The following is a 72089-nucleotide window of genomic DNA, read 5'->3' as shown; positions in this document are numbered from 1 at the left end:
GTTTTCTGACCACCAAAGTTAATATTCTGATAAATGTTTGGTTTTGTATCTGGAATGTCCTTAACAGCATTTTTTGTTTCTATCTAAAGCATTACCTATGCATTGATTTGATCCTAATCTGAGCATTTTTACTAAATGTCAAGCCTATAAAATTACAGCTGTCTGCCATTGCTGCTGAATCTGGTGTCATTCCTGATACAAGTTGGATTTTGAATTGATTTATTCTTCGCCTAAAAACTTCTGAGAGAGAGAGATGCAGCCAGGCCTTGTAAAATTTCTAGATGCACATCAACTGGGCATACCACATATATGAATGTGAATCCTGTGGCACAAATCTATGGAGACCAAGTTGGAGCTCATCTTAGGAGTTCACAGATGGAAACTGAAAGGACATGCAGGTGATTAGCATAGTTGTTTAAATATGTCCACAGTACAGCTTGGCAAAATCATGCAGTATTTTGAGAATTTTTTAGTAATTCTCAACATAAACTCCAATAACTTCGGAAAATCAAGAAGCAAGAACAAGCTAAAAGATCTTTAGGTTGACCATAATGAACATCTACCAAAATTACACATTCAGTTCTTATGTGCATTTGGCTAACTGTTACTTCATAAAGTTCGGTATAAATGTGGAATACTACAGTTAGAAGTACAAACAATAACCTCCCAGCAATCATGGTATTATCAATCAAACAAATATTACCATAGTTACTTTGATGAGGTTAAACAAACAAGTCATCTTGTATAACAAATATTAGAGTCAAAATTAATAAGCTAAGATTATAAAACAAATACAAATAGATTACCTGACTAGGTTCCCAAGAACATAGAGCGGATTCTTGACCACGTATTCAACATATAAGTTACAAACATACCTCAAGGGTTCCCGAAGATCACTCATCTTGGGATCTGTGATCAAGATGATCTGTAACATCCAAACGAAGATGCACAGTCAGAATCCAAAGATGTCTAAAAGGCAGGTATTCATTACACAATTGTTTTATATTTTCAACGAACAAGATACTTAAGATAAGCCGCCATACTTAATGCCCATGAAGATCAACAGCTTATTTTTCCATTGTATGAAGATTATAAGCTTATTGAAGTCTTAAATCACCAAAATGAATTTAAATGAATTTAACGCCCATTGATACAGGTGCAGCAGGTCAGCAATTGCCCCAAAGTGCATTTTGCACCAATGACTAATTTGATTTATTCTAGGATGAAGATTGAACATCATATATAGATTGGGAGGTGCTTGATGTTGCAACCAGCAGCTTATGTGCTTTAAGCCACCCAGCTACTAAACCAAAGAAAAAGGAAAAACGTTAGGGTACAGATCTCATGATTCATATGACCTAGGCAGCAGCTTCAGATAACACTTTTAAGTATGGTCCATTTTTCTTTTTTTAAGCAAGTTGATATTGTAATAATGGTAAAGAAATTAGATGGTTGCATATAACAGTATCTGTTCAAAACTGGCTAGGGACCAAAAATGGTAATTTGTACAACATTGGAATATAAAAACATCCCGGTTAGGACTGGGGCCTGTTTAAGTACAAAACCATTACTAGCAGCCCTATCCTTCACCAAGGCATCTGCAACCGCGTTAGCCTTGCACCATAAGTGCAAGAGGGACACTTCCATAGAGCGCAAATCTTGAAGATTCGGTTAAAAAGTGTTTCGAGACTCTAGGGACAAGGTACTTGCTTGAGGCCAATCTAATTAAGATTTATTGGAGCCAAAAGATATTCTACTCCCTCTGGAGTATACTGTCCATTTACTCCCTCAGATGAAAACCCCACCTAAGACTAGTTTTAGGACCCCAAATTTTGGGGATATAACCTCTTTAACACATAGATTAGCATCAATAGAAGAAATTTCCTAATTGCACCATCTAAATAAACGTCTCAAGATTTAATAGAAACCATCCAAGTGTTAGAAACTCAAATTTCAATTTTATTTTTTAAGAATAATCATCGAGTGATTCAAAGATGGTTATCAAAATTTTGATTGAAAAAATCCTCCTAGTAGGTCATCTGACCGAGGGAGAAGAAGTAAACTATGCTCTTGAGGGAGCATAGTATACGTGCTCTTTATTGAATCCCCTTCCACCGCAAGGGAGGGGGCCCATCTATAATCATACAATTTCAGCCCCTCCAACAGTGCAAAGACTCAGCTTTGTAGAATTTGTATGGTCCAGTTCCAATCCAATAACCTTTCATGGTCCATATCCTTTTTGACATTAAACACATTTGACCATCTATTAAGGATCTTATACCCTTCAGAAATTGCGAAAACAAAACTTTTACAAAGTTCATTGCTATAAAAGCAAACTGAACAATGGCACATCAATATTAAAAATTTGAGAGATACCCCACTCCCTTACTTTGAATATTTATGCCACTTCACAAAAAACTCATGCCATGTCTATGTCTATACCCAAAAGAAGCCATAATGGAATAAAGAGAAATAAATATGGCAGATTGGGCCACAAACCATTTTCCGTGCGTAGCCATTTATGTAAAAGCTTAAATGAGAAGGATGTTAGAATTCAAATTTGATTTAGAAAAGTATTAACATAACTACTCCATGGTTGACTGAGAGCACTACAGCTAAGTATGTTTGAGAATTGTTTAGATATTGCCCGGTGTAAATGGAAATTACCTAGGTATATTCAGCTCTTTATCTTTTTTCTTTTTTTGAGGAAGTTTATATTGGAAGAGAAAGAGAAAACAACGAGGGAAAAGAGAATGAATTTCACTAACCAAAATGCAACCATGTTAATCAAATAATCTCCTACTTTTCATGCATGCAAATAAAAAATGAAGAATGCATATAATAGAAAGAAACTCCACCTTAATCCCAGATGGACTCTCTCAGTTTGAATGTGTTTGTTTGAAAGCTATGAAAAGAGCATCATTGACCTGGTATATGAAAAGAGAATCCTTGACTTGGTAATTGGCAGAACCCAAGATTTCCTTTATCAGCATTGCAAGAAAGAAAAAAGACAGAGATTGTGAACGAGTACAAAGCAAACCCCAATTATCAAAATCCTATTGTAGGCTTTGGCATCCATAGAATTGCTCTATAATTGTTTTCATGGATCCATGGAATTGCTCTATAATTGTTTTCATGGATCAAGCACCAAGGATTTGAGACATTTGTTTTCAATGGGAATCATAATTTCACCATATGGAAATCCCTTATGATACATCAAATTGGAAATTCCCATTCGAGTTTCTGTTTATGTTTGAAGAATCAACGTTAATGAACACCACAACACAAAAAGAATACAAGAACACTCTAAAATACAAGAATTAAAATATTGGTAAGTTTTTAATTTATATTTCAAATATATTGGACGAATTATCCTTCAATATCATCACAAGAAAAAAATCAACATGCCACTACATACATATTAAAAAAACAGGGAGCGAACCTGTGAGAGATAGAGAGAGAGACGCGAACACAATTATCAATAGACTAAGATCAAGCAGAGACTAATGACAACTAAGGTTTATGTTTAAGTTTTCAAGTTTCTAAGGATAGTACAGTTCTGTAACCTCTATATTCTGAAATATTTAAAGGTAACATCCATCGAATAGTTTTCCTTTTATACGGCCAGTAAATCTTGCGTCCCTAATATATTAATGCAAAGTGATTTGATTTAAGATCTCCCAAATTAATCCCTAATTGAGAAACCAAATCACTATCCAATAAAGTATGACGGAATTTGAATTGTGAAACAGGTGATGAAGAAGAAGAATAAACCACATGGAAATGGAGAGAGCCAGATGTAAGAAATGTGGAGAGAGAAAGTAGGAGAACAGAGAGGTTAGGTTTTGTCGGATCCATCTTGGTAGTGAAGGATTTGAGGGAGAAAACGAGACCAAACATGAGCTTGTGATCCTGTTGTGGACTTAGGGTTTTGAGGGGATGAACCCATTCCCTGTAAAAGAGGCAAAGGCCATTCCGATTGATTTATTGGAGGAGGTGGAGCCTCTGTGCTCCCAAACCAGCATAGCTCTACTTGTTCCTCAGGCCTTCTCTCTCTCCTGAGCCGCCAAGTTTGTAGCTCATGATCATTATCAGCAAAGCGTTGATTGAGCTCAAAGTTGATCAATCATTGTTGAGGAGCAACAATCAAAAATCCATTCTAAAAAAGTGAGCAAATGGCCTCATCGCGACCCTGCTTGTGTTAGAGCGAGAATTGGGACCATCATGCTCTCGATGAGCTCTTCTCCTGGAAACGCCACCAAAATAGTTTCTCCTTTTTGGGTGGCTATCGTTGTTGAGCTAGTCATCTTCGTTTGAAGTACCGTTCGCCATTTTCTGTCATCTTCGTTTGAAGTACCCTTCGCCATTTTCTTGATTGTAAAAGAAGAAGAAGAAAAAGATTAATGGATTTCTGATCAATGACGAATGAAGCCTTATAGTCTGGAGGAGGAAATTTGACAATATGCATGCCGGCTGGCTCTGTGATCAAGAAATGCAGAGAGAGATGGATTGGTTTCTGATCAAGATACGCGAAGAGAGAGAAGAGAGTAGATCAGTAGATTGTTAATGGGGACGTCTACTTAGAGAAAGAGTTGCAGGCCATTTGTGTTTCCAGGAAGAGCTTGAGCGTGTCAAAGCAAAAGGAATGAATATATATATATAGATCATAGACTATGAAGAGAGAGCCGTTGTTTATTTCGGAATTAATATACATATCGAGAGAGCCGTTGGCTTTTTTGAGAATGAATATATGCATGGGAAAAGTTTATATAAGGTCGCACCTTTAAAATGCAGAATCACGTATGCACCATAATAATCTATCGAAAATGCTGTTTTAGTTTTGAAAAAACACTCTAATCGATCACCTCAACCTCGAAATGTATGAATATAAAAAAAAAAAGTTTTTAACTCCTGAAAATAGTGCATCTTGCAACACATTATCTAGACCATCTATTTTCAAGATTTTCATATATTTATAGATCTACTTAATTTTAACTATTGTTGGAATTTAAATTTTTTTAATTAGGTATGAAAATAGATTTTAAGATAATACTATGAATTTTTTACAACAAAATTACATGTTATAATAAAATTTTAAGATACGTTTTAATTGGATTGTTTAAGGTTGCAACCTTATAGAAACGGCACCCTATATATATAGACTAGAGAGAGAGAGCTGTTGCTTATTTGGAGATAGCCGATTATGAGCTCGGTTCGGCACATTTCGGCTTGGCTTGGCTTTTTTTTTGCTGTAATTAACTCGGCTCAGCTTAGGCGGCTCAGCTCAGCTCCCATCGTGTTGGCTCATATTAAATTCCCTTGATAATTAGCTGAGATGAGCCGAGCCCAGTGTTTGCAAAACCGAACGGTTAGAACCGAAACCGATTGATTAGATCACTACCGGTGGGGTGGCGAGTCCCGTTAAGGCCAGTTTTAAGGCACACCTCATAAGACGATACTATCCAAAAACAATCGGCACCAAAACCGGCCAGTTCAAGGTCGAACTGCGGTATTTAGTCTAAACCAGCCAGTTTTTCTTAACCGGCCCGGTTTACCGTTTTAACGTTCGATATACCACCGTTTTCAGCGCATCAAATAACAGCCGTTATTTGACACATGGCTGTTATTTTTCACAAAACAAGATTTTGCAGCTTTTGTTTATTCCATGTTCCTGTTTTGTTTGTATTTTCGGTCAACTATAGATGTTATACACCAGAAAGTTTCTATAAATCATCGATTGTTGAATTAAAAGTCGAAAAACAAAGAGTTCTTGGCGGATTGAAATGGGGATTTTTTAAAATTATAATTTTTTTACATTCTATCAAATGCAGCTTCAATATCTTATACATTTTCATAAAAATGGAGGGTTTTGATTCATTGTTGAAGAATTCAACCTTCACATATTTTCATTTTTCCAAAATGGTGAAGATTTGAGGCTTTTTTGGGCCCGAAGTATTGTTGCTCGAATATTTGTTTTTTATCCAAACAAATTGATTTCTAGTCGATCAAGTGATCGATTTTATTGAATTGATCACCGAAGTTCGATCATAAAGGCCTCATCTATCAAATAAACTAGTTATTTTGATTTACTATTGATTAAATATTTTTATATCGATTTTTCTTTTGATGTGTTGTTTTCCTGAAATTTTCGTGAAGTGAAAAATTCACAATTTTTTGAATAAAGATCTCAATAGTGAATGAATCTTCGTGAAATTTGGGGCATTTGAATCTTAATTGAAGTATATATCATATCCCCATGTCAATTTGTTCAAAAATGAAAGATTTGGGGTTGATTTTGACTCTAAAGTTTATGTGTTCTTTGGCTCGATTTTAGGGTTCTTAAAAAAAAATTGTTTTTTTAAAATAAAAATACGTTTTGTTTTTATAAAAATATGTTATTTGTGATAAATATGAGAAATAAAATAATATATTATTTTTTTTTAATTTTATATATTTTTGCTGAGCTTGTTGGATTGTTTTTTATGTTATATTTTTTTTTTACAAAAATATGTTTTTTTGTGATGAATATGAGAAATTGTTTTTTATGTTATATTTTTTTTTTACAAAAATATGTTTTTTTGTGATGAATATGAGAAAAAAATATTTCTTTCTTTTTAATGTTATATATTTTTTGGTGAGCTTGTTGGATTGTTTTTAATGTTATATTTTTTTTTTTATAAAATATTTTTTTGTGATGAGTATGAGAAAAAAACTATTTCTTTTTAAGGTAATATTTGGTGTGTGTTATTGTTGTCTGCGTTCTCAACTTCTTGTTTAGTCGTGACATTTTCTTCTAATTTTTTTTTTTATTTTTTATCATTTGTTGCAACTTCATACTCCTTAAATTTGTTTATTAGCCTCTATGAAGAAAAGAGGTAGAAACTAAAAAGTGTTTTACTCATCTCTCATGTTTCCACATGCTGAAATGGATAAAAAATTAACTTGTTTTTTTTTTTTTTAAATATGCATCTATCTTAATTCTACATTTTAAAGTTTCCATCTTATATATATATAGGAAAATACTACGCAATGCCTATAGGCGAAAATGAACAGTGATTCGTCTACCCCCATCACTGTGCATAATTCGTCGCGTGGCCACGATTGTCCGGTAGTATTTCATTTTTCATTTTTTTTCTACAAATTGGAATGACCTGAAATTTGGAGCGTATATTTGTAAAAAAATAGGGGAATCTTTGAAAATTATATATATAAAAAAAAAATTTATTTTACATGAAATAAATAACCAAAATACCTCCAAAACATTTTGGGGGTGTTTTGGTCAATTTATTTTTTACGGATATTTTTTTTTATATTTTTATTAGATGCGCCTCAGTAAGATGTACATACTCTCCAAATTTCAGGTCATTCCAATTTGTAAATAAAAAATAAAAATTTTCCAATTTGTAAGATGAACAATGATTTCGCTTACCCCTATCACCGTCCAAAGTTCATTGCGCAGTCATGATTGCGGTAGTGTTATTTTTCTTTTTTTTTTCTACAAATCAGAATTACCTAAAATTTGGAGCATATATTTATCAAAAAATGGGGAATCTTTGAAAATCAGAAAAAAAATATTTTACATAAAAAAAGTTGATAAAAATACCCCCAAAACGTTTCGGGGGTATTTTGATCATATTATTTTTCACGGATAATTTTTTTATATCTTTTTTAGATGCACCTCAGCAGCATGTACACACATTTACAATTTCAAGTGATTTGAATCTGTAGAAAAATAAATAAAATTCAAGCAATATCGAACATCCGTGATCGTCAGATCGGCCCAGATTCAAGCTGGGCCATTGGGCTCATATATATATATATATATATATATATATATATATATATTCATGTTAAAACCCAACTCAAAATGTTACTAAGTAAATAAGGTTTGGCCATTTCAAAATCGACTCGACCATATTTTTTAAGAATATGCGATTTGGTCATTTGAAGTAGCACTTAACACCTTGACCCACACCTTGCATTTAATAACCAAGTTAGTGAGTAAATGAGGTGCTCTCTCTTACTACCTTGACTCACAACCCTTTAAAAAACTGGAAACATCTACAAAAAACTCAAACCTAAATCTAAACCGTATTAAAGGGTTTTTCAACATTAAAACAACCTTTTGCAACATCAACATTAAAACAATATAGAAGCATATATTGTTGCATCATCCATTGTTAGTTGGACTTTGTAACTTTATCAATTGAATTTATGTAAAATTATAAATTGTCTTGCATATCTCCATAATATTCAACTATTAAATTACATAAAAAGTTGTTTCAAATTTTTTATATAAGATAAATGTATGTAATATGATAGTGTACACTTAATCTAAGTTTTTTTATTTTTTATTTTTTAAAAAAATTGGGGGATTTTGACCCTTTTTTTTAAAAAAAAAAAATTTACTTGACCGGTTAATCCAGTTAACCGCTCCGGTTAGTCTGGTTCCGATTCGAACCACTCCTAACCTCATGATCGATTAACCATTCCGGTTGCAAACATTGGTCGAGCCGAGCCGATATAAGCTGAGCCAAGCCAAAATTGAAAGAAAGACCTATGTGATCTTTTATCGGGGTATACATTTTTTTTCTTTTTTTATTCTTTTCTTCAACCCTTTCTTTTGGTAAAAGATCACTTGCATGTGGTCTTTATTATAATAATATAAAGTTCAAAATAAAATCAGCATAACAATAAAACTAAGATCTTAACAATTTGATGTCATTGAAACAACTATGCACTATGCTTGAGAATAAAATATAAGATTGCAATAAACAAAAGGAAGAGTGCCGGAGATTATCTCAACCGGGTTTATTACACCCCACATCGAGTCACCACCATGCAATGGCACGAGATCAACGGTCTAGCTTCAATCTCGAACTGAAAAAACAAATTTCGGCCAAACTACACAAATGGAACATAAACCCTTTTGATCACAACGTCAAACCCTAGGTGAATTCTCTTAGCAACCTAATTTGAGAGAGATGGATTCTCTTTTTGCTAAATCCTAAAACCCTTAACCATAAATCCATATTTGAGAGATAGGAGAGAAGAATTCTATAACCTAAACCTTTAGGTTATTTCACAATGTAGGAGAGAGAGATCAAACATAAGAGAGAGAGAAATATAAAGATAAGGTATAGACTTGTGAGATTGAACATAGACTGACGATCAAGGCTGACTTGTGGGGTGAGAGATCTGAGCCATCCACTCCATAGATGAGCCATCAACATTATGGAAGGTGCATGAACTATTATCCCCCTTTCCTAAATCATTTTCTCATCAATAGAAATTAAATAAATTAAATCTAATCAAAATATTGTGGATACCATAAAATAGCATAAGTCTACTCAATCTTTCCACAAAATCTTTCAAAGATATATCAAGTCAATATTTAGTCAATATCTTCCAACCATATGGCCACATGCCATATCACCAAAAAATAGGAAAGAGAATAAGGTGAGGCGTGCCACCCAAGAGAGGCACTCATGGGCCCACCTTCTAAACATATGGCGGGCCTATGTGCACAATGGGTCCCCATGATATTTTTATACATTTAAAATTAATAAAAATATTTTAAAATATTATTTGAATATTTAAATAATTGTAAAATCAATATCTTTAATTTTATAAATCCAAAAATTATAAATAAAATTTCTAAGGGTTCATAAAAATTCAAATAATAATTTTAAAATAATTTTCATCATAAAAAAAATACAATTAAATTAATTTGATGGGAAAAGGATCCATATGGTTTAAGAATCAACAATTATAGGGCACTCCACCTTCAATTGTGGATTACAGACCACACTTGCTTTATCAGACTGACCCAGTATTTCTCATGACTCACAATCCAAGCAGAGGCTCATTAGTGGGTCACTGAACTCTGGTCGATGAGCCAAGGGATCGCAAGCCCGATCTGTGGATTTCAAGTCCTCCTCTAGAAATAAGTCAATGTCACCAAGACTTTATGCGACCACAGCTCTATGGCGCATAGGGTATATCTCGCACATCTATATGCTTCACCCTAAAATGTGGATTTCTGTCTTTTCCAAATGATCTATCGATATGTATGTCATGTGATGGTACATAGACGAGGTTTAGGCCCCTTTTTCTGTAGGCAACCATCACACACAACGGTCACACAAGCCCTCGGCTTATTCATCCGGGCATGCTCTCTAACATCATCAAGGGTTAACCCATAAACCCTCATTGGTTTGTACTTTATGGCCAGGTAACATGAATTTTTTCCAACACTGGCCTAGATCGTTAAACACATATCGATATCAGCAAACCATCGTTTGCTTACTATGGTCCACGGGGGACCACACTCCCACTGAGTTCATGTTCTACTATATCATTTCATTTTACAAGCACTCATAATGCCTTTAAATGCCACATGAACCCAACAAAAATAAGCCAAGCTGAGCCGATAAGAGCCGAGCTGCGCCGACTCTAGCCAAACCGAGACAACCAAAAAAACCAAGGAAAAACAAAAAATTACAAAAAATCAAATTAAAAAAAAAACAATGAATTTGTAAAAAATAATAAATAAATTCCTATCAAATTTACATTGAGGAGGTTCCTGGTTCGTTACTTGTGAAATTAAAAACTGGGGTGCAAGTTGGCTTGAGTGATTAACAAATAGTCAGATCATTCTGCTCGTAAAAATGTTAGAAGCGGAAGCTTCAATTTCAACTTTCAGGTGTAGGTTACATGGCAAAAGCTAAGCACCTTTCAAGTACAGATTGAAGCTCTACCACTCTCAGAAATTCACGTCACCAACAACAATGACAAACCCAACCCTTTAAACAAATGTTTTATTACTCCATCTAAATTAAAAGGGTTAGAAATTGTATTTCTGTATAATTGAACCTTAAACCCTCATAAAAGATGTATTATTGAGCTTATCAAAGATGTGAACAAGAGCTTCAATTTATAGGGTTACAAAGATGTGTATTACTAAATAAAATAACATATGCAACGAACCACCTTCCTAATATAGGTATCCATAAAAAGAATGAAAATATTGTATCGGAAAATAAGTGTAGGTTTCTATAATTTCCATACTCCCCCTCAAACTCAAGATATGTTAAGAGAGAGTAACTTGAATTTGAACAACTGAAGGCAGACCTTAGAAACAAAGCAGGAACAAAAAAAGCTTAAGCAGCTGTAAAGAGGTGTCTCGCATAACAACAAATGCCTCTGGAATTGACATGATCAAGTAACCAAAAAAATATGATCATCACATAGGAGAGAGTAACAGAAAATTATGTCATCCAATATGATTGAGTAATGGAAAACTCAATCATTAAACATGATCCAGTAACAGAAAACTTGATCATCAACCAAGATCGAGAAACTCGATCATCAAACAGAAGGCACTTGGAAGAGCCAACATAAATCAATGGCAGATCAAGCAGCACAATTGAACCTTAGATTTGGAGTTGAGAATACTAAGATCCAAAATTGATCAAGAAGTTAAAACACCACTCGGTGGCTATTTTGCAGATGGTGCAGATCATCAAACACACCAAGAAGCAGAGGAAAAATCTCTTGTTTTTTTTCAAAAGCCATGAATTGTATGACCACCCCCAAAAGTGATCAAGAACTTGGATTAGATCAAAACTCAGATGCCAAAAATTTATTATTATTATTTTTTGAAAACATCGGACGAACCCCTAAAAACAAAAAAGAACCACTCACGAATGATAGATCAGAGAAGCCAAATAATTTTCTATGACCAACAAGTATGATTTCTTTATAGTGATTTTAACGAGAGGAAGAGCTTGAGAGGATAGGAAAATGGAATCTTAATAGGTCAATGGAATGACGAGTTAAAAAAACAAAAGAGCGAGAGATTTGAGAAATTTGAGGTGAAAAAGTTTGAAGGAAAGTAATTTGAGACGATGAGGAAACAATTTGTAACTATTATCATCATGCCATACTCCTGAGCAAGAGGTGCTAAAGGTCAAAGCAAGAAATTCAAAGGTGAATACTGACGACAGTGAGCAATATATATAGGTTCATAGACTTGCAGCAAGAGGTTAAAAACGGTGAATGGTACAGGAAAATTGCGATCACAGAGAACAGAAGTTAACCCAAATCTGGAAAGAAAGTTGAGAAGGCCGGAGAAATATCTTGTTGAAAAGGAAAACTAGTTCTTGAGTGACCAAATTTGTTAGTACCTCGCTTTGATACCATGTTAGAAACTGTCTTTTGGTATAATTGGGCATTAAGTCACATAGAAGATGTATTATTGAGCTTATCAAAGATGTGAATAAGGGCTTCAATTTATAGGGTTACAAAGATATGATATGTACTAAATAAAGTAACGTATATAATGAATCACCTTCCTAATATAGATACTCATAAGAAGAATGAAAATATTGTACCAAAAAATAAATGTATGTTTCTATAATTTCTACAAAAAGCATTTCTCTTCATTCGCCTTCTCATGTTGAACATAGGGGGACGCATGAAAAACAAAAAATTTCATGCTTCCTAACGGCAAAGGAGAATCTAAAATATTTACATAATTTCCCAGATAGCTTGCAGCAGGGGAACACAAAATTATACCCTATAAAAGGTTAAAAAACTGTGCCCCTCCATATTCCTAAAATATTATGTACATAATTTACCAGATAGCAGCCTGCAGCAGGGGAGCACAAAATTATACCCCATAGAAGGATAAAAAATTGTGCAGCTCCATGTTCTCAAGTATTAAAAATAAATATAGTACTTCCTTCAGGAATAGCATTTACCAAAAGTTTTACATAGTAAAGATCAATGGGCACCCCCATTGAACTGATTTTCATTCAATGGGCATCCCCATTGAACTGATTTTCATTGCAGGATATGGGCATTAGGTACCAGATGCCACTCAGGTACTTAGGCACGCATCTCTGCTCACATTGCACGAAATTCCTGGAAGAGGTCTTGTCACAAACATGTTCAGAAGTGCAAGTAATTTAGCTGGGTCACTTGCAAGATAGATGACACATGATAAGATTCACTATCATTAGGCTAATGTAGATTGTAGGTTGCATGTGTTAGACCCACACAGAGTGTCTCACTACACCAGGGCCATGAACTTGGTTTAAAAAACAATGCTTAAGAATAGTCACAATGCTTAAGAATAGTCCATGATATACTAATAAATACTATGTCATAGGACAAGTGTTACTACTATTATTGATTGTCAAAGTCACTAAGAAGCAATTTACCCTTAGACTTAAGAGGATTCTAAAGCTTTGCATGTTCAACCCTTTAGAGACTTTGAATATCATTTGGCTTAACCTATTGATGGGAACAATAGAACATGTCCCAAAAAGAGAAATCACAAGGTAAGAGAAGTAAATCTTAAGTAAGAATCTTACAATTTAAAAGAATTAAGAACTCCAACCTGCAGAAAGTAATATCTCATAGCAGTTATTTTACGAACATTTTTATGGCCGCGGCCAAACCAAATCATGATACTATCAGTGTCAACAAGTCAAGTCGGGTCGTAAACATGTTGGCCTCGGCTCGTAATGGGCTAAGGTTTAGTATTATTTTTCTCGACAATCCAAACCCTGTGAAGCACGCACTGTAGTTTATTAAACAAGCCAAGTTCATTTTGAGACAAGCTTGGGTTGTGCTTCATTAATCTCACGTGTATAACAAATTAAAACGCCGAATAAAAAGTATATATTATTGACCAAACCTCATAGGAAACTCAACTCAAAGATATTATACATATATATATAAAATTCACGACCTTTCAAATTACAAAGGTTAATGATCGAATAAGTTGCGAATGGTGGATTTACTAACTTTGTAGTTTATTTTACAAAAAAAATTACTTTTTGTGATAGCTTCATCATTAAGGATAATTTTGTAAATATCATTACAAGACAATGGGTACTTTTGTCATCTCTATAAAAGATAATACTAAAATTTTTACTCAATTACAAAGGCACTCTACAAATAAAATTTCAGGACACTCACTTCCAAAATGCCATTGTACTTTTATGAAAATTTTAAATTTGCCATTGTTTAATGGTAAGTTACTTATTTAAATAAGTTTTTAATAAAACATTGATGATCATTTTGATAAATACACTCATCAGAACCCCTTATAACTTTAACATTTGTATTTTGAGGGGTTGTTAATATATATATATATATATATATAATCATGATCCTATAAGACTCTTCCCCACCCATGTATGTAGGGCCCCAAAAGATGACTCTTCTCCACCACCATTAAATTTGGCTTGCATCTATAAAAAAAAGTCAAGTCCCACACCCATGTGATAACTTTTTTAACAATCCGTACCAACTTTAATGATGATCATTTAAGGTCCTACACACATGAGTGGGGAAGGGTCATATAGGATCATTACTCTTATATATATATATATATATATATATATATATATATATATATATATATATATATATATATATATATATATATATATATATATATATATATATATATATATATATATATATATAAAATTTAATATACATACACATGACCTTGTTTTGAATTTGTGCTCAGTGTTTATGGCTTAGACTAAGCTTGTTTGTGGGCTTTCTTTAAGTAAATAAGTCAACCTATTCAAGCTCAACTCTGATTTCCCTTAATATATTAAGTCAAGCTCAAGCTTGACTCATTAATATAAGCTTAAATCGGTTCTCTACACATGCAAGCCTAATTTGAACATGCCTAAGCATGGCTCGGTTCGGCTCTTTGGCATCCATAATCAATAGATTTACATTGTTTCACCATAGCATCATAATTGGGAAGACAACCCAATATTGTTGGGGGCCTACAGGTGCTCCAGGTTAGGTGATATGCTATCGTTAAGTGTGCAATTCCAAGAATCTTGCTTATCACCAAAATGCTATCGGATTTTACCGAAAATAAATAAATAAATAAATATTTTAACGATATCAAATCTAAAAAATTACCAATACTGGTTTTGACCATTTTCGTACCTATTATCACACTTGAACATAAACACAGTTGAAGACAAGACTCGGATACATTTTTAGGGAATACCAATGCCACCAATCGATAATCCAATACTCATTGAGGAAAACGATCGTATACCCACCTTATAATTATGATCCCAAATAAATCTTTATGTCAAGCCATGGACCCTCTAATTTAAAATAAAGGGTGCCTAGCTTCCTCTTTATCATTTGGAGCGTTAGATTCTAACTGTTTTTAGATAGATGCCCATTATCATCATTATCATCTTTAAGATGAATGCTTTATGCATACCGCCGCTGCAAATGTACTAATGCGTCCTCCAACTCATGAAACAACCTTCACGTCCTCCTTTCCCTTCACTACCGTAAACTTAACACCGTACAACTTAAGTTGATTAGGCTTCACCATGAACTAATTCAAGATGGCTCAAAAGGGACTCTATTCGAACCGGTAACAGCCCGGTTAGGTTTTGGTCGGCTTTGGTGACCGACTGGTATTTTTTAAAAAAATTATATATATATAAAAAAAAAAAAAATTTTTTGCTTGTAATGCATATTTTAATGTTTTTCATTACTATGGAAAATATTGGAAATAGTTTTGGCCATTAATACTTATTTTTACATTTTTCCTATCTTTTTTGAAAAATTTAAAAAAATATCCTTAGACACAAATCGATTCTTAAATATATATTTTTTCATTAATTTTCAACTTCATTTGGATGTGTTTTGTTTAATCATTCTTTAAATACACTTTTCATATTTTATTACATTTTTTTTGTTTTTAAAACATTTTTTTTACCGGGACTTGTCTAAATCAACCAGCCGATTTACCAATTAGGCCTGTTCCACCGCTTCTGGGCCCATATCCGGTTAACCGTTCTGGTTCGATTTTTCCTACACTGATTGGTAGGGATCAAACTAGTTCCTAGTTGGAATGGAGAATCAGTTGATTCCTCACGAAATTGGCAAGTTCTGTTAGACGACATACGACTGGACTATTCCTCTTTTAATTTTTATTTTTAATTATAGTTTTTAATTCAATATTTTTTTTTTTATTTAACGATCCTTGAGCTGGATTATTTATTCAAGAACTTTTTACATTCGGATATCTTTTGTGTCCTTTTATTACAATTTAATGTTATTTCCCCAAAAAAATTACTAGGAGCACCCCTCCCCTTGCAGCCTTTTTTTTTCTTTAAGTTGCCGAGTCTCTGACAATAACAGATACATGATAAAACATCCTTAAATGCATTGTGTTTAAATCAGTGTTTAAAAAAATGGCGAGTCGAACTGGACTCGCCCGGTTCGACTCGGGAATCGCCATGGACGGATCGAATCGGCGAAAAAAATGGGAATCGTCCAGTTCTAGAGAGAACCGGACGATTCTGTACAGTGACTCGCCGATTCACTGTACGGAAGTGGCGAGTCGGTACAGTGAATCGGCGCGTCCCTTACGGATTTTTTTTTTTTTTTTTTTGTAATCCATGATATATTTTTTTGTAATACTTGATCGATTTTTTTGTAATCCATGATCGAATTGTTTTTTTTTTTTTGTAATCCATGATCGAATTTTTTGTTTTTTTTTTGTTTTTGTAACCCATGATAGAATTTTTGTAATCCATGATCGAATGTTTTGTAATACATGATCGAAATGTTTGTTTTTTTTTTGTAATCCATGATCGAAATGTTTGTTTTTTTTTTTGTAATCCATGATCGAATTTTTTGTTTTTTGCTTTTTTTGTAACCCATGATAGAGTTTTTTGTAATCCATGATTGAATTTTTTGTAATCCATGATTGAATTGTTTTTATCTTTTTTTGTAATCCACGATTGAATTTTTTGTTTTTTTTTGTTTGTCTTTTTTTTGTAATCCATGATCGAATTTTATGTAATCCATGATCGAATATTTTGTAATCCATGATCGAATTTTTTGAAAATTTGTGATTTTTTTTTTTTAATCCATGATTGAATTTTTTTTTGTAATCCATGATAGAATTTTTTGAAAATTTGTGATTTTTTTTTTTAATCCATGATCGAATTTTTTTTTGTAATCCATGATAGAATTTTTTGAAAATTTGTGATTTTTTTTTTTAATCCATGATCGATTTTTTTGAAAATTTGTTATTTTTTTTTAATCCATATTATTCAAAGAGAAAATGAGAGAGATGATGATTTTGAGGCCACCCTATCCCAGCCATATTATTCACATATCGAGTCCCAACAACAACAGTGTAGGGATGAGCACGACAGTGCATGTGAGCATGAAGGATGGACAATCTTCGGGGATTAGATTGGGAACACAACAAAACACTAACACTCAGGGATTTGGGAATAGTCAGATGCCTGCTAATATCGATGATTTGTTTTTAGATCGAATCAATGAATTGTTAAACGAATTCAATCAATGGCACCAGCGTGACCAAGAAGAACAATAACGTCGTCTATCATTTTATTTTTAGATCATATGTTACTAATTTTATGCTTTATTGTAGTCCATGTATGTTGATATACTTATTCCATGATAATTATATGTTTATCCTTTTGTGTGATATAAGTTAAATGCTGAATGGCGGTTCATGCAGGGAAAGAACATATCAATATTCGCATATTCATTCAAAAACATGAAAATTCTTAATGGAGTACCCTCATTTCTTATTGAATTCCTAAAAAACAATATTTATAATAAATTTTAATAATTTTTTCGGATTTTTTTTAAGCTTTATTCTGATCGATTCACCCGATTCCCTATCCGGATCGTCGATCAGGATCGATTTTTTGGAAGCCGGATCCGGGTCACCGATCGATTTTTTAAACCATTGGTTTAAATTAAAGAAAAGGACGCACTCCCGGAGAGTGTAGTGTTTACTCTTTTCGTTAAAAGACTTATTTGAGAGGATTTTTTTGAGTTTAAAATTTTGAAACCCACTTAATAATCACTAGATTATTTTCAAAAGTTAAAATTTAAAAATTTAGTTTTCTACTTTGATCTCACCCTCTACCACTCTTGACACAAATTTTTTTTAGGTGTAGAAGGTGCCATTAGAAAAGTTATTTATTTATTTGTTGAAATTAATCGATAGGTTGAAGAGGTTATATGCCAAAATTTGGGTTAGTTTTACTCAAGGGGGTAAATGAACAACATATTCTAAGAGAAGAACAATATTTGATAAAGGAGCATATGAATTTAAATCGAAAGAGCCACACGTTCAAAAAAAAAAAATTAAAACGAAAGAACCACGTGAAGGGAAAACGTTGTCATGGTTTTTTTTACACAGGAATTTATACTCCCTCGGGATCATACTCTTCATTTACTCCCTCATGTTAAACTACACCTAGAATTAATTTAGGGAATCCAAATTTTAGACGTAGAACCTCTTCAACCTATAGATTACCCTCAATGAAAAAAATTCCAATTACACTATCTAGACACTTGAAAAAATAATGTCTCAAGATTGAACGTAGACCGTCTAATCTTTAGAGGGTGAGATCTAAGTGTTAGAAAACTCAAATTTCAAATTTTGACTTTTGAAAATAATCATTTAGTGATAATTAGGTAGTTCTAAAAATTTTAACTTGAAAAAAAAAAACCACCCAAAATAGGTATTTTTACGAAGGAGTAAACTTAAATTATACTCCCGTAAGAGTACATCTCCTTTTTTTATCTAACCCCATTGTATTTAAGGTGTATGTGAGATTTATCACATGTCATTTCGTGAAGGGTAACTTAGAAGAAAAAAAAAGAGAAAGATGTACTTCTAATTTTAAGAAAAGTAATATCAAATCATTATCAGAAGACATAAAATGTGTCTCACGTTAAAAGCTCTCGATTCAAATAAACATTAGGGGTGGCAACGGATCAGGTACGGGTTGGGTTTGGCTAGACCCGAACCTGGACCCAAATAGTATTTGGGTCTAAAATTTGGACCCATAATCAGACCTATCAGGTTTCGAATCTGGTCGGATCAATTGCCACTCTATGATTGAGTTTTTTTTTTTTTTGGGGTTTTTTTTACCATCAGATATCATATGGCTATAAGCTTCTTTTTTTGGCCATTAAAACTGTAAAAGTTGCCAATAGTTTTGCCAATAAAACTGTAAGTATTGTCAATATTGTTACATTATGAACACCTAATATGTTTCTAAAGGCCACTATATACCCTATGATTATGAATACAGCTAAACCCAAATCCAGAGCCAGATAGTATTGGGATCCATAATTTGGACTTGTATCTAAACGAGCTCGGGTCTAGCCATCGGCTCCGAGTTTGGTCTGGTTCATTACCGCCCCTAATATTAAAAAATCCATCACCTAACCGGGACGCAGAAGACTTCATAAGTTGTAACGAATACCATCGTTGCTAAAGGAAAGCTCGTGCCTGAAACGTCGAGTCCATAGAAGGTGGACCAGTCACAGGACAACCCAAAAGTACGTGCAATGAAACTTCATTGACGTGTAATGAAAATGAAGGCACGTGCAAACGATCGTGTCTTAAGGAGGCGTAGACACGTATAAGTGAACGCTCCTTATCTCTTATTCGCGCTCTCTTCGGAAGAATCAAAAGATGGTCGGTCGAACGCGCTACGTGTCTTTGAACCATTTCAATCCGACACGAGTCCATGCAATTCCCACGTGTCGTCCTCCTTTTCCGACTGCAACTCCGTGTAAACCTTTAAAACCCGGAGCCCAAGAGACAGTGCAGGAAAGAGAGAAGTAAATAAAAGAAGGGATCCATTTGAGAGGAAGAACGAGAGACAGTTAGAGGAGAGCGATAGTAGAAATGGCATCGAGACAGGAGAGAGAAGAAAGAGAAGCAGCAGCAGAAGAGGCGGCAGCACAAAAGGCGTCGTTGGAACTGAGAGAAAGCGCGGCCATGAAAAGGGACGTGGTGGCCTCGAGAGAGGAAGGCACCGAGCCCGCAAAATCCACGGAGACGCACAAGCCTGGTGTGCTGGGTGCCATACAAGAAAGCACCGCCTCCCTCTTAAAGGCGGTGACTGGCAAGGCGCAGGAGGCCTCTGAGAAGGCTCGCGAAACCAAAGACTCGGCTGCCCAAAAAACAATGGAAACCAAGGACTCGGCAGTGGAGAAGGCCCAGGGTGCTAAAGACACGGCCGCCCAGAAGGCTGGTGAGACTAAGGACTGGGCCATGGATAAGGCTCGAGGTGCTAAAGAGTCGGTTGGGGAAAAGGCCGAAGGTATCAAAGATTCGGTGAAGGAAACAAAGGATTCTGCCATGGAGAAGGGACGAGAGACCAAGGACTCAACATTGGAGAGAGCGAGAGAGACCAAGGACTCGGCTATCGAGAAAGCGAGAGAGTTGACTGAGTGGGCTGCTGAGAAAGCGAGAGAGTATAAGGAGTTGGCCGCTGAGAAAGCGCGAGAGACTAAAGACTCGGCCATGGATAAGTCTAGAGGTGCGAAAGATACAACAGCTGAGAAGGCAAAGGAGACAAAGGATTCGGCTGTGACTCGAGCTGGAGAGGCAAATGACTCGGCGGCTGATGCAACGAGGGGAGCGATGGATACGCTGTCTGGCAAGAAAGAGGAGGCCAAGCAGAAGTCCAATGAGTCTAAGGATCCTGCAAAGGTAAGTCTCTCTCTCTAAGGTCTCTCCTGTTCCCCTGTCACTTAAGTGATTCTTGAGTTTCTAGGTCTCCAAATTTGCTAGCATTTGAGAAGAACTCGATCATTCACCATTAATGAGAGGGCCTGATGGCCCTGGGTCGTATGGCAGGACGTATTTGGAGAAACAGAGGAGGCTACTAGGCAGAGGTTGGAAGATATGAAGGTTACTGCAGAGGATGCAGGGGAGCGAGCGAAGCAGAAGGCAGAGGCCAACAAAGAAGCTGGAGCTGAAAGGCACGACTCTTAACCTGTGATGAAATGAATTGAAAGCTCTCTCTCTTCTCCCCTCTTGACGTTGTGGTGCAATTTCTTCTGTTTCAGGGGGGAGAGAGCAAAAGGAATGATCTTGAGCACCCTAGGCAATGTAACTGAGATGATCAAAGAGGAATTCACGTGTCCAAAGGAGGCGGCAGAACGCAAGCAAGCAAGCAAGCAGAGAGGAGAAAGGCTACGGAGATAGAGAAAGGGGCGAAAGAGGAGAGGGCAAGCAAGGGGCGAGAGTGAGGTCCGAGGCGAGGCGAGGCGAGGCGAGGCGAGGCGATGGCAGCCCGCACCGGAATAAAAATAGCCAAGGATTGATCAAGCACGGAAAACCTACGATGATGTGGACACAGACGAGGTGGCGACAGAAGCTCATGGAGAGGAACGGAAAGGGGTTTTTGAGGAGCGTAGTGGATAGAGTGAAGGAGGTGGTAGGGGTAAATTCCGAAGACGACCAATCTCCTCGTGGGAAGATGATGTTGATGTGTGCCTAAGTAGTAAGTAACTAAGTATATAGTTTGAAATTCATTTTCATGTTGTTTTTTAGGGGGTGGGGGAGTTGGATATATTTTCATATTGTTGGTTTTTTTTTTTTTTTTTGGGGTTGGTAGTTTGAGTCATGGATCTATGTTTGTATCCTCAGTGAATTGATTGGAACAGGGAACTTTTAAATCTTGGCGTCCTTTTAGGAAAAGCATATTTGAGGGTATAGGATCTCATTTTGTTGTTTGAATAGGAGAGGGAGAGTCCAGGTAATTTTTAGACGACATCCACATTGAATATAAGCACAAGGTAATTTTCAAATTTTTCGACGGCATCCACGTGGAATATAAGCACAAGGTAATTTTTAGACCACATGGAATATAAGCACTTGCGTCGGCAACGTCAGTCGGTCCAACTCGGAACTCGAAGATCAAACAGGAACGTGGCACTAGCCGGCTGCTTCCGGTGGTCTGATGGGCATCTTAAAAACCGTTTAAAAAACGAGTAAATATCAACAAATAAGAGCAATTAAACAATAATGGGGCACTGGCCAATCTGGTTTTAGCGAGTTCTGGTTGTACTTGCGAAAGGAAAATATATATTGCCGGTCAGGCTAATATAAAAAAAGAAGAAAAAAGATAGTACACAGTAATCTGTATCAGGTTAATTGCCTATCAGGTTAATATAAACAATAAAAAAAAGGTGTACATATTAATCTGTATCAGGTTAATATAAAGAGATGTACGTAGTAATCTGTATCAGGTTAATACAAAGAGATGAACATAGTAATCTGTATCAGGTTAATACAAAGAGATGTATATAGTAATCTGTTATAGTTGGGAAGGTGCATATTGGAATCAGTATAAGAACGGTCGGTATAATATCTTGTATTTTATGTCTTGTATTTTATGGTATTGTATTTTATGTCTTGTATTTTATAGTTAGTTTGGGTATTTTGTCTTGTATTTTATGTTAAAGTTTGTGGTAAGTTTAGGTAGAGTATAGGTGTTTGATATATTTTTATTTTTGTCTTATATTTGTCTATTCAAGGCAAGGTTGTATATTCATAATCTTCAATCGATATAAGGAGTCTCTTCAGATGAACCTGAGATTGTTCACATGGTATAGAGTAAGGTTGTTTATATTTGCCGTGTCTATTTCTCGTATTTGAAGCATTGTCGATTTTTAAAATGGGTCTGTTGCTCATCCAATTGGTGCAGTTTTTGTTGAGTCGTGTTTTTGACTTTTTGATGTTTTTTTGTCGAGTTTTGTTTTGATTATCTGATCTCTCTCTATCGAATTGTATTTCAACTCTTTGATCTATTTCTTTCTCAAGTCGTGTTTCAATTTTTTGATCTGTTTGATTATCTTTCACTTGGAATTCTCTAATTTATTTGATCAGAGAGCAATCTGAGCATGACAATTACGATTACGTTATGCATCTGAAGATTTAGTTCGTTTATGCAATCCCACTTTGATTCTCGTTTATGCAATTCCACGTTGATTTTCTAATCTGTTTTTTCAGAGAGCAACAAATACTGTTTTTATTGGTCACGTATCTAAAGATCTTGCTCTTGCTCTTTTATGCAATTACTGTTCAAATTCCAGCTGATCTCTCTCTTAGTATCTTGAGTTTGAGGGGAGTGGGAAAGGAAAATATATATGGCCCATCAGGTTAATTTAAAAGGTGTATATGATAATTTGTATATTTGAAAAGGTATATATTGTAATCGGTATATATGATAATGGTAGGTACAATATTTTGTATTTTAGAAGGTGCATGTGATAATATGTATACTTGAAAAGGTGTATATTGTAATCGGTATATATGGTATATATGGGAATGATAGATACAATATCTTATATTTTATAATAAGTTTGGGTAGAATATAGATGTTTGTGATTTATTTTTATTTTTATCATATGTACTTTTTTTATTTAAGACAAGTTTGTATGTTCATAATTTTTAATGGATACAATAAGTTTGTTCAAAAAAATAGGAGGTTCTTCATAGTCGGGTATTTTAAAAACCCTTTTTTATTAAAAAAAAGAGTAAATCTCAACAAATAAGGGCAATTCAATGGGGAAGATGGATTCCTACCCGCTTTTTTATATAGATTAGGGAGTTAATTTTTTTTTAAAGGAGTCGGGTGGTGTCAATTGAAGACTACAACCTGATAACTAGATTAGGTATGGGGGTGCACCCTTCCTAATGTTGAGAGCACCTTCCCTTGCCAAAGAATCTACTTCTTGGTTAGCCTCTTTGAACACGTGTGGGGTGTAGACATGCGATAAATCTTTATTCTATCACGACTCGAATCTCATCCATAATCTGAATTTCATCCATAATCGATACAATAGATCAAGTATTGTTGAGGATTGATGTCTTCTATTTTGAAGAAATAGATATCTTAAAGTAGAATAAAAAAGATAACTCTGGAGGGTCAAAGGCTCGAAGGGTTTGAGGGCGGGGAGGAGTGTCCGGCACAAGTAAATTCGGTTGACTTGGCCCCTGCAAGGGTTTGAGGGCGGCAGCTTTTGAGAAAATTTTTGAATATTTATATAAGGGTATTTCAGTATTTTGTATCATTTATTTCGGATTTGATATATATATGTACATGAGTATTTATCCGTATATGGGTATTTTGGTAATTTGTACGAGACTCTATATATTGTAGCGACGTGGGTTCTTTTTAGGGTTTAAGGGAAAAATACTAATTTTTTTTGCAATAGGAGAGAACAGAGAGACGCGAGGAAATGAGAGCTATTGTAACTCTATTCTCCATTGTTAGTAAAGGAGTTTTCATCTCTCGTGAACGTAGGTATGTTGTCGAACCACATATATTCTTGCGTTGAAGTTAGCTATTTTTTTTTTTTGTGTTTGTTTCTTCTTTTTTGTTTTCATGGTATTTCGTTTTTACAAATTGGTATCAGAGTCGGGTTGATTATTCCTCGTTCTGAGGTTTGCGACCACGATGACAAGAAAATGTTCAAGTGTTAAGTATGACATTGAGAGGTTCAATTAAAAGAACAATTTCATTCTTTGACGGCGAAGGATGAACGATCTTCTGATACAACAAGGTCTGGCTAAGGTTTTGTTAGGAAAATCAAAGAAACTATCAAAGATAAATGATGAAAAGTGGCACGAGATGGAGGAAAAGACGGTAAGCGCAATTTGTCTGAATTTGCGTTATGTGCATACAAAATTTGAGAAGTTATTTAGCAAAATTTGAGAAGTTATTTAGCATTTAAATCTGAATATACAAGAAATGTATTCCCATTATGATCTCTAAGAAGCCCTCCCTATATGCATACACCATTTGAGAAGTTATTTAGCATCTAGACCTGAATATGCAAGAAATGTATTCCCATTATGATTTGTAAGAAGCCCTCCTTCTAGGGAGCCTGATCGTTGAAGGAACTGCCATTGACTGATCGAGTGGGTATATCCTTGCTCTACATGTGTTGGCCGATCTTAGAGGCCTCTCCTAAAATGTGAACCAAATCGCATCTTGACACCTCAACACTCCTTTGTAATAACGTCGCAATTATTTGTTTATTTGACCTAATTCCATTGGCATTAAGAACCTGTCCCTGGAAGGTCTTATTCCGCCATTGAATGAATCTATTCGTGTCAACAAGATGTTACCAGATTTATTAACATGGTCTAGCAGGCTCCACGAGGATGGGGACTACTTTCAGAAAAGGAAATTAATATTAAAGAGTAAAGGTTTCTTAAATAAGATGTTTCCTTGTTCTTTTGTGGGAAGATGTCAGCTAAAACTTATAGATGGAGATTGAGGCCCTTTGTTTCTTTAGAAGTGCAATAAAATTGCAGAGGGTTCGTTCAAAAATCTCAAAAAGGTTTGGGGTTTTTTATATATGATTGGGAGCTAGTAGTCTCATTGAAAAGAAGTGGTTCTTTTGAGAATGACAAGGGGAGGAAAGACGAAATGATCCCACATGGGAAACCATAAGTTTTTATGTTTTTCTTGTTTCAAAATCCGTAAGTTATGGTTAATTAGATTTAAGAAGAATAAATGTAAATGTTTATATGAATAATGGATTTCATTTGTGGTCGTCTTATATATATATATATATATATATATATATATATATATATATATATATATATATATATATATATATATATATATATATATATATATATATATATATATATATATGAATGAAAAAGTCTTCTCAACGCCTATAGGTAAAAATGAAAAGTGATTTCAATTACTCTTATCACCGTCCAAAGTTCATCACACAGTCACGATTGTCTGGTAATGTTTCATTTTTTATTTTTTTCTACAAATCGGAATGAACTAAAATTTGGATCGTGTGTACATCTTAGTAAGGCGCACCTAATAAAATATTTAAAAAATAATTCGTAAAAGACAATTGACCAAAATACCACCGAAAACTTTTGGGGGTATTTTGGTCAATTTTTTCATGTAAAATATTTTTTTGTAGTTTTAGTAGATTCACCTATTTTTGATAAATACATGCTCCAAATTTCAGGTCATTCTAATTTGTAGAAAAAAAATGAAAAATGAAACACTACTGGATAATCATGATCGTACAATGAACTTTAGACGATGATGATGGTAAGCGAAATCATTGTTCATTTTCCCCTATAGGCATTTTGTAGTATCTTCCATATATATATATATATATATATATAGAAAAATTTATCTAAGGTTGCAACCTTAAAATGTGGAATTACAGATGCACCTCAAAAATCTATTTTTAAGATAATACTAAGTATTTTTTACAACAAAATTGCTTGTTATGATAAATTTGGAGGTGCACCTTAATTGGATTGTTTAAGGTTGCAACCTTATAGAAACCACACCCATAGGATCATTATATATATATATATATATATATATATATATATATAGGAAAAAGCTGGGGTTAGCCTACTAGCTCATATGAACATATGAGCCCAGCGGCCCAGATTGAATCTGAGCCAATCTGACGATCACGGATGTCCGATAGTGTTTGAAAATTTTTTTTAATAAAAAAATATCAAAAAAATATATTTTACACGAAATAAATTGACCAAAATACCCCCAAAAAGTTTTGGGGAGTATTTTGGTCATTTTATTGTTCACAAAATTTATTTTTAATATTTTTATTAGGTGCATCTTGATGAGAAGAACACACGATTAAAATTTCAAGTAATTTGGATTTATAGAAAAAAAAAATTCAAGCACTACCGGATATCTATGATCGTCAGATCGGTCCAGATTCAATATGGGTTGTTGAGCTCATATATTCATATAAACAAGTGAACTAACCCCAACTTTTTTCATATATATATATATATATATATATATATATATATATATATATATATGGAAGATACTACAAAACGTCTATAGGCGAAAATGAATAGTGATTTCGCTTATCCTCATCACCATCTAAAGTTCATCGCACGGTCACGATTGTTTGGTAGTGTTTTATTTTTCATATTTTTTCAAAATAACTTGAAAATAACTTGAAATTTCCAAAATTTCAAATTCTTGAAATTTGGAGAGTGTGTACATATGAGTGACGTGCACCTAATAAAAATATATAAAAATAATAATTCGTGAAAGAAAAATTAACCAAAATAACCCTGAAATGTTTTTAGGGTATTGTAGTCAAGTTTTTTTATGTAAAATATTTTTTTGATATTTTTCATAAATTTTTCTATTTTTGATGAACACACACTCCAAATATCAGGTCATTCTGATTTGTAGAAAAAAAATGAAAAATGAAATACTACCAAACAATCGTGACCATGCGATAACTTTGGACGGTGATGATGGTAGGAGAAATCGTTGATCATTTTCGCCTATAAGCGTTGGAAAGAATTTTCCATATTGGAAAAGTCTTTCCAATAAGACTTTCGCCTATAGGCTTTTCCAATAAGTCTTTCCAATAAGACCTTTGCCAATATGGAACAGTCGTTCTAACGCTTATAGAAATAAATAAACTGTGATTTCACCTACCCTCATCACCGTCCAAAGTTCATCGTATGGTCACAATCATCTGGTAATGTTTCATTTTTCATTTTTTTTTACAAATAGGAATAGCCTAAAATTTGGAGCGTGTGTTCACGGTGATGAGGGTAGGCGAAATCACCGTTCATTTTTGCCTATAGGCGTTTTGTAGTATCTTCTATATATATATATATATATATATGGAAGATACTACAAAACGTTTTACCTACCCTCATCACCGTCCAAAGTTCATTGCATGGTCACGATTGTCCGGCAGTGTTTTATTTTTTATTTTTTTCTATAAATTGAAATGACCTGAAATTTAGAGCATGTGTTCATAAAAAATAAATGAATCTACGAAAATTATCAAAAAAATATTTTACATGAAAAAAATTGACCAAAATACCTCCAAAAAGTTTTAGATTGCGAATTATTTTTTTTCATATTTTTATTAGGTGCGCTTCTCTAAGATGTACGCATGCTCTAAATTTCAGATCATTCCGATTTGTATAAAAAAAATGAAACACTATCGGACAATCGTGACAGTACGATGAACTTTGGACGGTGATGAGCTTAGGTGAAATCACTGTTTATTTACGCTTATAGACGTTAGGAAAAATTTTCCTATATATATATCACGCCTAAAATAAGTCTCTCTCCATTTTTCTCTTCTTTTTTTGAAATGCCATCATCTCTTTTTTTTTTTCTTGTGACGACACCTAAAGAGAAAGCAAAATAAGTGGTGGCACGTGAAACCCTAGGGCCAGAATTTGTTGATTTTTTTAAGGAAGAAGATGTTTGTACAACCTAAAGTGGAATTAGTTATCAAGTTCAACCCTAATTTACTTGTATAGGACTTCTACAAACCCTAGTTGAGTTTTTAACCCCTCTGAGGCCCTAAAATGAAAAGTATTGTTTGAAAAGCTTATCTATCTTAAAAATTCCTGCAAGACATAAGGATTAAAAGTGCGTCATTGGGCAGAGAGTTTGGTGTGTGGTGTATCGAGTCTTGTAGGGTAGCTCCAGTCATCATCTAGTAAGTTTTTTGATTGATTTAATTATATTTTATATTTCTCTGTGAATTTTTTAGAACTTATTTTGTATTTGAAATTATAATAGAAGATTGATTATTACTTCCGGATGGTGTTTATTTGTTTCAACAATAGAAGCAGCGGCCTTAGGTTGTATTTAAGGTTTTAATTTGAATTTACACCAGTGAATATTGATCCACGTTAGTAAAAATCAGTTATACTGAATAACAACAAAAAAAAATATAATTTACTATACTGAGTGTGGAGCCTGTGGCGTACACATAAGGTCTATGAAACTACCCATCTATATAACTAGACTGAATGTTGTAAGCAGGCCTTCTTGCCATAACCATCGCGGTGTGAGTCTTCCTAACGTTACTGCGGTGCAGTTCGTGCATTTCTACTCCACTCCACTGCATGGACTGCTATTCATACACCTTTTATAAAAAACGATAGAAGAAATAAAAGAAGAAAGAGGTATATAGATATATTTTAAAGTGGTTTTATATGACGATCATTCTTTTTAAGACTATAGGACTGGATAATTTTGCAGATTTGGTTGAGGAAATTGGGTAAATTGCCCTGGACTTAAGCCTCCAACCATGTGTTCGGTTGGAACTTAAAAACTTGTTTATCTACTAAGGTGTTGATTTGGCTCCAATTCCCTCGGGTTACGTGATTTTTTATTTTTTTATTTGTGGATCTCCTAGTTTTTAGGCGGTCTATGCCATCAGTGATCCAGGCACGATACAAACTGGCCCTATTACTTGGACACTTTGAAATTTGATTAGTATTATATGTCTAGTTAGACAAATTTTTATACAATAGTACAGGGATCGCGACATTACTCAGATCACCCTGTCAGCAACACGATTCAAATTAAGCAACTGTTATCCTAATCGCGAAGTTTTTAAAACACCGGTTTTAATTTTAAATCCTCTAGAAATGCAAGTTTTTGGCTTTCTTTTGGTAATTCAATGAAGATAACCAGTCCTTATCTTTTTTTGAAATCTTTCAAGATTTTTTAATGCGTCAAGTGAGAATGGAAGCATAAACTTTAGTAAGGGGCATAAGTGGTGGCAGCACCGTGATCCCAACCCATACATAATAAGTAACAAAATACCGAATTTATTATTACCTAACGCATTTAAAAACTACTGATAATTTAAAAATCAGGTAAAGTCTCATCATCGCCACTGAATTACCAAAAAAATATAAATAAAATACCGAACTCATCTTTAGGTAAGGTAAGCGCAAATGGTGCAAAAGATGGCTTGGTTTGTTGTGCGAACGAAATTCAAAATTTCAAGTTAAGAGATTTATAAGTGTTAGAAAACTTAAAAATACATCATCTATGAGTTGAAAAAAAAAGTAATGCCTCAGTGGTGAGATCTTAAATGTTGGAAAACTTAAAATACAAACTTTTTCTTTTCAATATAACCATCTATTGATAGGTGGTTTCCAAAATTTCGAATGTAAAATATCTTCCCAAGTTAGTATTCAATACGAGGGAGTAAATGTAGAGGATGCTGCCTGCTTAAATTTCAGAGAGTTGATGTACCTCCGGCAAACGAAAATATCTACTCAACAAATTACTAAAAAAGAGAAAATTTCCAGCAAACGAAAATGTCTACTCAACAAATTACTAAAAAAGAGAAAATTTACGCAAAAACCTGACTCATATTTTGTGGTATTATGAATGTTTCTATATTTTTCCCAAATTTACATCAAGATCCTACTCTCATTTTATTTTTTAAATTATTATTTGTTCGTGTTTTGCCCATCTTGTCTGATATTAGCTACATCAAACTAGTTTTTATTTTTATTTTTTTGAACTCTATGGCTGTCCGATGGCCCAAATATTGGACAAACCTAATCGTGGATCAGTTAGATATTTCAAACAGTGTTCTCAGATTTGCTTCGGTGCCTTATTAGGGGAATACTTCAGTGTATATATATATATATACTATGTAACGCCTATAGGAAAATACTATGCAACGCCTATAGGCGAAAATGAACAGTGATTTTGCCAACCCCCATCATCGTCTAAAGTTCATCGCGCGGTCACGATTGTCCGATAGTATTTCATTTTTTAATTTTTTTCTACAAATCGGAATGACCTGAAATTTGGAGCATGTATTCATCAAAAATAGAAAAATCTTTGAAAATTATAAAAAAAAATATTTACATGAAAAAAATTGACTAAAATATCCTCGAAAAATTTCGGGGGTATTTTGGTTAATTTTGCTTTTACGGATAATTTTTTTTATATTTTATTAGATGTGCTTCAGTAAGATGTACATACCCTCCAAATTTCAGATCATTCTGATTTGTAGAAAAAAATGAAAAATAAAACACTACTGGACAATCGTGACTGTACGATGAAATTTGGATGGTTATAAGTATAGACGAAATCACTATTCATTTTCGCCTATAGGCGTTGGATCACTATAAGAACCTCTCACACCTATGTGTGTAGGACCTCAAAGGATCACTATTAAATTTGGCACAAATATCTACAAAAGTCAAGTCCCACACCTATGTGATAAGTTTTTTAGAGATCTGTGCCAAATTTAATGGTGATCCTTTGAGTATCTACATATATTGGTATGGGAGGGTCTCATAGGATCATTACTCGTATATATATATATATATATATATATATATATATATATATATATATATATATATATATATATATATATATATATATATATATATATATATATATATATATATATATATATATATATATATATATATATATCTTCTCAACGCTTATAGGCGAAAATGAACAGTGATTTCGCCTCTTCTGAACGCCTATAGGTGAAAATGAACAGCGATTTTGTCTACCCTCATCACCGTCCAAAGTTCATCGCAGGACCACGATTGTCTAGTAGTGTATCATTGTTTATTTATTTTTCTACAAATCGGAATGATCTAAAATTTGGAGTGTGTATACATCTTAGTAAGTTGCACCTAATAAAAATATATAAAAATAATAATTCGTAAAAAAATTAACCAAAATAGCCCCAAAATTTTTGAGAGTATTTTGGTCAATTTTTTCATGTAAAATATATTTTTTTATAGTTTTCGTAGATTCACCTATTTTTTATGAATATACTCTCCAAATTTCAGGTAATTCCGATTTGTAAAAAAAAAATGGAAAATAAAATACTATCGGACAATCTTGACCGTATGATGAACTTTAGGAGGTAATGAGGGTAGGCGAAATATCTGTTCATTTTCGCCTATAGGCATTTTGTAGTATCTTCATATATATATATATATATATATATATATATATATATATATATATATATATATATATAACCAAGAGATATATCAGTGTCATAGAGTCCTAATCTTTTTGTATTTTTATTTCCATTAAGAAACTAGTCAATATCAATCTCAATCCCATACAATATAGAATTTTATGTGAGTGATTTTTTGATATCACCATATCCAACAAATATCCAACTTGATATCAAAATCGCCTGCTCACTATGCCAATATCTAATGGATAGCTTTATAAATTCATCATCTTTTGTCAAATAAATTATTTTGCCATTATTGCTGGAAAGATTATGCTTGCTATCATATTTATCTACCTCAAATAAAATGTTTGAATACTTTGCCATATGTTTTTCTTCAATCAAACGAACAAACACTAGCCTTGTCTTGAACCATATGCTCTGATGCCACTTGTTAGGATTTAAGAACCCTCTTAGATGCGGAAACATGAACCCCACTAAGATTATGTAGCAGAAACATGAATCCCAAAAGTTTTATCTCTCTAAGATTATGTACTTATCTAGCTAGAACAAAATAAGAGAGAGCACGAGCCATAATGTGATAAATACAGTATGAAACATACACCACAAAAGTACAAAGATTTATGCGGTTCACCTTTAGGGGCATGACAAATTGAAATCCACTAGATAAATGAAAATTGCATCATAGATTTCCTTTCTAACCTTTAGCAAAACCCAATCGAATAAACTCTTTTAAACCCGCTCTCCTGACCGGCACTACCACAAGTAAATTATTGTCTAAGAAGAGACCCTTGAGAGCAACCAAGAATTTCTTTCACTAAAAAGAAAAACTACTCAAAACCTTCATGCTTCATAGTAAGCTCTCTTTTCTACGGGGAGGCCTTGTCTCTGTTGCAGAGGAGGCTTTGCCGGGAGGCCTTGTCTCTGTTGCAAAGGAGGCTTTGGCAGTTTCTTTAGAGGAAGCCACATTTCCCATATAATGACCCAAATAGGGCACACAAGTCTTTCATCTTTCATCCCACATTTACCTAAGGTTAGGAGTCACATTAAATAAGAAACTTCATATATATATATATATATATATATATATATATATAATATCCCTTCTCTTCCCTCTTACTGTCTTTCTGAATGGAGTATCTTCTCCAATTATTGTATTTGTAACTAGTAAGTTGTTATTGTATAATCGTTGTTATACAGTAAGCAATCGTTGTTATACTTATATGATCGATTGTCCTGTTTATTATTCATGCAATTCAAAATTAGTATTCAGTATTAAAATTAGGAATTCAACTCATATTTCGTGGATTATCTTAGATATTACATTAATTCCGCTGTCTTCATAATATTGTTATTCTTTTATATATATATATATATATATATATATCAAGAACCAAGAGATATATCTTAGAGTCCTAATCTCTTTGGATTACTGTTTCTAATAAAAAACTTATCAATATCAATATCAATCCCACATAATATGGAATTTATTTAAAAGTGAGTGACATTTTGATATCTCCATATCCAACAATAATTAGATCTAACGTTCTAAAAATTTGAAAGTCTCTATTCAATTTTGAGATATTATTTTTTCAAAGTGCACTGCAGGTGAAATTAGAAAAAATTATTTACTACGATAATCTATGGGTTTAAGAGGTTATAACTCCAAAATTTAAAGTCCAACAATTAATGCTAGATGGAGTTTTACCCAGGGGAATAAATGGACAGTATACTCCAGATGAATTGTCCACAAGGTCCGGCCTTTCCTCTCTCTTAACAATTTGGGTTTTGTTTTTTATTAGTTTCAGGAAGATCTTAGTTAGAAGGGAAATGTAACCGCTCTCTAGAATTTCCCTTGGACCTTTACGTGCCTTTGTCCACTGTGATAGGATAACAGTCACCACTTTTACTAAAATGATATTTGAGGCTGGCATTTCACAAGAAAGCAGATTTTTCTTCATGGCTTTTTGAAAAGTACCAGGTTCAACAGAAGCCATTGCTTTGCTTACATTCAAGCAAGGATTTTTAGCCCATCTATGTCCATGCCTGAAAGTTAGGGATGGCTTCTTTGATCTCCTTCTCTCCAACCCCAGCACCTGATCCTTCCTCTCTCTTGACCTCCAATTTAGTTCATAGGGTGTATTTTGCTCTGCCCCATCTTTTATCTGCGAGAAAGGCACTGGTTTTGAGCAGTTGTGTGACCCAAGCTAGTGAGGGAAAGCTTGGTGAATTGGCGAATGAGAAGAGGGTTGAGAAAACTGGGGAACAAGAATGGGAGGAGAGGGGAGAGAGCGAGTCTTCTGATGTCAGAGATGCGAGGGGGAGCATTGATGGCGCACATGGTAGCGTCTCATTCAACAGTAGAGGCCCTGATTTGATCTCTCTTGGGATTAAAGAGCCTGTTTATGAGGTACCCACAATTAATTTTTGTTCCATTTTATTTCTTGTGAAACAGGAAGCTGTTTCCCGTTTAGCGCTTTTCGATTTGATTGTCTTTTCTCTGGTTATTTCCTGTTTTTTGTTGACAAACCCACATCGATTTTTCTCTTTGAATTGCTTAATCTGTTGGGTTGATTAGACTTTAATAGTCAGAGGAATGCAATTACAGAAACTTCTGTTAAAATGCTTGTATGATGATGATTGATGCTCAACTCACTTGCTAGTTCTTTTTGGTCCCATATCTGCTCTTACGAATTAGGTATATCTTAACTAGTTCATTCCTGTTCCATCTTCATTTATTTTCATATCTTAGTTGCCTATTCATGAAATCAATCTTAGGGGGAGGTAGGCCTCCTTATGCCCTTGACATAGAGAAGGAATTTTTTTTTTTTTTTAACTGATTCCATGTGGATTGGTTTGAGATTGGGCGAGAATTTTTATATTATGATTTAGTGGGATGACAACCAATTATTTTTTCATGTCTTTTTTAATCTAACACCCGGCTAATGTTCTTAAAGCTCATAGAACATATCGAATCATTTATTTCTCTATAGTATGGTATCTGTATACCATATGCAATAATTTCTTTTGTGATTAGTATAATACGGCTTTTTTTTTTTTTCGGGTGAGTCAGTGGGGAGAACTGAGCCTAGGACGTAGGCTTGCAATTCGTCAAAAGCTAACCAATTAAGCCCGGGCTCTTTTCGTGGTATAATACGGCTATACCTTTGGAAGAATGTGCAACAATCACTTAAAGTGCCCTAAGTATATCAACTGGTTGTTGGTTTGAAATTTGACTGCTTGTAGCCTATTTGGAGCTCCTCCCCATGGGACTTGGTTTTGGGTTTGGATCCCATGCCTATCTGCTTAAGAAGGATGGTATCAATTTTTGTCCAATTAATGTTGCCAGTAATCAGAACTTGTTAAATTAACTTACATGCAGTTCATAATAGGGATTTTAGATTGACCTCATGTTCCTGTTTAAACCCTATTCTCGCAAGTGTCCCTATGAAATGGGTATGTTGGTTTGGTGTAGGTTCTCATTCTTGGTTCATGTTGATATTAATTGATGAGTTTTTGTGTCACTGCTATGTTTGTAATTGATATGCTACTTCTATAGGACTCTTATATTAAACGATATGGGTGTTGTTTTCTTGATATTGTGTTTAACAGGTGATAGAAGTGAAGTCAAATGGGAAGATGTCGAAAAAGAATATTAACAGGCGGCAATTGTTAAAATCAAGTGGTTGGCACCTTGTAAACTTACTAATTTTGTAAACAGGTGTTTTCCTTACAGATAAATAGGGTATTTGATGTCTTGCTAAGAAGGGTGATTTCAGCATTTGAGGAAGATGTCTCCGTTTTTTTTTTTCCATTCCTGCTTGAATGTGGTATTTCTTGATATTGTAACTATAGGGCTCATTCCTTGTAATGTCAAGTTATAAAGTTTTTGGTGGAAAAACGTGGGAGTCATTCCACGCCTACCAATTTATTCAAATTTCAAAATACAAGAAGAAACAAGTCCTTTTTTTTTGTCAGAATTTGTATTTTTCAGTCACACAAGGACTTGCAAGTGATGGAAAGAAGGACTGTCTTATTAACCTGAGAACATCCATATAAATATTATGCATATCTATATAAATGAATAGACTCCCTTTATATCTTGTCCAATTGATTGACGAGCAATTGTAAAATCTAGAGCTTGATCTTTATCAATATTCTTTTATTTATATATATTTGATTTACTATCTCCATATTGAATATCCCTGGTTTCAGGCCTGAGGCTCCGTGATATTAGAAGTGTTGATCCATCCCTATGGTTGACGAATTCAATGCCATCTTTGCTGGTATGAATGCTTTGTCCTTTTCTGTCTAAGAGAATTATGGTTTTCTTAGTCTAAGAAGTTTCATTCATCATCATGGACATCAAGTTTAGATTTATTTCAATATCATGACCTTTTCTTTGTGGGTATATTTGTGATTATTATAAAATAAACCGAGAGGAATTTAAACTTGGATTGTCAGATAATACTTTTTATTTAGGCAGTTCGGAATTTGAAGAGCAGTTCAGAATTTGAAGATAGTGGTTAGTTACTACTGGAATCCATGCAATAACTTCCAGGTAGAAGCTGCCTCCAATGCAATTTAAAGAGTGAAAAAGCATCATCTTAGTGAACCCCATATAAGCAAGGAGAACTTAGAGGGTGCTTCTCCTTTTCATAGCTTATAAGCCGGTACATACCAAAACAAAAAGTGATGTGCTCCTTTCTGTATAAGTTCTCATTTTATAAACCTATTGAACAAAAAAAGAAAATCTCCACAATGTAAGCTTTACCCTAGCCTGTATTGCTGCATGATTTTGACCAAAAGAAATTTTGTATAATTCTGCTTTGCATTATGTTTCACCCTCACACGGGATTCACATTTTTAGATTAGAAGCATAGCTATGCTGCATTTAGTTCTTAGCCTCAATGATGTATGATGGTTCTTGTTGCTGAAATAATTATTAAAGGTTCAATAGTTCAATGGAATGTCCTGGGTGCTTTATTATGAATTGATACCTTCTGATATTTGGTTGCTCTTGCTAATGCAACGGTTTTGTCGATACAGGTTCGTGAACAAGCAATTTTATTAAATCTCGGTTCCTTACGTGCAATTGCCATGCCTGAGCGTGTCCTTGTTTTTGATCATAATCGGTAACACCACGGCTTCTTCGATTGTAATTCTGCTTGTGTTATCTGGGGCCTTTTACTGGTACTGACTTTTTCTTTCATTGAACTTCTGTAGTAAAGGTGGAAAAGCTTTTCTAGAATCGTTGTTGCCTCGGTTAAATCCGAAGAACTCTAGTGGAGGGCAATCAATGCCATTCGAGCTAGAGGTATGTCTTTCATATATCCATGGGATGTGGTATTTAGCAAGGTATTCGTACCTCAAAATTGTGTTATGCTCATTATGGTTGTTTCTTGGTGTTTGTTTTTGCTTGGCATTATACCTACGTTTCCCTCAATTGTTTTAGTACAGCTTATCTTCTCATTTATCAAGCTTTAGTTTTAATGTGTGTACACATGCACGCACACACAACACGCAACACGTATGTATTCTATCCCTTGAGAGAGAGAGAGAGAGAGAGAGAGAGAGAGAGAGAGAGACCCTGCCTCTTCTTTTTCACCATTTTGGAGGATTCTCTGTTTTGGCTGGAATCCTTGGGATCAATGGGAACTTTTCACTGAAAGGGGAGGGTCCTAGAGGCTGTGGAAACATAAAGTAGATGAGAAATGCAGAAGAGAGAGGATCCAGCGAGGGCTGCTTCGTTCCTACAAGAACCTCTGCGATTCGTGTCCTTTTCATTTTTAGTATTACCCAGATGCATAAGATTGATGGCATCTGGGCTTCTTTAGGTAGGAAAAGAGCTTGGGCTTAATTGGTTAGCGCTTGATGATTTGCAACTCACCCAAAAAATCTGGGCTTCTTTAGGCTTGAGTTTCACTAGGCACAACCTGGCTTGTATATTATGAGAGGTGGATATGGCTAGAACTGTTATGAGTATGATTACATCTATAGAGATGTCCAAAATCCTAATATAGATTATCTAGATCGCAAAACATTTTACGAACATTTGCTTCTATTACAAATCACTGAAGTTCCCTTGAGTATGGTGGAAAGTGATTATAGCACTTTTGAAAGGATGGCATAATTTTATGAACATGTCATATGAAAGATTTGTTTGAGCACCTATTTTGTGGCATTGATTTTACTTTAGATAATATTTTTGAATTTTGGATGTTGACTTTCTCCATTTGTATTACCAGGTAGTTGAAGCTGCCTTGCTTTCTCGGATACAACAATTAGAGCAGGAACTGATGGATGTGGAACCCCGTGTGAGTATGGGTACACAGTGAGTATATCGAGAAGTTCTACTATACATAGAAGAATAACTTTTATTATATACATAGAAGTTGTGATTGCATCTTGGAGAAAGTGAGAAGTTTTTCTGTTCGTACTTCTGTTATTGGTATGGAGAGGAATCAGTTGTGCTAGAATATATAATTTCATTTTATGCCTTGTAAATTTGTCTTGGGTTCATTTGTTTTGTCGTTTTTACACCCCGGACCTCTTTGAAAAAATATTACTTTTATTTGTGGTAAACTGCTAGTCCTACTGTTTGTCATGTGTTCTTCTCTACATGAATCAGGTCGTAGCATTGCTTGAAGTTCTGCCAAATCGGTTGACAGCTGATGTGCTAGAGCAACTTCGTCTTAGTAAACAAACACTGGTAACTTAAGCATCTGAGATCACTTGTTTGTGTTGCTTTTCCCACTTTTTCAAAATTTTGTAATATGGTGGTTCATCTGTTAATTTGGCAGGTGGAATTGGGTTCTAGAGCAGGAGCTTTGAAACAGATGCTTTTCGATCTTCTTGAAGATCCCGAGGAAATACGGCGCATATGCATCATGGGAAGAAATTGTATATTACGGAAAGGAACTTCAGAAATGGAATGCTCAGTACCCATGGAAAAACATATCGCAGAAGGTGAATATTTCCTACCATAGTCGTTTTATTGTTTGTTTGTTCATGAATTTTCCTTCTGTCCTCAGGTAATTGTTTCTGATACCATCTTGTAAAGGGCTAATTTGTTGTCAAACAATTGTTTTTTTATGTTATCTTTATTACCATCTATACAAGAATCTTTATAATTTCTGGACTAGTCGTGGAAGAGTAACGGAGTCGAACTATTGGATTGTATATCAAAAAGTTGTTGATTTGCTGTTTGTCCCATTTAGTGGAAGATATCACACTCAACATGATTTATGAAGTATTATGCCCTTAACTGTTTTGTAGTTTCCTCTTATTTGTTCAATATTCTTGGAAATTGCTTTCGCTTAATGCTTTTGTTTCCTATTTTGATGCCTGCAGAAGAAGCGGAGGAGATTGAGATGCTTTTGGAAAACTATCTGCAGAGGTCAGGACTCTATTGCCATTTTAAGGTCTACTGGATGCCTATTTCAAGTCAATTGTGTTTTCTGGCTTGAAAATGCAGGCCAAAGTCCATAATTGGAAGTGATAAATAGTTTCAAGCGATTTCTAGAAACTTGTATTAAGACAATGGTAGGGAACAAATTGTTCATGTATAAAACCCAAATTTATGTAAATCCAAATTGTTCATGTATAAAATCATTTATTTTTCTTCTTCTTGATGTTTTAGCAAATCCTATTTATATTAAATAAGCAAATTTTTGTATTGGTAAATTTCTTGGATGCCAATTATAATGGCCAGTATTAATTACTGTTATCCAGATGCGAATCTTGTCATGGTCAAGCCGAGAGACTTCTGGATTCAGCAAAGGAAATGGAAGACTCTATTGCCGTGAACTTAAGGTTGGTGGCCATTTTTCATTGGGCAAAGGTTTCCTTTATGAAAGTAAGTTTCCTTAGAAACTTTGATTGGTGAAGGTTGCAGAGAAAAGAAACCTATTCCCCTTCTTTTAATTGGCAAGCAACCTATGCCCCTTCTTTTAATGGGGCAAAGTACTGGTCAAGGAAACATTGCATGACTGGAAGTTTGAGCATCTTTCATTTGAACTTTTACAATTTCTTCTTTTTATCCCATAAAGTGGTCGACTATACCCATAAGCATAAGACACTTACAAATGAATTCATGCAATGAGTCACTTGAATTCTGAATGATAAATAAATATGTGAAGCACTGTTTTTTCTTTGGTTTTAAATTAGTGTACCGGGACTTAGCCAAGTTACTTGGCCTGTTCGAGTCCCCAAAACACCGGCTTTACTTTCATGACCCACTAGAAAGGGGCGTACAAGAGCGGCTAACCTAAACAAAATGCCATCTTGTGCTTGTTGTAAGAAAGGGGCAGGTTATATATTCTATACTCATCTTTTTTTATCGTTATATATTCTATACTTATCTTTTTATCTTTATTTTTATTTATTTTTACCTCGGGCTAGACTCTTGTGAGTTACTCAGACTCACCTGAGTAACTTGTGTTGGCCAAGGTCTGAGTCATTTTTCAGTACAGTGGTTTAAACTGAACTTTGAGGCGTTGCTTAGGCTTTGAGTAGGTACATTTTATCTTCTTGCACAGTGTGCTTTATTACATCCCTTTGTGATAATGGTAACGTTTGTATAAGGTGCCCACCTTAAACAATCAAAGTAAGTCACAACTCCAAATGTTGTCAAAAAATGCAATTTCGATATTGAAAACTTTTATGATGGCCTCAAAATCCATGTCCATCCCTAATTATAGAATTTAAAATTCCAAAATTGTCCAGATCGAGTACATCTATAAACACTTAAAAATCTTAGAAATGGACGGTCCAGATAATATTTTACAAGATGCACTATTTGTAGGACTTGAAGTCCCTTTTTTTTATATTCAACACCTCGAAGTTGAGATTAACAATTGCCGAGTTTTCTAGTGTTGGAGCAACCTTTTCTAGATAGGTTTTTGAGGTGCACTTCACTTCTATAATACAAGCTTGACACCTTATGAAGACTTTTTCCTTGTGATAAACATCACTTGTTTTGTATTTTATTAGCTGTAATAGTTAAAGGAAAAAGTTTACTTAAGGTTGCAACCTTAAAATGCAGAATTGCAGGTGCACCTCAAAAATCCATCATAAAAGGTTGTTTTGATGATGAAAACCCACTAATTGATAATCTCAACTTCAAGATGTATGAATATGAAAAATAAAAAGATTTCAAATCCGAGAAATAGTGTATCTTGCAACATATTATCTGGACTGTCAATTTTCAAGATTGTCATGTGTTTATAGATCTACTTGATTTGAACTATTTTTAGAGTTTAAAGTTTTATACTTAGAGCTGAAAATAGATTCTCAAGCCATCCCAAGAAATTTTGATACCAAAATTATATTTATAATAAAATTTAGAGGTGCGCCTTAATTGGATTGTTTAAGGTTGCAACCTTATTGAAACCACACCCATAGTTCAATGCTTCCATCTTTCGAAACTGAATAGTGATGTGGTTGCTGGACTCTTTCTATTTCTTGTGCCTTGCAGCTCAAGAAGGCTAGAAGTAAGCAGAGTAGAGTTGCTTCTCCAGGTTGGGGCATTCTGTGTTGCTGTGGGTGCTTTAGTGGCTGGTATAAATGCTTTTCTGTTGTCTCCAAATTTTTTCGGTCTCACCTTTCCGATTAGAAGTTACTTGATTTTTCTATTCATGATAAATGACAAAAACAAGAGGAAAATAAGCATTTATATATATTTTTTATTGCCATTAGTTTTCTGAGCTAGCATTGTCCAAATGCAAAGCACAATATACATATGCTGTTCTGTGTTGTAAATTCAATCGTTGCATATTTTACCATGTCTTCCCTGTTTGAGACAAATCTTATTTGTGTTTATTTCAGGCATATTTGGAATGAATTTGAAGTCATACCTTGAAGAGCATATGGTACGTCCTCACTCCTTAAAATTTCCATCAATGTATGGTCATCTTGAATCATTTATCATCAGAAACAAAGAAAAGATCTTGAACCATTTCGTTTCATTTTCTCGAAAACATACACTTATATAATTGATTAGTTTGTTCAAGTCACATTTATCATGCTCTGCAAATAGCTAAAACACTGGATAGTTTTTGACTGCCTCACTGTTTCATACCCCTCATGAGCCAAGACTCTGATCTGATGGCCCATGCTCTTGTTTGCTTGTGCCCATTATTTACTGATACGATGCTGGTATTTTCAACAGTGGGCATTCTGGTTTACAACAGCTGGAATAGTCATCGGTGGAATGGCTGCATTCTTCATGATGTATTCCTATCTTAGGGCAAAGAAAATCCTTTAGATTTTTTTTTCTTTTCTTTTCTTTCTTTGATTGATAGCTTCATCTCTCTTACAAGGTGGATCCATTTCTTGGAGATGCGATTTGTTTCCATGCGGATGTCTTTTGAGTATGGGCAAATGGAAGTTAGTGGTTGTTAAAAAGTTGGATTCTCCTGTCCCCAGGACTTGTACAGTTTCTAGTATGTGTCGTTTTGGGCTTTCTCCAATATTTTGATATGTACACCACTAAATCCTTATTCATTATAAAATATTTTGTCTATTTCATTTTACAATCAATTGGGCTTCACTCATATATCTATGATTAGGCACGATTATGTGTGATGTGCATGTGTGAGAAGCACATGCTGTACCAGTGTTTAAGTGCATTACGCTTCAGATGAAATTTTAAATTTAAGAATATATAAATCATGGAATAAACATGGATCACACAGAATGATTATTGGTTGATTTATAGAAAGTGGGTATTTCTTTCTCTTGGATTCATTTTCAATTTTTAGAGCCCTTTTAAGTTTTTGAAGATTTCCCTTAGAGATATGTCTGCAGATTTACATAGGTTAGTATCTTTAATATTTGGCATCTCTCTCATATTATCTCTACCTCTACTTTCCCCTTTGATTTGAAGTGTCATATATTTACTTTCATATACTACTAGGGGGAGAATATAACTAGAGATGGTTTTGATTTGAATCAAGAGATGTTTAGTTCCTTAATGAAGAAGATATATTACATTTGAAGAGATAAATTTGATCGATGATGAGAGGCCCGAGCCCTTTCATGCCATACTCAAGCTTGCCGACTATTCCATCTTGAAGTTTTTCTCTTTAAGGTCAATTTCTTGAGCCCTCTCTTGTAATAGGGAGGGTTCTATAGTATTTATAATGTATGCCCTATTTTGAACTATGATTTAATATATGTTCAATAGATAATTAAGGTGAGAAGAATAAATAATGTAAAGGGAAGCTTGAACTCAAGATATATATGTATGTTTGTGGCCTTTGTTGCTTCAGATTAGGAGAATATATAATTGAAAAGAGAAGGATAAGTAATGGAAATAGAAGATTTAAATTTTATAGATATCTGGCATATAATCTCTGTGGTCCCTGGTATGTTGAAGTTTGATGAAAACACCAGCCTGGAGTCCATTTGTTTGTCTTTCGCAATAAATGCTTCATTGTATCTCGGCCATCAAATATTAATCGGATGAGGTTTCGATAAGACCTAGGCTTTATGAAAACAAAATAAAGCCTCACCTCAAATCCTTGTCCAAAAAGCAATTTCGGCAAAGGAAACCTCCATGATGGCTCTTAAATCAATTACTAATGCCAACAATAAAATTTGAAACTGAACAAAATGGTACATATCTTACAGATTTGTGAACATTTATTTTTAGGGCGAAATGGACGGTCTAGATAATTTGTTATAATGTACACTATTTTTAGAGCTTGGAAATCCTTATTTTTTTTCACAACCATAATGTTCAAGTCGAGATGATCGATGTAAGGGTTTTCCAATACTTGTATTGTAATTTGGATGAGTTTAGGTTGAGGATTTACTTTCTTTGATAGAACTGCAGCCCTAAAAAACCAATTTTCATATTAATTTACCCATTTACAGGCCCCCTGAAGTTGAATTTTCTTTTGCTCATTTATTTCTAATCTCTAATCTAAAGTCAAATTTAAAGAGAGGAACTATCAAAGGTAAAAAGTTGGAAGAAAAGTCCTGGATTGTTTCATATTCTTGGGTTAGTAAATTTTGAGGAAGAAAACACTCATAAATGCCATGAATGGATATTAGGAACACAGGGAGGCACCTGTAAATCTTTCGACCTTTGTTCTAGTAATTGTTTATCATCAATAAATAAGATTGGAATGAATGTGAATCGAGAAAGAAAAGGTTCTTGTTTTTTCCTTGTGTAATTGATAGATTAAATGAGAAAGAAAACTTGCAGTCACATATTGGTTCAATTAGGAAGTGATTGAAAGGCAGAAGTAGAAGAAGATAAGGACAAATTAGGAAAACTAGAAAATGACAAACAGAAAGAGAAATAATGGATGTGAGGGGTCCCAGAGGAGGCATGTGGCTTGGAAGCGACAAGGGGGTGTGGAATAACCTTCTTAGAAATTCGTAGCAAATTTTGTTTCATGGAAAAGCAAATGCCAGGCCAAATAGAAAGAGAAATAAGAGAACAAACAACAAGGAAAGAGCATTATTTGTCTCCGTTAGGCCTCTTCTGCTCCCTCACACAGAAGACATACTTGGCACGGTTTTTTTCATTCTAAAATTTTGGCAACCATCAAAGAATTACTACATGATTATTTGGCAACCATCAAAGAATTACTACATGATTATTTTCAAAAGAAAAAATTTAAAATTTGAGTTTTCTAAGAGTTAGATCTCACCATCTAAAAATTGGATGGTCTTCATTCAATATCACGATTTTTTTTTTTTTTCCAAGTGCATAGAGGGTGCAATTAATAAATTTTTTATTGAGGTTAATCTATGGGTTGAAGATATTATATCCTCAAATTTGGGTTCCTAAAATTAATTCTAGATAAGTTTCTGCCGAAGGGAGTAAATGGACAGTATGATATCTTTTAGCACAACAAAAAAACCATCTTCTCTTGCAAATAATTTGTTTATAAGTGCTGGAATACAGTATTTAATATTCTTTAATAAAAGCGAAACTAATATAAGCCCTTATTTTATGTGGTGTATTTAAAAAATATTTCATATTATTGGCTTCCTATATTTTTCTGTGTTTTTTGTATTTTTCCAAAATACTTTTAGTTTGGAGCATTGTTTGTAAACCACCCCATCTAACTGGTAACCTCCCGGTTAGATCGGAACCGGCCCCTTGCCAGTTCAGGTTTCGGGCGGTTTTGGTGATCGGCTGGTATTTAAAAAATAAAAATTTAAAAAACGTTTATAAAATATCAAAAATAAGGAATTTGATCTGTAATACGGTTTTTAATATTTTTTACATTATGGTAAATATTAAAAATTATTTTGGTCATCAACACTCACTTTTGAAATCCATTTATTCATTAATTTTCAACTTCATTTGAATGTGTTTTGTTTTAATCATTCTTTATATGCTTTGCATATTTTAGTAGATTCTTTTTTTACACCTTTTTTTTTTGTTTTCAACAATTTTTTGGCCTCCAAGGACTTGCCCGGTTAGAACGGTTGAATCAGCCAGTTTAACGATTAGGCCGGTTAAATCGCTTCTAGCTCCATGTCCGATTAGCCGTTCGGTTCCATTTTGCGAACACTGGTTTGGAACTTGGAGCTCCAAACGGTTTCTTTTTTGCTATATCGAACATGCGCCTTTTTTTGGCAAACAAACCTTCAAGTTGTAAGACAAAAATTAAGTGCTAGTGGATGATCTAGAAAATTTGTTGCAAGATACACTATTTTTAGGACTCGAAATCTTTCTTTCTTTTCATATTCATACATCTCGATGTCAAGATGATCAATTAGAGGATTTTTCAGCATCAAATTGTCAAAAGAAAGTATATATGGTTTACCAGGTCAATATGGAATGTGTATATTGTAATCAGAATATATGAGAAGGATATGTACAATATCTTGTATTTTATAATAAATATGGGTATAATATAGATGTCTGTGATTTAGTTCTATTATTATCCTATGTATTTGCTTATTTAAGACAAGCTTGTATATCCATATTGATTAATGGATACTTAATCTTTCCTAGAAACTTGAGACTCTTCACATGGTATCAGAGCCAAATTCATCTTCACTGTGTCCATTCCTGTAAGATCAAGTCTATTCCTTGATCCTGTTTTTTTCCTGTATGATCGAGTCTATTGTTCTGTTACTTGATCATGTCTATTTGTCTGTGAGTTGCTGAATCGATCATGGATATGCATCGAATTCTGTTGGCTCTTCCAAATGTCATTTTGTTTTCTCAATTGACTGGATTATTTTCCTGTATGTGAAGAAGATATGAAGTTTTTATCTATTGCTCAACCCTAGTTGATTCGAGCCTTTTGTTTCTAAGGCTCGCTGATCTGTCGTTGCATGAGCCTACACTGTTATGTTGTTCTTTTGTGCTTGTTGATCAAGTACCAGAAGATCCAACTGCTCATTTTCGCAACTTAGTGTTCAACTCATAGTATCTTGAGTTTGAGGGAGAGTATAAAAGGAAAGTATATATTGTCTACCAGGTTAATATGGAAGGCATATATTGTAATAATTATATATAGAAAGGATAGGTACAATATCTTGCATCTTATAGTAAGTCTGGGTATAGTATAAGTGTCTGTGATTTATTTCTATTGTTGTCATCTATATTTATCTATTTAAGACAAGTTTGTATATTTATGTATATTCATATTGATTAATTGACATTGAGTCTCTTCAGAGAAACCTAAAACTTTTTATAAAAACAACCTTTTATGATGGATTTTTGAGGTGGTCTTTAATTCTGTTGCAACCTCATATAAACATTTTTCAAGAATAAAAAATTCTTGTTAAGGCCTGAGAGAAATAATCAAGGCCCAAAGTGTTCAAGTACCTCAATAGACGGCGAACAACTAACAAGATCTAGAAAGGAGGGAAACCCTAATATAAAATGAAGAGCTAAAAGTCTCGGATAAGTTGTAAGCCTATCAGTTTGGGTAAGGATGTACTTATCCTTTTCTTAATTAGCTAAAAGTGGCAGTAATTTTCATATAGTTTAGGAAGATTGACCTTAAAAAACAATTGAAGGACTTTGGCATTTACCCCAAATAAATGTTGAGAAAATTGGCAAGGCGGGGGGGGGGGGGGGGGGGTCCAAATAGTAATTTTTGCTTCGAGTGTTATGCTGAGTTCAAAATATAGGTGGTGTGAAAAATTGGTGCCACAACATGATGTTTTGAGCAATATCGTTGATTTTTTGTTTGAAACACGATTTTTACACTTTAAAAAAAAGTATACAAACATATTAAAAAAACTTCATAGTGATTGAAAAATTAAACGTGGAATTTTTTGTTGGGTAATTCAATAAAGAAAGCAGGCCCTGTTTTTTCAAACAAATTAGGAGTTAGGTTTTTGAAAATGTTAATGGAATGGTGTTAGTGGTCAGAGTGAAAACCAGGTACCTAGAACATGGGGTGATACCATCACAACCCGAGCCCCTTTCCAAAAGGGAATGCATTGTATCATCGATTAGAGCTCAACAATAATAACGTTTGTCCCTCTTTCTAAGGGATTCTGGCATATGTTTTCTTTTGGGTAAGAGAGATGCAGTATCGGTCATGAAGAGGAATTTGCAATCATAAGCATTCCATAAAACAGAAATGAGAAACCAAGTCAACCCAATTCTTGGCATATATTTTCAAAAAGTCTACAGTCATGTGGAAACAAAGACACAAAGAGAGCCGAGGGTACAGTAAACTAAAAACAGAATGCCACAAAGATTTTACATGGTGACTCGAAGTCAAAATGGAGAGAGAGTTATGGGCCTCCTCAGCTTCATTCTATAGAGAGAGAAACCACACCAACCTCTAGCCCCAAAAACACTCGAAATTTACCAATGGGCCCTCAAAAGCTTATTCTATAGAGTGAGAAACCACTCCAAACTCCTAACCAAAATAATAGGAACTTGTAAACAAACAGTTTCTCTCTCTTCACACAAGAGATGTGGCCCTTAAAAACCCTAGCCATGGACAAGGCCATAAGATAGTGCCATTAACAGAACAGCTGCCTCCTCTTCATCTTTTGGGAACACTCTGTGAAACGGTGAGTGCTTGCCCAAGCCAAAGCCTAGGTTGACTTGATCCATTTGAAAGCAGGCACCTTTAGTTTCTGTCTCTACAACCCTCTTTCTAGTCTGGCAATGAGCATAAGACGATATATCAATCCTGGTTCTCTTTGTGTTGGAGTCCCCATCTTGCACTTTCTTTCTCTTCAATAATTTTGGCTTATAAAAAGCTGATGGGTCATCACCATTAGAATCACCAGCTGCTGCCATGGCTCTCCTTGCCTTCCGGTGTCGAATTCCACAAGCATTGCACAGTGACTGCACCATGACAAAACCCGATGATCAGCTCAAATAGAGAAATATAACAATAACCATTGTTCTAGTGATGATGGTGCAAGTATTAGTAGAACTGAGAGAGAACAAACCCCCATGATATTCTCAAATGGACAAAAATATATCATCAACAATTGTCCTAAATGATGGTGATGGTGATAACAGAATTGGTATGATGATAAAACAACCCCCATGATCGAATTAAAGGGCGAAAAAAATTAAGAATCATAGTCTCCATTAAGCTACTGCTAGTAGTTATAGTGCAAGAAAGCTACCTCACATGATCAGATCAAAAGCGTAATAGAACTAAAACCAATGATGATGAGCAGTGAGTTCAAAAGTCCTTGCCTTGGGGCCTTGAGGGCCGCTTCGCCAAAGCGGCGTCTTCGTTGTGTTACAGTCTACGCAGACTCGGCACGAAGAGTTCCTTGATGTCCATGGGGTGGAAGCAGCATCATGATCATCCATGATACTCCTACTACTGCAGCTTAGCTCAGCCATGCATGGATGATGTTGGTTTTGGTGGCCATTATCCTTATAGTGCAACTCTTCTTTGATCGATCCGAGCTCGCCTGACCGATCAATTTCTTGATCCATTCTGAGAGTGTGGATCATGATGCGCCAGAGAGAGAGAGAGAGAGGATTAAACAAATCAAAATTTGTGTGAGTTGAGGGAAAAAATAATGAAAGAGGAAGAGGGGGGAGAAGATAAAAGGGGGAGAGCATGGGAGGCAGGTGATGGGCCAACAGTGCAGAAGGGGCCAGAACAAAGGCAAAGATATGTATGAAGGTTCGAGGATCTTTCTTTCTAGGTTTTACTTGCTTGATATATGATAGGATTATTGCATTATGGTGAGGTTTTAAATGAAAAAAAGGATGGGAAAAGCTACAACAGTGGCTGCCAATCACGTGAACCACAAACGATGAAAGACAAACTCACGGGCAACTGCCCGGGCACATGGACTCCATTCTTCTCTCTCTACCATTGCATCAGTCATAACGTGCCATAAATCTAACCCCACATCTTGCGATTAGGTTCTTGCACTGTGTAATTTGAAGAGTCTAGTAAAAGAGAAATCGCAGGGATTATTCAAAGCATTTGATCTTTTAATTGCTGACTATATGTGTGTGTAATAAATGATATCTTATTATCTACTTAAGAAAAATAAATATCCTCTTAAGAGGGGTGAGGAGTCAAATCTGGCCTTTTTCTAGAGACTGACGTGAATTAAATAATATAACCATTTTGATAAGGAAAAAATTTATATAAGGATGCAACCTTATAATGTAGAACTATGGATGCACCTCAAAAATCCATCGAAAAAGTTGAAAAGCCCTATGATTGATCATCTCGACATCGAGATGTATGACCATCACAAATAAAAAGATTTTAAGTCTCAGAAATAGTGCATTTTACAACATATTATCTACACTGTCCATTTTCAAGATTTTCATATGCTTCTAGATCTACTTGATTTTAACCATTTTTTAAAGTTAAACTTTTATGATTAGATATAAAAATAGATTTTGAGATAATCCTAAAAATATTTTACATCAAAATTATATACCATGATAAAATTTGAAGGTGCACCTTACCTCTACAGCTACGGATGCATCCGTGTGCCAACTGCACCCTTTTGATAAAGGGCACATATATGGTGTGGTTTCATAGGATAGGTAAAGTATCTAGTTGAGAATGGGTTGAGGCCTTCACGGTAGTACCATTAAACCCCGTGATAAAATTTCAAACTCCATTCTTAAGGGCCCAAATACTAATTGATTTACCCTCTTTTTTTTTTTTTTGATTCATTCTTACCAAAAGGGTAGGAGCCTAAATCCCCATTGACTTGACCCTTTTGTTTTTAACAAGAAAAAGTATTATTTGTGAAAAATCAACAGAACTTTGATTCATATGGTGAGAGACCAGGGGTGGGGGGAGGGTGTGCTCATGCCATGAGAGTATTTAGTGAGAGACCAAGGGAGATGTTCACATGAATGTGGAAGGTGAAGTAAATTCTGGGGCTCATGGATAAGGCTATATGCATCTCAAATTCAATATTTCCTTAGTATTGCCCAATGCATTCAATGCAAGGGCAGGAATGAGGCAGGAACAGTAATCCATTTCGGCTTTTGAGTGTTTCTGTCTGCCATGCCCTAAGCCTCACAAGGGAACCCCTACTAACTGAAGTTCATCCCCTAATTTAACCCACTCATTCCCCTTTTCAAAGAAAATATCAAGAGGAGTAATGTTATTTTATAGTTTTCATGCGGGAGCATAAGTAACATCTACTACCTCAGTTAAAATAAGGAAAATTCTCCAATCTGAAATTTGAAATCCATTTTAGAATCAAACGGGTATTTTCATAAAAATTAGATATTGAGTTTCTAAAGTCTTAGATCTGACCGTCGAATTGGATGATTTGATTCAATCTTATAACATTAATTTCTCTATGTGGAACACATATAGGATTCTTTTTTTTTTGGTTGATCTCCAAGTTGAGAAGGTTACATCCCGAAAATTTTGAGTCCTAAATATACTTCTAAATAAAACTTGCATTGGAGCAAATCTACACCCGCGAGAGCACATACTCTTTTGGCTGGTTTTAAAAGAGAGAAAACGCAAGCCTCACATTCTTTCATCCAATGACAAACCTTATCTCTCTCTCATCACCCTTAAATCCACCTCTAAAATGATATCTGCTGTTTCCGATCCTAAATGTGTCTACGTGCACGTCTTTTTTATCACTTATACATGACATATTTGTAAGTAATCCAATCTCCATAAAGATCCTAAGGCCCACAATGTTTTGTACCTAATTTGGCATCCAAAACTAAGGCAAATATGTCTTTTCTCAAGGATATGGAAAAAGACTAGACGGGACAATGATTGGAGGCAACATATGCCCATTCCAGTGCCTAATGAGACTTTACATCTTATGGGACCATCAAATTTTTGCTCTCGTAAAGTATGCATCACACATAAATGCTCATGTCCACAGCACTTGAAACCTCTTAAAATTGAGATCTATGTAGACAATTACAGCTGGGCAGCATAGATAACAATCTAACAAGTGAAACCTATTCACCACACAAATGACAGGCGCTAACTTGTGAATAAATATGAGAAAGAAAACACACAGATTTTTTACCTATCGCCATTATAGTTTAATAGGGAAAAAGTTTATATAAGGGTGAAGCCATAAACAATCTAATTAAGGCGTGCCTCAAAAATTTATTAGAACATGTTGTTTTGATGCCCTAAAAGGCCTCAAATCGATCATCTCGACCTCAATATGTATGGACATGAGAAAAAATGGATTTCAAGTCTTGAAAATAGTGAATGTTGTTATGCAGTTTCGAGGCTGTTGATTTGTAAGTGTGTTCATAGATTTGCTTGATCTACACTTTTTTTGAAGCTTTAAATTTTATAATTAGATATAGAGATAAATATTTAGGCCATAACAAAGATTTCCAATACTGAAATAATATATTTCAACACTATATCTTACTTTTATTGCTTAGGGCCTCAGCCTTATACAAACTATACCCGATTGATATATACATGCCATTGGATTGGAGTGGTAAGTAAAAAGGAAAGGTTTCTATGCTTCCCCTACAGCATAGAAGTTCTATCCTCTCCAGCCGTCTAATTTTGATCAAGAGAGCCACTCACTGTTTGATTTTAGAACCGATGTCTCAAAGTATTTTATTTTTAATTTTTTTTATACAAATTGTATGAATATGAACTTTGGTACTTGCCATCTTCTCATTGGGGCGCACCTATAAAAAATATTAAAAATAAATTTTTGATAAAATATAATGATCAAAATACCCCTTGAAACTTTCAGAGGTATTTTGGTCATTTATTTTGGCATCAAAACAATATATTCTAGTGAAATTTTTGATGTAGGTTCTTATTTGATTGTTTAGACCCTCAGCTCTATATAAACTTTTCCCTATCTATAAAGGGTGCTGTTTGCATAGATCCCAGGCTCTAAACAATTAAATTAGAGCCTAACTTCAAATGGTATCGAGAAATGTGCTTTTAATATCGAAAATCTTTGTGATAGCCTTAAAATATATTTTTATATTTAATTATAAAGTTTAAAGCTTCAAAATTAGTATAAATCGACATATCTATGAAAACTTGAAAATCTTGAAATTGACGGTCCAAAAATGTGTTACAAAATACATTATTTCCAAAACTTGCAATCCATTTTTTTTCTTATGTCCATGCATCTTGATGTCTAGATGATCAATTTGAAGATATTTGGGTACCAAAACAACCTCTTCTAGTGAAATTTTTGAGGTAGGCTCAAATTTGATTGTTTAGAGCCTCGGCTCTATATAAACTTTTCCCATTTATAAATACTTGAGAATTTAAAAAAAGGTGCCGTTTGTATAGAGCCTACGCTCTAAACAATCAAATTAGAGCCTACCTTCAAATAGTATCGAGAAATGTGGTTTCAATACTGGAAATATTTTTGATAGCCTTAAAATATAATTTTATATCTATTTATAAAGTTTACAGCTTAAAAAATAGTGTAGTTCAAGAGATCTATGAAAACTTGAAAATTTTGAAAATTGACAGTAAAAAAATGTGTTATAAAATATACTATTTTCAAAAGTTGAAATCTATTTTTTTTCTCATGTCCATGCATCTTGATGTTGAGATGATCAATTTGAGAATATTTGGGCATCAAAACAACCTCTTCTAGTGAAAATTTTGAGGTAGGCTCGAATTTGATTGTTTAAAGCCTCGGCTCTATATAAACTTTTTCCTTTAAAAAATGAAGGTCCTATATGCAATATTTTTAAGGGTAGATTTTTTTTTTTTTTTTAACTCACAATATATGTCAAGGTGAAGAAGATCAAGGGCAGGGTTGTTCCCCGTAACAACTTTTTTCAATGACCGGTCCGTTACATGAAAGATATTGCATTGTTTCTTGTTCGTTTTTAAAATATCAAATATTTGACAGTTTACCCTTTTAATTTAAAAAGGCCATCAAAATGATAATGAATTGTAATAGTTGAAAAGGGTAACATGTCAAAAGGGCGTGGTTTGTATAAGGCCAAGGCCCTAAACAATCAAAGTAAATAGCACCTTTAAATAGTGCCGAAATATGTTTTTTTCAGTATCAGAAATTTTTATAATGGTCTGAAAATTAATTTTTATCTCTAATTATAAATTTTAAATATTATTGTGTAGATCAAGCAAATCTGTTAACACTTAAAAATCTTGAAAATGAAAGATCTAGATAGTGCATTATAAGATATACAATTTCCAAGACTTAAAACCTGTTTTTTCTCACGTCCATGCAGCTCGAGGTTGAGATAATTGAATTGAGGGTTTTTCAACATCAAAATAATATCTTCTAGTGAATTTTTGAAGTGCTTCTTAATTTGATTATTTAGGGCCTCACCCTTATATAAATTTTTTTCTAATGTTAAACAATCGACAAGTTAGGTGTATTTGATAAATTTCCCTAAATGTAACATAATGTCTCACATTCATAATGTCGAAATCCTATTTTACCATGGATTACAATGGGAGAAATCGATAGTGCTGAAAGCCCACTTTCCAAATGTTTTAAGTACTTCCATGCCCAAATCCAAAAGGCCATGATATCAAGGGTGCAGCAACAAAGTGCCTTGAAGTATGGGCGTCAAACCTAAACTTCGATAATTAGTCCTCAAAGTAGAGTTCCGAAGGGCGCGTTTGTTTTGTGGAAAAGACGGCCGGCAAAGCCCAATACTTCCATAAAGTTTGGAAGCCACCGTCTTTATAGGTTACCAAATAATTGACGGCCTTCAAAAACATCAATTAATGTTGTTTTTTAAGGCCGCCAGAAATAATGGCTTCCTAATAACAAACACTTGTGTTTCCCACATAACAATGGTGGGAGTTGGTTTACGAAACAAACGAGCCCTAAGGTTCCGACTTCCAACGAGATCGTATAAGCTCAAGGGGGGGGATAGTTTTGGACCTAGAGGGCTTGTAGATTTCCAGCAGTATAGCATGTAGCACTTCCCCTGGACTAGAAAGCTTTGGACATGGGGAGGAGCCAAATTCTAAGTTGCTTTTCTAGGTTTAAGAACTTTTGTTTAGACTAGAACGATTTGGACGTGGGGACCCAAATTCTAGATTGCTTTTCTAGGTTTAAGAACTTTCGTTTCCACTTCGCCTAGAAGACCCAAATTCTAGGTTACTTTTCTAGGTTTAAGAGCTTTTGTTTGCATAGAAGACGCTAGACTAGACTAGACTAGAAAGCTTTCGACCTGGGGGACCCAAATTCTAGGTTGCTTTTCTAGGTTTAAGAACTTTTTGTTTGGAGTTCTTTGTGGAATATGAGTAAAACACATTAATTTTTTTGAAAAAAGTTTATATAGAGCCGAGGATCTAAACAATCAAATTAGAGTCCATCTCAAAAATTTCACTAAAAGAGGTTGTTTTGTTCTGATGCCCAAATACCTAAACTTGATCATCTCGACATCAAGATGACCGGACATGAGAAAAATGGATTTCAAGTTTTGAAAATGATATAACTTGTAATGTATTTTTGCACTGTCAATTTTCAAGATTTTCATAGATAAACTAAATCTACACTATTTTTGAAGCTTTAAATTTCATAATTAAATATAAAAAATATATTTAAGGCTGTCATAAAGATTTCCAGTATTGAAACCAAATTTCTCGACACTATTTGAATGATTGGAAGTCTCTCGTCTATTCTCTTTGGTTTTGCAAAATTCCAAAGTTCGATGTAGAGGCTTACTTACTTAAAAGTACTCTAGTTTATGAATACTCAATAAATATTACGTCATTTTAGAAAGATCTTGAACGACCTAAACTTGTGAAACTTGACCTAGATCTATGATTTCTTACATGTAAAAATTAAGCTAAACAATTTTGAAGAAACTAAACAATTACGAACTAGTTCTTAGAAAATGAAGTATATCACAGTGCTTTTGGGTTTGGTTTGCATAAGGTTGCAACCTTAAACAATCAAATTGAAGCACACTTTCAAATTATATCACACTTCACACCATGTAATTTTGGTGTAGAAAAAATCTTAGGATGACCTGAAAATTTATTTCCGTCTCTAATTACAAACTTTAAACTCTAATAATGGTTCAAATCAAGTAGATCTATAAACATATGGAAATTTTCAATATGGATGGTCTTGATGATGTGTTACAAGATGCACTATCATTGAGACTCTTTTTTTTATCAAATTCATACATCTCAAAGTTCAAATGATCAATTAGAAGGTTTGTCAACATTAAACCAACCTTTTCTTATGAATTTTTAAGGTGCACCTTAGTTCTACATTTTATGTTTGCAATGTTTTATAAATTTTTTCTTTTAAGAAAAGTTAGCAATTTTTACTTGAAACATCGGCAAGATGAGAAAAGCCAATGTTAAATCTTAAAAATTTATAATTTAAATGCAAAAAAACTGTCGTCCAACTTTAAAGAATTTAATTTGACTTCATAATATATTGTTTGATTTGGAAAAGTATGTGCGATGTAATAGAATGCTAGAAGTCCAACATATCTGTTAAATAGAACCAAAGCTACCTTGTTAAATATCATGTGTAAAACATCAAACCTAATATCACAGTATATTAAAACCTGAACTCTTAAAATCTGTTATTAGGATTGGGTCAGTTAGTTTGATTTCTTAAAAACTTAACGAAAATATAATTAAAAATAATATGAAATGTATTATAAAAAATAATCCAACCTTGTTTTGACAAGCTAATCCAACATATTTGAACCAGCTGAACTGATGAGCTCAAATGGATTAAGCATTAATTATGACCCATTTTTGACATTTTTCTCTACCTAAACGAGTTTTATCTTTGGATTAGACCGACTAAAGCGTCGGACGACAATCCAACTAGCTAGGGGGATCCATCCTGATAAATAGATGTATGATAGACATGTAATTGTAGGGTTTTTGGTGACCTATAGCTTGCAGAACCAGGAATCCCAAATACTGGGATTCCAGCCAAGATCGTGTATATGATTAGCTAAATGCGAAGTAGATGAATACAACTATAGATCGAGTGCGAGAAATAAAAAAAACATAAAAAGCACACCACAACAACAAATGATTTATGTGGTTCACCCTGTTGGGCTAGATCCACGACCTCGGCAACCAGAAATCCACCATCAAAATAAAGATTACTGTTTTTGGTTACAAGAGATATACCTCTTTCTAAACATCAGTAAAAGACCATTAGCGATCTTCCCTTCTAAACCTGCTCTCCCGACCAAGGATTGCCATCAATCGATACCTTCTTTTCCACTATAATACTGCTACCGAAAAGATAACTTCGAGAGCAACCGAGAGATTTTCTCTCTCTAGAAGTGAAAGTTTAACCAATCAAAAACCCATGGGAATACCATCTCTCTCTCGGAGGTCATGTCTCTCTTTTGGAGGCCATGTCTCTCTCTCTTGGATATTCATCTATATCTTGGAGATCCATTCCCATAACTCCTAAAAAGGTGACCCTCAAAAGGATGAGTATTATCTTTTCCTTGATCCACTTTTATACTTTTATATTAATCACTTGAGCTTTTGTTTTGCTCCCCAAAAAACCCATTCACTTTTTTACCGTAATATTCTTAATCTTTTAATAAAGACATAGGTACGGTAATTTTGAATATCACCAAACCTAACAATAACAAATAAAAGAGAATGAGATTCCTACAAAACATACCAAGTCTACCATGTGAGAATAAGTAGGTGTGTCTAGGTTTTGGAATGCAATCAAAACTTAGTACAACTAATCTGGATCAGTGCTAGTTCTAAGAAATTTTTTTGAAAATAGTTAATTTCATAAATATGTTTAAAATTTGAGAAAATTACATACATATGTGTTATACCTTGCGTTATTACAGATGTATCAAATAGTTTCTATTATTACATATATGTCTGTTTTTTACCTTTTATAACACATTTTTTTAAAAAAGATGACTTTACCCTTTTTCGGGTGTTGAACAACATAATTTAAGGGTTTTCCGGATGTTCAACATCCGAAAATAACCCGAAAGTTTAACGTTTACATTCCCATTTTCGGATGGTATATGATTACGAAATTCCAGAAGGTTTCAGGCTATTTTCGGATAACCGAAAATGAGAATGTGAACATTACTTTCGGGCTATTTTCAGATGTTAAACATTCGAAAAACCTTTCAATTCGGTTGTTCAACACCCGAAAAAGAGTAAAGTCATATTTTTTTAAAGTTTGTGTTATGAAAGGTAAAAAACGAATAGACATGTAATAACGGAAACTATTTGATACATCCGTAATAACGCAAAATATAACATATATGTGTAATTTTCCCTTAAAATTTTAAATAAATTAATTACAAAGGGTTGAGAAACTATGCCTCTTCCGTATGTGTTTACGATTCCAAGGTCCCTTTGGTCCCATATCCTAATTTTGGGGTCTTAAATATCAATCACTTATTTAGCATTAGAAAATGCCAATTATATAATGGGGGGATTTGTTGGACTTTTGTAGATCATTTCTAGAAATAAAAAGAAATAATAAGACATAAAAATTGCATCCTTAAAATGGTCTCAATAATGCCCCTCTAAAAACAAATGCGTATTGTACATTCGATGGACCGTGACATCTTCGTCTTGAGGAACTCATTTTTTTAAAAAAAAAAAAATTTGTTTTTTGGTGAATCAAAATTTTTTTAAAAATGTCAAATAAAAAATTACTCTTTGATAGAAGTATAATTTACGTTTCCTAATTTATGGAGATGGGATGGACACTTATGTATTTAGGAAGTCATTTATTTCCATATGGTATGAGGACTTCTATAGTAAGATGGGGCATTCCAAACCTTCACCAATGCGGGGGTTGAGAGAGAGAGAAAAGCTTTTTTTTATTTCTAGAGAGTTAATTCGTGTTTAGGGTTTGTAAGAAGTGATTGTAAATCCTTATATTTTTCATAATTGATAATTGCATGTGTATTTTATTCCTTCTACGTTTTTATATTCTTTCTTCATGTTTATTTGACCCAAATAGTTTTAATCCCCTACAATAGTTATGAGAGCTCGGTTGGTCGTAAATGGTTATGCTCAAAAGTCAAAGTATTGATTTTGAAAAAATGGGTGCTCATGACCACTTTTGTAATTGTTTTAGTTATGATTACTGACTTGAGTTAGAACTTTAATTGTTAGATGTAGAAATCGTTTTCTTGCCAGGCAACTTTCAAAGAAAAAGTTTTTATTACCCAACCTGAGTTGTTTTAAAAGAAAGTAAGGTGAACTTGATTTGTAAATTGTAAAAATCAATGTATAAGTTGATCACAAATAATTCGAATGCTTCGTGTTGAGCTCGATGCTTTATAGAGTTGAAGTTGGTTGTTATGTCAAATTTCCACAGTTATCCTAGTGCGGCTTTATTATCATTACTCTATGGCCATGACATATTGCAACATGCCCAAATATGGTAACTCTTTGAGCTCAGTTTGACTTGGGAAACTGGAATAATTGAGAGCTGTAAATATAATTTTTGGGATGAGCATACTTAGAGACAGACATGAATAAAAAGAAAATTCGGTTAATAACTTGTATGAAGAAGGCTGTGTATCGCATTATTATTCAAAACCCTAAACTATTTAGTACTTTATTTCTTATAAAACAAAGGTATTCTCAAAACAATGAGGTGTATCATGTTTACTATGGTTAGCATCAAACCTAACACAGTAACATGAATTATGAGATATACGTAAATCCCAGCTATGATCATTGGACTGCTGCTGCAAACTTGATCTTTCATTATTTGAAGGGTGTGGTTTGTATAGAGCTTAGGCTCTAAACGATCAAATTAGAGCCTACCCGCAAATAATGTCAAGAAATGTAGTTTCAATACTGGAAATCTTAGTGATAGCGATAAAATGTATTTTTATCTTTATTTATAAAGTTTAAAGCTTCAAAAATTGTGTAGATCGACAAATCTATAAAAACCTAAAAATCTTGAAAATTTACGGTCCAAAAATGTGTTACAAAACACACTATTTTCAAAACATAAAATCTTTTTTTTTTTTCTCATGTTCATGCATCTTGATGTTGAGATGATCAATTTGAAGATTTTTGAGTATCAAAACAATCTCTTCTAGTGAAATTTTTTAGGTAGGCTCTAGTTTGATTGTTTAGATCCTCGACTCCATATAAATTTTTCCCTTATTTGAAAGGAACTTATGATGATCATATTTATTATAGTGGGATGGATTTTGAATTTGAAAGGTATCAATTATATTGATGTAGATTTTGCAGGTTAGTTGGATTAAAGAATGCTCATTCGTGGTAAATGCGGCAATCAGTTGGATGTAGCGGTTGTAATATACGGTGGCTTTGTCCACTAGGCAGACTACGTTTACTTGCTCATGCTGGCAAAATTTATTAGTTAGAGAGTTTCAAGTTGCGCAATAGTCGAAGTACATTATTTTTAGGAAAGAATCCAGTTTCCCCTCTGATCAAACTAAATACAGTGATGTCCCATATCACTTTATTTGGGACGAAGCAGACGACAAAAAATGTTTATAGCATCAAGTCAATATTGATGGAATTCAGCAAATATGTTGATGTGCTCTTTGTCTTGTTTTTATCTTTCACACCCATTTTACTATTGTATTATTTCCAGCCAAAAAAGTACATGATCTTGTAATTGAATTTCCTAAAGATCGGAACCAGCAGATACGAATCAGAAATCGATTGACCCGATCCAGATCTCGCAAAGTATTGGGAATCGGCCAATTCCTCTCATGAACTGGCCGGTTTCAGTAGGTTGATGCTGGTTCTCTAACACAAACTGGCTCCACCTTTTTAAAACTTTTTATATGTTTTTATCACTGAACCAGCCCGACTTAATTATTTCATTTTCTTAATTTCTTATTCGATAGACTCCATTGACGATTCAGATCGCGAATCCGCAATTCTCTGTAGTCTATATACTAGCTGCCCACCAGAGGGAGCTGATTGCAACTTTGTTAGTTGTCACGGTTTCAAACTCCAACATATAGAAAGCAGCGACAAAACTCGAGCAAGGACCACGAATTATGCATTTGTACTTGATCTTGTTCTCTCCTTTAACAGGTATCTATGCTCCTATGGGAGCATACTGTACACTTATTGCCTTGGGCGGAAAACTAATTTGGGAATATCTTTTTGATATAAAATTTTGGAAACATCTGAAAAAAAAAAAAAAAAAAGATTTGAATTTTGAATGTTCTAACACTTAGGTATCACCCTTCCAAAATTAGATTGTTTCTTCATTATCTTTTTCAAGCACGTAGAGAGTGCAAGTAAGAAATTTTTTATTGACTATAGTATGGATTGAAGACGTTACATTTACAAAATTTAGGTCCTATTCTTGGGTTTTGCTTGAAGGAGTAAATGGACAGCATGATCCCTTGGGAGCATAAATATTTTGTCTTCTTTCTATTCTAGACGCTAAAAACTAGGTCAGCTTATTCAAAGGCAGGTCCCGTTTGGACGGCCTAAATTTAGAGAGAAAGCCATTTCTCCCTTCCATCCGTTTCGTTTGGCAATGAAGAACATCCCTATTATCTACAACACCATCTATTGATAAAACGCCATAAATATGATCTTGATTCTTGACCCGACCACAAAATTCGTGTTTTCCCCATTTATGAATAGCTTCCTTAGTTTCATAAAGCTGTGAGGCCATCCAAACAGAGTCTTCCATTATGTCAATCTTTCCATCTATCTGGCAAAACCTGGGCCTTCATCATGAACCAGCAATTATGCGACTGCAAGTAAATGGGTTGTTGTTGAGGGTTCATTTCCACCACGTTTCATTACAATTATTACAAAAGTTGAGGAAACTACCATCAATTATAAGTGTGCAACTTTCCTTTTATGCTACACTACAGTAGTGCACCAGAACTTGTGCAGAAACACGGCTTCATGAGAACTTTTTACCAGCCCGAATGAAAGGCTCTTTAGAGTTCTTAGAACCAGAAGCTTCGAAGTTGCTTTCTGGTTTCGGCTCCAATCTTTCATTTTTCACATGTATAATCCTCTATCCTTTATGCCCTGTTTGCAAAAGAGGCCGGATTGACCCGACCTGGCCAGGTAACCTGGAAGGGCCCATTGGGTGACTCAGTTTTGACGAGTTTTGGTAGTCAAGTAAGGGATTTAAACAAAAATAAGAAGTATTATTTAAAATCCAAAAACTAATAATTTAATTTGTAATTTTTTTTTTTTTTTTATGTTTTCTAATGCTTTAGCAAAGATGGCAAAGTGGCTTAGCCATGAATACTTATTTTTGCATTTCCGTTCTTTTTTAGATTATTTTTAAAATACCCTTAGTTACAAATTGTTTTTCGAAAATCTATTTTTTTTTACTATTTTTTAACCTCATTTAGATGTTTTTTGTTTAATTTTACTTTAAACATAATTTTCATATTTTTTGGGACATTTTTGTGTCTTTTTATTTTTTAACCATTTTTACAGCCTCGATGGAACCTAACCGACTCAGGCCGAGTTCCATTCGCAGTTTGTGCTTTCCTACACTGGTTCTATCATCTACGTTTACCTTATGCTCTTTACATACATATATAACCAATTAGGTTATTTTGAAACGTGTTTCGGGTCTGCTTTCTTCGTTTAAGGTACGTCATCTCGAAGTTAGAGTACATATTTTTCTAAATTTTTGAAATTTATGAAAAATTTTGGGCTTCTCCAACACTCACTTTTTGTTTTTTTGTTTTTATCAAACCATTATAAACATACATTTTATCTTTTCTCAAATAGACGTCCTAAATTTTTTTCCCCTGTTTTGGTGTCCTCATTAATTAAAACTTTTAACAACTATTCATTGATTTGAAATCTTTGAATTTTCCTTTTGAGATAAATTGAATAAAAGTGTGACTAAAAACTATTGATTTAACAAAAAATTAATCAGCGATTTCATCAAGTATTCCTAGAAAACATATTCCTCAAAAGAAAACTTTATTTACCAATGTATCTCCTAGAAACCTGTATTTTAAAAAAAAATAAAATAAATAATGGTAGAGGTAGAGAAAAAAAAATTATTTTCTCTAAAGATTCTAGGAGTTAGGAATATCAAGGTTCGACATGAGATTTTAATAAGACGTATTGCTAGGTACAAGTAGGCCTCATGTGTTTGCTATTTATACAAATAAGCTTGATTAATTTTATCTTTTCTCGAATTTTTGTTATTTCACAAAGCGTACACAACCTAACAATTTGAATTGACTAAATTTTTATTGTTTTGGATTTTTTTAGTTTCTGTTAACTGCAATCTTATGCTAATGTTTTTTTACTAACAGCAATCCTTCACTACTCATTATTCTCCTTTTTTTTTAACGGATAATCATTCTACAAATCACAAAATTCTTTTTTTGTTTTGTTTTGTTTTGAAGATAATCACCTGGTGATTTTTAGATGGTGACAAAAAATTTGGATCAAAAAGAGCTTCATAAATTAGTCTTCTAAGTACACAATATATTGCTCCCATGTAAACATAGAATGTACGCTGATAATTTATTCCAAACGCCGTTTTGTGATCCCCACATAGACCGCTATATCATCTAAAACGCATTATTTGACCCTTTGATCGATTTATCATATATTCATATGGGGTATTTCGAGCCTTAGCAATTGAGTTTCTAAGGCAAATTTGTTTAGTTTTTTGTGGTTTGGATTTTGGAATATTATTTCCTATTAAAATCAATTTATTGCCAATTTTACATGGAGCATTTCTTAGCTTAATAGACCTTTTTCGTTAGAATAATTTTCTCTAATATGAGAAGGCTGACTCGCCGTCAAAAGGTTAATAGCGGGAGTGCGGTATGGTCCACGCGCGGGGTTTTGCTAAGCCTGACACATTTGTACTTATCTATTTATTATATATTAAACAAGAGGACTGCCCCGTTTATTCTTTCGTCACGTGTCTCATAATATTAATAATTCTCTAGATATATTCAAAAGATGATATTAATAATTCTCTCTTCCGTGTAACTCTCTCATACCCATACATATCATCTCATGCACTCTCTTTCCCACATATCTTTCACATACCCATACATATCATCTTTCTCATGCCCATAACGTCATCTTATGCCCATCCCTCTTCTCTTTCATTTTATTATTTTCTTTCCCTTAATCATCCATTCTCTCTCTATTTCGTACTAGCCCCATGTTTCTCTCTCTTCTCTCCCCATATTAATCTCTTTCTACTCTCTTCCTATATTCATCTCTCTCAGTTTTCCTCTTCCCATATTAATTACCTCTCTTTTAATTTACTCTTTTTCTCATTTTCCTCTTACTTTTACTCTCTCTCTTCCTCCTATATGTATAAAAAGCCACATAACTCCCTTCCTCCTGCATGCACAAAAAGCCACGTAACTCTTTTCCTCCTGCATGCATACAAAGCAAAGTAACTCTTTTCCTCCTACATGCATAAAAGGCCAGGTAATTCTTTTTTAATGTAATGTTTTTATGTAACTATTTTTCTTCTACGTGCATAAAAACACGTAAATATAAATAACTCTTTTTTTAGTTTTTATGTGACTCTTTTTTTTAATATGATATCTTTCTATCTCTCTCTTTCTATTTAATTTACTCTCTCTACCTCCCACTTTTCTCCCCATTCTCTATTTAATTTACTCTCTACCTCCTACATCTCTCTCCTACTATGTAACAAGCCATTCATGCCTCTCTACCTCCCACATTTCTCCGTCCCACTATATAACAAGTAATTAATGTCTCTTTAAGCCATAATTCCTTCATTAAATATCTCCTATCACCTCTCTCTTTCGTCACTCATATCTCCCTCCTTAAATTTCTCCTTCAATATCTCCTTTTCTATCTCTCTTTAAAAAAAAAATTTTCTCTCACTTATTTTCTCTTCTTTATTATTCATCTCCCACTCCTTAAAAATATCTCTTCCGACCGCTCTCTTTGGGCTTGTTTGATAACATGAAGCAATAATATAAATTCGAAATTGGAAGTTATTGAATAACGCTAAATTAGAAGTTACTTAAGAAGTTAATAGTTTCTGTGTTTGATAACCTCCTTGAGAAATTAAGAAGTTCATAGTTTCTATATTTGATAACTCCTGGGATATATGGTAAATATCTTATATTTATATTTACATAGATAATAATTTAAATAGAAATATATAATATTTATAACATACTATAATATATGATATACTGTATTTTATATTTATTTTTAATATATATATATGAAATTATCTTAGATTAAATAAATTAAAATAATATATTATTATATACATTATATAATATATTATTATATACATTATATTAGTATATATAATATAATATATTATTAGATATATTATATAATATATAATATAATATAATATAATATAATATATAATATATTATTATATTATATATAATATAATAATATTATATATAATATATTATTATATTATATATAATATAATAATATTATATATAATATATTATTATATAATAATATATATATATAATATATATTTTTATTATATAATATTATAAATATCTATTATATAAATAAAATTATATATATATATATATATATATATATATATATATATATATATAATAAAAAGTTCACTTTTCAAGTTCCATGGTTTACCATGGAACTTTACTCAAGCCTAAAAGGTGGGAACTTCAACAGTAAAATGAGTTATCAAATTATCTTCCACTTTTTATCAAACACATAATATGAATAGGTAAAGTTATTTTTTCCTCTTCTAACTGCCTATTATCAAACACGCCTTTTAGAAATAACCTTTCCTATCATATCTCGCTTAAAAGGTTAAAACCCTCACGCCCTAACCCAAAAGCCTGTCACACCCAAACTTATGAAGAAGCTCTCTCTCTCCCTCGTTAGAATATCCTAGCACTCTCTCTAGCAGTTTTTTTGTTAGAAATATTGTTCATTTAATGAAAGATAAAATGTATGTTATCCATCTCTATCTACATATAGATATATATTATATTTTCCAGTTATAATGTAGTTTTTTAATTACAACAAATAAGTGGTTTGAGCTCACTCACCCTCTATATATCTATCTAATATAATAATAATAATAATAATCAATGGTTTAAAAAACGGATCGGTGACCCGGATCGGGCACCTCAAAAACCGATCCGGATCGGCGAATCGGCTATCTGGATCGGGAATCGGCTGAATCGGTCGGATTAAAGCTTCAAAAAAATTCGAAATTTTTTTTAAAATTAATTATAAATGTTGTTTTTTAAGAATTCAATAAAAATGAGGGTACTACATTATTAACTTTCATTTTTTTTATCAATTTATAAATATTGAGATTGTCTTTCCCTGTATAAATTTATTTTAACTATTAAATTTGCATCACATAAAAAAAAAATCATAGAATTATCATGGATAAAATATATAGTTATATATGGCCATTAAAATCTCGTTTTAAAGAGTAGACTAATCAATGAAAGAATGGCCATTAAAATCTCGTTTTGGCGAAAAACCCTAGCCCACTAAAAAAACCCAAACTATTACAGCCTAACTAACTATAATCCAAAATTATTACAACCTCACTAATTATAATATTATATACTGAAATTATAATTATTAGTTTATATTTTATAATTATTTTATTAGACAAATAATAACAAATTAAAAATATTTTATAATATTATCTAATTTAAAATGTATTATTGACAACTGTAAGAAAAATAGTACATTACATGATTTATAATGTAAAAATTCATAAATAAAATAAAATATTTGGTTATCAATGTAAAATTTAATAAAATGCTTACAAATTTTGGAAATAACACTTCAATTTTTCAAAAATTTATTTTTTTAGGTTTCTATAATACATTTAGTAAAAGAGACTGTTAGTAGAAAGATTGAGATTTCAAATAGAATAAACTTTTTATTTTTATTTTTTTTATACCTTTCATATTATTTACAAAAATAATTATACCCACTATATACAACAAAAATTAACGGTTATATAAAAAATTAATTTTTTTATTTTTCATTTTTTTATGTCTTTTATATTATTTACAAAAATATTTATATTTATACCAACCACTATATACACAACAAAAATATTTATATTTATACCAACCACTATATGAACAACAAAAATGCAACACATGCTCAAGGGGATTCGAAAACAACAAAAATATTTATACCAACCACTATATACACAACAAAAATGCAACACATGCCCAAGGGGATTCAAATGCAACACATGCCCAAGGGGGTGCCCAAGGGCATTCGACATTGGGACCTCAAGTAAAAAATTTAAAGTCATAACCATCAAGCCATCTAACTACATGTGATTATAAACTGCTGATTAATAGACTATATTTACATTTCGTTTTCATTTAATGATGTTTAGGAATTATCCTACATCGAAAGATGGGCATTCAAATTTGGTATATAAATACCTATGCAATATGAATTATAAAATGTGTATAAAAATATTAGGGTAACCTCGCATGTGCGTTTGGACACACGTATGCATGTGTGAGTGTGCGGGGAGCACGCTCGCACGTGCGCTCGAACACAAGTGTGTGCGTGTGAGTGTGCGTGGGGCACGCTCGCACGTGCGCTCGGACACAAGTGTGCATGGGGCACGCTCGCATGTGTGCGCGTGTGAGTGTGTGTGGGGCACGCTCGCACGTGCCCTCGAATACACGTATGCGCGTGTGAGTGTGTGTGGGGCACGCTCTCACGTGCGTGTCATGTGTTACGTGTGTGAACCGGGCTGAACCGGATGGGAACCGACGGTGCCACTCTAGAACCGGGCTGAACCGGATGGGAACCGACGGTGCCACTCTAGAACCAGGCTAAACCGGATGGGAACCGGCAGTTCCACTCTAGAACCGGGCTGAAGCGGATGGGAACCGACGGTTCCACTCTAGAGCCGGGCTGAACCGGATGGGATCCGTGATGGCTCCACTCTAGAACCGGGCTGAACCGGATGGGAACCGGCGGCTCCACTCTAGAACCGGGCTGAAGCGGATGGGAACCGACGGTTCCACTCTAGAGCCGGGCTGAACCGGATGGGATCCGCGATGGCTCCACTCTAGAACCGGGCTGAACCGGATGGGAACCGGCGGCTCCACTCTAGAACCGGGCCGTTCTCGGTTTTCGGTTGGAATCGGCAAGGGCACGCGTGTTTCCGAGTCGAACCGGGCGAATCCGGTTCGACTCGCCGTTTTTTAAAACACTGATAATAATAATAATAATAATAATAATAATAATAATAATAATAATAATAATAAATAATAATAATAATAATAATAATAATAATAATAATAATAAATAATAAATAATAATAATAATAATAATAAATAAATAATAATAATAATAATAAATAAATAAATAATAATAATAATAATAATAATAATAATAATAATAATAGTAATAATATCATCATCAACATCAACTATAGTTATAGTTGTTATTATTATTATTATTATTATTCTTTATTTTATTGAATTATTTTATTTATTTTAATTGCCTATAATTTATTTATTTATATTACTCTTTCTTCTAGTTTTCTCTTATTATTTTTCAAATGGATTATGTCTCTTTTGGTCTCTTTGTTGGGAAGTAGAAAATTAATTATTTTTTCTTTTTGATTCTTATGTTAAATGATGTATCGACTTATTTTCATCTCAATTTTTTCTTTTATATGTATTTTATATTTTTTATGACTATTTGAATATTAAATTGCTTTTGTAACTACAATATTCTATTTCTAGCAAAAAAATATATGATGAAGTATATATAAAATTTAATTCTTTTTTTGGGAGATAGTTGAGTAATTTTTATTTTCTAATTATAAATTTTGATCACATCTCCTCTAGCTTTCTCTCACTATTTTTCATTTGCAGTATATAAATTTTTATTCATCTATTTAAAATAGCATTTAAATTTTTTTTGTATCCCTATAATCGTATTTTATCACAAATAGTATACCTGAATTATTTATTTATTGCATGGTTTTTAAAAAACATAATTATTTCATAAAGTTATTCAATAGTGGGGATAAATTCAATGATCTCTAAGACCTTGTTTTATTGAAAATATTTTTCAATGATAAACATGTTTCAGTGATTTATATTAAATATCACGTGTAATGCACATGCACGTTACTAGTACGAATAAAGGGAGAAGAAAATGACAAAATTAGGGCGAAAACAAAAACGAAGGGGAGGGGATTTTTTATTTTTTATTTTTTTTTCTTTTTTGTTGTACATTAGTGAGGAAACATAGATGGTTTTTTTATGTATAAATAGGAATAAAAATCTACATTGAAAACTGAGGCTCTGGTGGTGCAACTATGAAGACCTCAACGCCATTTCCAAAAGCGATTATGAAGAGATTCGAACCCTCTGGTGGGGTTATACTAATGACGTTAGTTAAGCATTGAAATGGGAGTAACAGGGCAGCTTCAAAGGTTTGTTTTTTTTTTTTTGCTATTAACTTGTTGTATAAGTTTGAAAGGATTCTAAGATGTTTTATGAGGTATAGGGGTTGGGAAGTAGGGGTGGCAAAGGGTCGGGTATGGGTTGGGTTCGGTTGGACTGAACCTAGACCCGAATAGATTTGGGTCCAAGTTTTGGACTTGATACGACCCATCAGATCCAAAAATTAGACCCATACCTGTACCCATTGGGTCTTGAGTCTACCCCCATCGGGTCTCGGGTCTACCCCATCGGGTCTCGGGGCTATCGTCACCCTTACTATGAGTTCTTTTTTTTTTGCCCCTCTTTTTACTATCATATACCTGTATTATTGGCAACAAGGCCACAATCAACCGCTATTAGATTTTAAGTCATGTGTTTTGTCGTTTAATAGCTAAAGATGACTACTAGTTCTAATTACATATGATCCTTAATACACCCAAATGAATAGAGCTTAAAGTAAAGTATTTTATCTTTAACAGCTTAAGGGTACGGGTCGGGTCTCGGCCTGGATCTAGCTGACCCGCAGGGTCCAAATGATAGACCCATACCCGACTCTTGTCGGGTATACCTCGGCAGGTCTCGGGTCCATTGCCACCTCTATTGGGGAGGTTTTGTTTGAAAATTTCCCAATTCTTCAATTTTTTTATTTTATTTTATTTTAAAGTAAACAATGACTATTCTTCATTTATAGAGTGATAATCTTTACTCACTAAAAAATTTGGCAATTTAAATTACTCAAATGATGCTCTGTTAATACACACAAATTCAAGTACAATGCATAATTTAAATTACTCAAATGATGCTCAGTTAATGCACACAAATTCAAGTACAAAGCATTTCGCGAAAGCGCTTGCAAGCCGGGGAGGGCCGGTCGGTCACCAGTGGTGCCTACTGCTACTGAGGATGACCATTTTGGTTTTCAAGTGTAATGAATAACTATAAAGCTCATAATCAAACCGTAATGTGTTAATTTACCACAAACGTTATTGTCACTTTCTAATAAAAGATTAAAGTAGTTTGGTGATTTCCTATTATATAACACCCCCGTCTAGGGCCAGGCCATCCTTGGCCCGAGCCCGCCCCAAAACCGTGGATTGTAGCCTTGGATCCAATCTAGTCCCAAAATTTTAGTTTCGGGCCCAGACCTGGGTAGGCCTGAATTCATCATAACTAGTTTTGCGTGTGGCCACGGTTTCGGGCATGGGCATGGGCTTGGACCCTATATAAAGATGGAAAACATTTATTTACTAAATGTAATATGTGCTCTAAAAATCGGGTCAGGCTTGGGCTAGGCCAATGCTGGCTCGAGCCTAGCGCTCAGTCCTTCGCATGCCCGCTCGAAAGCCCACATCCTGGCCCAAGCCCATTACCAACCCTGTCCTTATCTCAAACAACTTGAATTTTATGTTGATTCACCATATCCATTTTAAATTTTAGGGAGAATTTTTTTTAATATCCCCTATAATTAGCGGCATTTAAAAAATTTCTTCCATATCTTATAGTTTAGGTTCTTATGTATTTTTTCTGTTTTCATATTTTTCTAATAATACCTTCAGTTTGGTACTCCAAGTTTGGAACCAGGATCTTGTGTTGTTTAGGAACTTCAAGTTCCAAACTAATGTTTTAGTAAACCAACTTGTTTGAAACTTCGAGTTCCAAGCCGATCTTCACTCTAAAAGCAGACAAGTCAGCTGGCTCTAAGTTTCGAACCCGCTCACTTTGGCTCTGTTTTTTGTCTTCGGATCTGGAAGTCCCGAACCGCTCCTTCACACCATTTTTTTTTTATAACGTGAAGTTTACGTAATTGTTTTCAATGGGACTTGGATCAAAGTGAAGCTTGCGCTAGACTATAATTATCTAAGGGTGAATTTGTGTGAAATGCACTCTGAGTGTTACATGTGACGCACAATTATTTTGGGGGGAAATTTCATTTCAGGGGGTCAAATTCATTAATTGGTCAAACGCTCTTAATTAATATTATAATGTTTATTTTTAAATTTTATTTCATCAAGGCACCTTCTTAGAAAATGTTTCAAAAATGTCTAAGGTTACAAACATGAATAAGAATGGTTATTTACATAATTAACCCCCTTGATCACACAGGAGTATTTTAGTTGGAGCTCTTGGGGAAGTCAAGTTACTAAAATGTTCCTTTGAATTACTAAAATGTTCCTCTGAATTCATACTCATGAATGTATACAATTCAAGCATTTGTATTTTTTGGGGAACTGCAAAAGTAAAAAGACCCGGTTTCCGTGTGGCAAAGCCCGCATGTGTAAAAATATGGGCCTCTTAATAAATCTATTTTTAAGATGGATTTTAAGGCTTAATTTTTTAGGACATGTAATCTCTAACATGGAGATCATAAACATGAAAAATAAAATAAATTTTAAAAACTAAAAATAATAATTTTAGGAAGAAAACATTTGGACCGTTAGTTTCCATTGTTTTTAGATGAAACACCTACTTGCATCCATCTTTAAGACAGATGCTTTACATTTTCTGGATCGGATATGTAGAAATGCGATCCAGCCCACACAAACAATTTTCCAAAGTAAAATCGATTTTAAGAAGTAGGAAAATTGTTCCATGTGCCAACAGTGAAAGAGCGTGTTGACTCTTCAACGTCCATCTTTAAGATACGCTATGAAAAACGGAAAGGGTCAAATCAAATAGGGTTGAGAAATGACTTAATCCGGATCCAAAACTAAGATTTCGGACTATTTGGATTTGGGTATGGACCCAAAATTTGGATTTGAAATACGGATTCAGAACCAAAAGTCAGGTCCGAATTGAAATTTGGATCGGATCCGGGTGCAGGTGGATCTGATTCCAATTCAGATCCAATCCAGATCTAGATTTGGATCCAACCCGTTTTTTAAATAGCAACTTGCATTTTATATGATACAAATTTTTTAAATAGTGTATATATAGAGTAATCCGAATCTAGATCCAATGTATACTATTCGGATTCGGATATAAATCCGAATATCCAGAATAGGGTTTGGACTCAAATCCAATCCGAATCCGATAGATATTATTTGGATCCAGATTCGGATCCTACCTTGATCCGACCCATTCTCACCCCTAAAATCAAAAGTAGATGGTGCCAAAGACATCCACAATAAAGCATGTTTTAAAGTTCAAATTTTTTTTCCATATTAATGATCAACTTGGCTTAGATGATGGATACCTAAACTTTTGATTAAAAAATCCATATTAAAGGTGGATTTTAGAGGGGGCCGCAAGTGTACATTTGAGTCAGGCTCATAGAAACCCCATCCTAAGGAGTAAACTCTTCCACTAGTGAGATGTTGACCCCTTCAATGATATTTGGCAAGGGGTCATGCGCCATTGAAGGACACTCTTCATTTTCTCGGTCTATTTCGAAGAACTTAAAGAGAGAGATGTTGGGCCCCTTTCACCATATTTTGCAAGGGGTCATGCCCCCTTGAATGATATTTTTTCTTTTTGTCTATCTTATTCGAAGAACTTAAGAAAGACATGTTGGTCCCTTTTCATGATATTTTGCAACGCATCATGCCCCATTGAATGATACTTTTCCTTTTCTTGATCGATTTTGAATTACTGAGAGAGAGAGAGAGAGATCTAAATTAATCATTGTTTT

General features: G+C 33.9%; 3 protein-coding genes and 1 long non-coding RNA gene across 16 annotated transcripts in view; 2 read left to right on the top strand and 2 right to left on the bottom strand.

Annotated features, from left to right (window-relative positions):
- Positions 1-1360, bottom strand: part of LOC110006849 (uncharacterized) — a 12783-nt gene extending 11423 nt beyond the window's left edge. For 6 of the 9 annotated variants that reach the window (XR_016051741.1, XR_016051742.1, XR_016051748.1 and 3 more), the window contains exons 1-2: positions 1044-1360; positions 807-925 (exon numbers count right to left, since the gene is read on the bottom strand). This is a non-coding gene — a long non-coding RNA (uncharacterized LOC110006849). Of the gene's footprint in view, positions 1-806; positions 983-1043 lie in introns of those variants that run through there. The other 3 variants (XR_016051749.1, XR_016051744.1, XR_016051746.1) reach the window with 2 other exon arrangements.
- An 18318-nt stretch (positions 1361-19678) lies between these two features.
- On the top strand, positions 19679-21543 carry ECP63 (embryonic cell protein 63). The gene is made up of 3 exons (XM_020664191.2): positions 19679-20572; positions 20720-20844; positions 20932-21543. The coding sequence occupies exons 1-3, from the start codon at positions 19763-19765 to the stop codon at positions 21068-21070; spliced, it is 1074 nt and encodes a 357-aa protein (XP_020519850.1). The 5' UTR covers positions 19679-19762; the 3' UTR covers positions 21071-21543.
- Positions 21544-33612: 12069 nt separating this feature from the next.
- On the top strand, positions 33613-42195 carry MGT10 (magnesium (Mg) transporter 10). Of its 5 annotated transcripts, none has more exons than XM_088861413.1 (14): positions 33613-34063; positions 35266-35338; positions 35869-35939; positions 36140-36214; positions 36703-36788; positions 36880-36970; positions 37902-37970; positions 38285-38365; positions 38457-38622; positions 39007-39052; positions 39388-39468; positions 41132-41214; positions 41482-41525; positions 41825-42195. In XM_088861413.1, the coding sequence occupies exons 5-14, from the start codon at positions 36754-36756 to the stop codon at positions 41918-41920; spliced, it is 792 nt and encodes a 263-aa protein (XP_088717539.1). In that variant the 5' UTR covers positions 33613-34063; positions 35266-35338; positions 35869-35939; positions 36140-36214; positions 36703-36753; the 3' UTR covers positions 41921-42195. The 5 variants fall into 5 exon arrangements, 4 of the variants coding, with proteins under 4 accessions (XP_088717539.1, XP_088717538.1, XP_006838742.1 ...); XM_088861412.1 differs by having other exon boundaries at positions 36136-36214; XR_016051739.1 differs by lacking the exon at positions 36140-36214 and having other exon boundaries at positions 37902-37987.
- Positions 42196-47226: 5031 nt separating this feature from the next.
- LOC18429392 (GATA transcription factor 21) lies at positions 47227-49039 on the bottom strand. Its single transcript, XM_011623269.3, has 2 exons — positions 48311-49039; positions 47227-47947 (listed from the first exon to the last, which is right to left on the bottom strand). Exons 1-2 carry the CDS (start codon positions 48686-48688, stop codon positions 47585-47587), a joined length of 741 nt encoding a protein of 246 aa, XP_011621571.1. The 5' UTR covers positions 48689-49039; the 3' UTR covers positions 47227-47584.
- Between the last annotated feature and the right edge of the window lie 23050 nt (positions 49040-72089).

The sequence above is a fragment of the Amborella trichopoda genome, chromosome 3 (assembly GCF_054954075.1).
Source record: "Amborella trichopoda isolate Santa Cruz 75 chromosome 3, AtrichopodaSantaCruz75HAP2 v2.0, whole genome shotgun sequence".
NCBI lineage: Eukaryota > Viridiplantae > Streptophyta > Magnoliopsida > Amborellales > Amborellaceae > Amborella > Amborella trichopoda.
Note: the sequence above shows the minus strand (reverse complement) of the source record. Positions and strands in the feature narration are given on the sequence as shown.

What these genes read in the sequence shown, in the direction of transcription:
- LOC18429392 (XM_011623269.3), bottom strand. Translation starts at nt 48,688, where the DNA reads ATGCTCTCCCCCTTTTATCTTCTCCCCCCTCTTCCTCTTTCATTATTT. An exon ending in GCGGCCCTCAAGGCCCCAAG is followed by an intron (nt 47,948 to 48,310) that starts GCAAGGACTTTT and finishes GTCATGGTGCAG; the next exon opens with TCACTGTGCAATGCTTGTGG.
- ECP63 (XM_020664191.2), top strand. Translation starts at nt 19,763, where the DNA reads ATGGCATCGAGACAGGAGAGAGAAGAAAGAGAAGCAGCAGCAGAAGAG. An exon ending in AGTCTAAGGATCCTGCAAAG is followed by an intron (nt 20,573 to 20,719) that starts GTAAGTCTCTCT and finishes GTCGTATGGCAG; the next exon opens with GACGTATTTGGAGAAACAGA. An exon ending in AAAGAAGCTGGAGCTGAAAG is followed by an intron (nt 20,845 to 20,931) that starts GCACGACTCTTA and finishes CTTCTGTTTCAG; the next exon opens with GGGGGAGAGAGCAAAAGGAA.
- MGT10 (XM_006838679.4), top strand. Translation starts at nt 33,713, where the DNA reads ATGGCTTCTTTGATCTCCTTCTCTCCAACCCCAGCACCTGATCCTTCC. An exon ending in TCTATTGCCGTGAACTTAAG is followed by an intron (nt 39,469 to 41,131) that starts GTTGGTGGCCAT and finishes TGTGCCTTGCAG; the next exon opens with CTCAAGAAGGCTAGAAGTAA. An exon ending in CATACCTTGAAGAGCATATG is followed by an intron (nt 41,526 to 41,824) that starts GTACGTCCTCAC and finishes TATTTTCAACAG; the next exon opens with TGGGCATTCTGGTTTACAAC.